This window comes from Carassius carassius, chromosome 24, assembly GCF_963082965.1.
Source record: "Carassius carassius chromosome 24, fCarCar2.1, whole genome shotgun sequence".
NCBI lineage: Eukaryota > Metazoa > Chordata > Actinopteri > Cypriniformes > Cyprinidae > Carassius > Carassius carassius.
This window is the reverse complement of record NC_081778.1, coordinates 19,225,021-19,292,022: the sequence shown is the minus strand read 5'-3', so window position 1 is coordinate 19,292,022 and position 67,002 is coordinate 19,225,021. Positions and strand designations below refer to the sequence as shown.

The 67,002-nt window shown below is 39.8% G+C and overlaps 3 protein-coding genes across 4 annotated transcripts; 2 read left to right on the top strand and 1 right to left on the bottom strand.

Annotated features, from left to right (window-relative positions):
• The first annotated feature begins 26,215 nt into the window (after window positions 1–26,215).
• LOC132103099 (FAST kinase domain-containing protein 4-like) lies at window positions 26,216–33,174 on the top strand. Its single transcript, XM_059507922.1, is given in 13 exon segments — window positions 26,216–26,318; window positions 26,796–27,275; window positions 27,357–27,415; window positions 27,417–27,536; window positions 28,307–28,451; window positions 28,592–28,766; window positions 28,865–29,022; window positions 29,167–29,277; window positions 29,381–29,525; window positions 30,429–30,671; window positions 30,816–30,927; window positions 31,012–31,126; window positions 31,958–33,174. Coding segments are annotated over 12 exon segments (1,893 nt in total). The 5' UTR covers window positions 26,216–26,318; window positions 26,796–26,867; the 3' UTR covers window positions 32,060–33,174.
• A 3,672-nt stretch (window positions 33,175–36,846) lies between these two features.
• LOC132103097 (NAC-alpha domain-containing protein 1-like) lies at window positions 36,847–51,565 on the top strand. 2 transcript variants are annotated; one of them, XM_059507920.1, is made up of 9 exons: window positions 36,847–37,192; window positions 43,783–48,597; window positions 48,694–48,954; window positions 49,057–49,145; window positions 50,078–50,149; window positions 50,257–50,403; window positions 50,573–50,704; window positions 50,948–51,070; window positions 51,446–51,565. In XM_059507920.1, the coding sequence occupies exons 1-9, from the start codon at window positions 37,108–37,110 to the stop codon at window positions 51,458–51,460; spliced, it is 5,739 nt and encodes a 1,912-aa protein (XP_059363903.1). In that variant the 5' UTR covers window positions 36,847–37,107; the 3' UTR covers window positions 51,461–51,565. The 2 variants fall into 2 exon arrangements, with proteins under 2 accessions (XP_059363903.1, XP_059363902.1); XM_059507919.1 differs by having other exon boundaries at window positions 36,848–37,192; window positions 48,691–48,954.
• Window positions 51,566–52,033: 468 nt separating this feature from the next.
• Window positions 52,034–56,010, bottom strand: LOC132103098 (Golgi-associated plant pathogenesis-related protein 1-like). Its single transcript, XM_059507921.1, has 5 exons — window positions 55,945–56,010; window positions 54,998–55,106; window positions 54,773–54,876; window positions 54,202–54,279; window positions 52,034–52,723 (listed from the first exon to the last, which is right to left on the bottom strand). The coding sequence occupies exons 1-5, from the start codon at window positions 55,955–55,957 to the stop codon at window positions 52,563–52,565; spliced, it is 465 nt and encodes a 154-aa protein (XP_059363904.1). The 5' UTR covers window positions 55,958–56,010; the 3' UTR covers window positions 52,034–52,562.
• Window positions 56,011–67,002: the final 10,992 nt, after the last annotated feature.

Below are 67,002 nucleotides of genomic sequence, written 5' to 3'. Positions count from 1 at the left end.
TCAACTAGGCTGTTGACTGATTTTAGAGGGTTTTGGGGAAATTTTTCAGCTAGTCAAGCTAAGAACTAGACAAACTAGTTTGACCATCTTTAATTACTGTAAAACAGCTTAGACCAGCAAACCATGGCATAATATACAGTATATACAAAAAATTTTGGAAGTGATAAAAGGTTCCTGCTTTTACACCTACAGTATTTCTAACTACGGCTCATAATATCACAGTTCTTGGAAAATAAAAATGATTCAGTGGCTCTGTGCATGTGTCCACTTGTGTTTACTGAGTTATTGTGTTGATATATGATGATGTAATTTTACCTTTGTACCTTTCACCCATCATCTAAACTTAGACAACCCTATGCATATAAATACAATAACATCATTCTCACTTCGGTTCTCAAGTGGATGGAATAAATAATGTCTGCCATTGAGGCCCATTAATGGCTTCACTTCCTTAGCCAACTAAGATGTGTCCACTGCAGACCAGGCTACTTTTTACATGTACACTGTAGACTCCATCTACAGAGGCATTACATTCTAGAACAGCAGCTGCTCTGCAGAGGGTTTTAAAACAGCTCAAATGATCACGGGCATACTGCTCTCAAGTAAACCAGGACATCTATCCTAAACACTTTCTCAGGAAAGCTGAATGCATTAAGAAGGACTTCAGTCAGCCAGCACCAACACTTTTCTGCTTGTACATCGAAATACAAGGACAGCTCACATCAAAATCCCAGTGGCACACTGTTACAATGGACACAAACACTAAGGACCAATCGCATGTTCACACTCCAATAGGACTTAATTACTGCCAGTCACTGTGCTCATTTTACACCTTGCTCTGTCGCTTTATTCTCCTCTCTCTCTCTTACTATACTGCTGCAAATCAGTCTTGGCAGATCTCTCTAGAAAAATAATCATCATCATAATGGCAAAGCAGACGTCTGCAATGTACATTATTTATTGTGCTACAAGGGCCAAGCAATTTAAAATACAGCACTGTATTTTAGAAATTAGCCCAACAACACAATCCATGACTACCTATAGATGGTTTCAATGGCAACAACATAAACAAACGTTACTGCGCATGCGCGCTTTTGTGGCCCTAACTTAACTTCCGGTAGACTTCCAAATAGAATCAATAACAACAGCCAGGTCCCTCTAGAGTAGTTTTTTTTTTTTTTTTTTTTGATAACAAACAACATAGGTTTGCTGCGTAAATCAGGTGGACTTAATGAAAATGCTAATTTATTATTTCCGAGCAGGAGATGCAAGCTTGAGAAATAGAGGTTTCCCCAGTAACAGCTGTAAACAAAGCAGAGCTACGCTCACAAACGCTGCGTTATCAGGCATATAACATGCAAGTCTTCTTTCAGAAATAGTGATATAGAAACACCCGTGCCTCGTGCAGAACCAGAGGCGTCGTGCCCATTCAAAGTGAGGGGGCACGTGCCCCCTCAGATTTCTGAGCCAAGTGGATTTTAAATGCAGCTTCCAAACGAAAAAATAAAATTTGCAGAATAATATTTTTTATATATTTGATACAATCACAGCGGTGTGATTAGATCGTTCAGTGCACAACATCAGGTGCTAAATTCAAATCTGCGTTCGCTGGCTGGCGCTGAGCCAGAGACAGACGCGTTCGTACAACGCTTCATGATAACCAATCAGAAACTATTCTGTTGCGCGTATGGATGCAATGGCCAATGAGAGACGTCCAGAAGAGTCATCACTGAAACGCGGTGTTTTGTTCACTTGCTCGCTGACTGAATTATTTAGCGAATTCTCTCATCAGAAACAACAAAAAGTGCAGATGTGCGTACGAATGTAAGTAAGATATTCGTTTCATAATGTAAAGTGCTTTAGTGATTTTAATCGGAGTTTTTGAGAGTGCCTGAACTCTGGCTAGACTGAATGAAAATGTTTTTTGATAATGTAAATGTTCTTTACTCTCTGTAAAATGAAAGTGTTAAAATAAGTATCTTACAATATTGTTATTAAAATTTACATTAAATGCAAATTCAGTCGTATTAAAAATATTTTATGGCATGATATGGCACTTAAGTAAAAAGTCAGGTTTTTATGTGTAGTTAATAGATTACACTACATTTCCATATATTGATCAAATAACAATCTATAAATGTGCAAAACGCGTTTACCTACACATATTTGAGAAACGAGATATTTCCTGATATATTAAGCATGTTTGGAATTGTTTTGAATAAAAAGGAAAAAAAATAATAAAAAAAATAAGCCTATATCAGTTATACAGTGCTTTCGTAGAATGACTTATACTCCCGACCCCCCCCCCCCCAAATGTGCCCCCTCAAAAATCATGAATGCATGACGCCCCTGTGCAGAACCTTTAGTTTGTGAAATCCTTTGTTCAAAAGGAATAGTGTACAAACTTGTGGAGTTCATGCAGCTTGAATGTTGGTGTCATTAAAGCAACACTGGAACAGACCAAATATAAGACATTCTGTATTTGATTATTATTATTTTATTTTCCCAGTGCATATGTTCTATGTTTTAAGTCAGCAAAGGTTCATTCTGATAATTAGTAATGAAAAAAAAATCTAAACAGTAGCATTTTCTCCAGGAGCCCACTGTACTTTCAATGTACAATAAAAGTGCATTATGTGGATTGCATTTTATATGCTGCTTTATAGATTGTTTGCAAAAAGTAGCATGATTTTGCTGATCTCCAGTCCGACATATCCTTTGAGGAATAAGATGTATTCTGCTGTTGTGTGTCAGGGTTTGGGTAGAGGGATGAGGCGAGGACTCAATGATGCAGAGAGAAGGGCTCTTTAATAGTAGTAATAATAAAATAAACAAACAAAAACTACCCCGTAGGGGAAAACAGACTAAACTTGACTGGCAAGGCAAGACACGATGTGCACAGACAAATGTTTGACGACGAACTAGCAACCAGACTGCAAACACAAGGACAATAAATAGGGAGCTAATGAGGAGGATAACGAGGGAACACATGTGGGGAAAATTACATCAATAATCAGGTAACAAGATGGGTGGGGTCAAGACAATTGACGAGAGCACATGGCACATAGGAACTAAGACAAAAGCCATGTGCTCACACAAAACAAAAAAACACAAGCACATGGCCAGCAAACCAATCACTAGCCATGTGCTTGAATAGACAAACACGCAGCTAATGAGCAAGCTCATAAACCGCGTGTTCACACAAGACAGCACGCAGCCAGTAAAAACTAAGCCGCGCACTCACATGAAAACAATGACATGAGGAGAGTATCAGGGCTCTGTCACAAAACCATGAATAACACTAGACTGGAGTGACAGAACCCTGACAGTTGTGTAGAGTGTCCTAAAATACAAATCTGTACTGTATTAGTTCTCATTTACTTGAGAAATATTTTGTAGAGTTTGTGCTGATATGGTTCTCTGATGTGTTTATAAAACTTAAAGACTGACAGCCTTTGAAAATTAATAAGGCATAGCATCACATTTGATAACCTTGCAGAATGGTCTAATGCATATATTTCTGAAGTTACACATTGTATCATTATTTCACAAGCTCCCATCAGTTCTAACATTTGACTGATTATACAAACCTGCCCTTTCCATCATCAAAATGCTTCAGAGGTCAACAACTAAGCAAGGCTGTTTCTTTCTTTAACAGAAACCACAGTTAACCCCAAAAAAGCACTACTGAAAGAACAGGAAGCACATATAATTAACTTAATGGGAATGACATAGATAAAGATAACCTAATCTAAACACTTGAGCTAGTGGCCAAAATCCTGGATTCTTCCTAACAACATTTTTCATGATGCTAAAAAAAAAAAAAAAAAAAAACAGTGGCAAGGGAGAAATATCTATAGATCTTTATCACTTCTTCAGTTCTTGCTTACTTAAAACCTTTAAAAATAAATATTACTGTTTAATCTATCACAAATCCAAGAATTATTTTCTTATCATGGCTTAGATCAACATATTATGTATGATGTATGATATTATGTATGATGATGTGTGATGTTATTTTTAGATGAAAGACGTGGATAAGCCTCGAACTAATTAAAGTCACATGGCAGTCAGTTTTTAACACAAAAAATGAAAACACTTTGGTATAGTGGTAATGACATCGGTATTTCGTTAATTTGCAAAGTAACACTTTATAAATTTATTCTGGAGGGAAAGTTAAAAAGTTCACACTGGGAAAGTAATTAAACAAGACTTTGACAAGATTTTAAATGTAGTGTACTATGTATTTAAAAAAGACTGACTGGTTTATGAATAGAACAAAAACAAAGTCACCCTGGATCGCCAAAAAAGATTAAAATAAGAATGACATCCAATGATTACCAAGAACATCCACCCAGAACTTTCAAAGCAAGCGTATGTTAAATTATATATTTGACTGACATCAGAATGAGCTTATTGTTTGATATAGCATATTATAGCCTATAACAAAGGACTTGAAACTGAATTCGACACTATTGTCACAGACAGGGGCATTATTATTGTTTTCTTCACGTACAAAAAGTATTCTCGTCGTTTCATAACGTTACGGATGAACCACTGATGGCAGATGGACTATTCTGACAATGTCTTTCATACTTTTCTGGACCTTGACAGTGTTATTTAATTGGCAGGGACAGTCACAAACCTCCCGGTTTTCATCCAAAATATCTTAAGACTAACTAAGCTTTTACTGGTTTGGAAAGACATGTGGGTAAGTGATTAATGACAAAATTTTCATTTTGGGGTAGAGTTCCCTTTAATGCACCCCTGGCCCAGACTTGGGCTGCTCCAAAGAGAAAAAAAAAGTAGATCTTCAGCATTTCCTTGTCCTAATCTAGCTGATTAAATCGCAGCCAGAGTTAAGACAAGACTGTTTCCTTCATCATGTTCCTCGCTGCGGCCGAGGTCAAGATCTGTAAGCCTCCACGCTCAGTCACCAGTCAAACAGCCTGTCCTGCGAGAGCACGCACCAGACAACATCAAAGGCATTTTATTCTCAGCAATCTGCGTTACCACGGCAACTCGACATCTAACCCTCATTACCGTATCTTCATATTCAATAGAGCCTCTTTTCCGCCTTTTCGCTCAGAAACAAAACTCCCGATGCATTATTAAGCACTCATTTATAATAAATATGAGCAAGTGCTCAAGCCGTTATATGACAGTTTTTCATAGGAGACATCCAGTGTCTTCACACTAACATTGCTCTGATCATGCTTCTGTAATGGGCCAGAGCCACATTGCAGTAACTGGAGTGACCCTTTACAAAATCTAATGAATGTTTTATAGTATCAATTTTGTGGCAAGACAAGTGTGATAGACAATGCTAAAGAAAGGTTACAAAAGGACAAGTGTGTCTGCTCTATCTGTTTGATCTATCTAGATATCTAGATATGGTTGTATTGTTCTCTAATTCTTGCCTCTAGATAGACAGATAGGTAGAAAGATAGCTAGAACTTAATATTCCACCATGATCAGAGATGTGCACTTCAAAGGGGCCCATGCACATATTAGTTAAACTCAACTTTTTTCAGATTCACATTATCTGTGTATCAAAGCATCTCACAAGCTTGCATGCGCTGTTTACAGCCTTCCCAAAAAAGAGCAGGAGCAGGTATCAAAGCTTTTACCAGCTGTGATGTGGCCGCACGGCTACACACCATCATGTAAATCTAGTTAGCTGGAAAGAGGGAACTCATCTTTTCTCCCCTATTTAACCTGCAATCCTTAGAGTTGATATTCACCTCAGGTTCTCTCTTGTTTTGAATGTGCTACTTTTTACCTTTAAGTTTGGTACCATTGTTACATTTGAACATACTGATGAGATCATACAGGTCATACATGTGTCAGATGTATGTTTCCTGAATGCTGCAAAGAGATCTGAAGTATGATGTGAAAAGCAGAGCATGAGGAGCTGACAAAGCACAATATCATAAGCATACACTTGGAAAATGCAAAAAATGGATAAAGGTTCCACACCACTTTCCCTTTGGAGCAGAGATTCCTAGATTTTTTGTCAGCCAAAACCACTTTGACCTAAAATATTTACTTGAAGTACACTATAATCAAATGTAGTTGTAAATGAAACAAAGATTATTAAATTATCTTTTACAAAAATTTTTCTACTATAGAATTCCATGTTATATTCCAATTTTACTTTCTGTTTCTTTGAAATTATTTATGAAATTTCTAAGTGAAAGTTGCTTGAATTTTTTTTTCAGTGTACCCCCTGAGATTTTTAATTAATATTCACATATTCACAATATAAATTTTTTTTGTAAGTGTTTCATTTTGATTGTTTTTATTCTAAAAACTAATATAATTTCTATAAAATTATGTATATTCAGTTTCTCATATTAGACCTGCTTTACACTGCATATATAAGCAACACTGCAGCATAACTCAGTTTTCATTTTGCTTTCATGTTTCTGCAATGTACAGAGCTCTGTAGAAAAAATAAAGTGATCTTACCATATTGAAAATTTTTAATAATGGTTAATGTGCCTTTTGATTATTATAATCACAAACTTTATAATTTGACTCTCAAATTTATGTGCAACTGCAGTTAATCTACACTGAACAGAACCCAAGCCCAAAATGTAGCTATAAACTGCTTAAATTAATTCAGTTAGATTTATTGAATAGAATAATAAATTATTTACATGTAAAGTTTTTTCACATGTATGGTGTATAGGCCTCAGGAGGTCAAAAAAACATAAACTTCTCACACACACACCAACAAACCACTATATCTAAAGCTTTTTCCAGTGCCAGCCCCCAGCTTCTCTGAGCCATTTCATCCAAAACAACCCAGGGGTCTAGGTTAAGAGCCCTATGATCACACACTGACCTGTGAGTTAAAAGGCAAAAGCTTTTCCCTCACTCCCCCTCACACACACACAACACAGCACGTGTTGCCTGACCATCGGTTATTAGAGGTTAAAGTCAAACTGCAGCAGCTTGGACTCTCACATCTGTGGCAATCAGAGGATCCTGCTTTGCATCACTGACAGGATGTTTCTTATGTAGCAAGGGGTCAAAAAAGGAACAGTTTGAACCTTCAAAATGAATACACTATTTAAAAAAATATATATAAACATAGAAAACACACAAATGGCCTGAAATGGAGGAACACATATTCTGCTTAAATTATTTATATTATTAATAATTTATTATAATACATTAAATACATAAATATCACATTGGGAAAATTCTAATAATTTAAATACATGCACAATTTTTTTTTCATATTTCATAATCAAGTATTTAATATGTTTTTATGCCTGAAAAGTCAAGGGAAGTGTTTGTCACCATATTTTCAGAGTGACCCAAATGATATAAGCTTCTTGATTAGGCATTTTAGCTGGGTCATACTAGTGAACATTGCCAAGGTGGTCAAGAGCCTCTTGAGCCTGAGTGTGGTGAAGCAATTTAATAAGGGAAATTACATGTATCAGATATATTTTAATGAGCAAAGGAAACATGGATCAACTTGGCACTGTACTTTCCCTTGACAGTTTGTCATTTCTCTTATGAAAATCAGCACGGATGATTTTGCATGTGTGGGTGAGTGTGTGTTCCAAGCAGCTTGTCCAAGGGTTCTCGCTTCCTTCTCTCCAATTTCGTTCAATGCTCAATATGTGACATGCTTGTATTTATTCCATCTTTTGTAGAGAGGAACTTAGCTTTCCTTAATTCATGTTTTTTTTCTGATTATCCTCCCGCTGTCATCAGCTCATGTTGTTGCTCAGGCTGTTGAAACATTTTCTCCATGCCTTATCGCTCTCTCTCTCTCTCTCTCTCTCTCTCTCACACACACACACTCTCTCTCTCTCTCTCTCTCTCTCTCTCTCTCTCTCTCTCACCCTCTCACGGTCTCTCTCTTTCTTTCATTTGAAGAGTAGGCTTTATCCATTTCAGACATCTTATTTTCTCAAGGGAAAGACATTGTCCACTGCCCCATACCTAACCAAACTCATGTCTGTTTCTTATCAGTTACTTTTCTTTCACCCAAGGAGGTTATCACAATGCATCACAGCCCCCAGGTTTGCTCTTCTCATTCTTTTTCAAAAAAATAAAAAAAGATTTTTCATGGATCTTCAGCTGCTCAAAATTCCAACATTTTGTCCTTCACCAAAAAAAAAAAATGCAGTGAAAAGAACAGATAACACCCAGTGAGACATTGTCTGTAAATCTGAAAGAGTTTTTCCATCTGTCTGCATGAGCACGAGAAACTAAACGTAACATTGATTTGATGGCTGTTAAGCATGTGGGGTCATTTGTGTCTTTGTGCTGTAATGCATCTGTGCAGATCAGAGCTCAATCTCTCTCTGTAGTCCCTTATATCACGTGCCTGCCCATTAACTGCTGAAAATGGACACTGTGCAATCTCACAGTGTTAACTGCCTTTAAAAACACTCATCTGCACGTTCCTACTCAATACTCAATTACGCTTTTGCTGAAACCATCAGCATTACTTCAACTTATTTTTTTAAATAATGTGTAACACACATTAATGTCACGCATTACTAATGATTCTGCAGAGAACTACTTAAATGTTTGTATATGATAAATATAAAAGCTGTTAAGTACAAAGTCTTGCACCTTTGTCTTTTGTCATATTTTCAAATACTTTAGTGGCACTGTTGAACTCGATTACACAGCGCTGACAAATTCTGATTTGTCACTCGAAGAATTCAGTTGTCATGTATTTAAGAATATTAATCTCAGTAATCATTCTTGGTGAAAATGACCTCAGATGCCTTCAGTTACAATTTTATTATAATATTCTTGCACTGTTTGTCTTGCTTCTTGATATCGCAAACTGGTGTTTATTACCATATTATTTTAATGTATCTTAATAATAAACACTTAATTATTGTAGTGCAAACAGTTTTACCATTTACTGCACTTTGTTACTCTTCTCATTATTTCCCAAATGCAGCAAACGAACCAAAAGTCTATTTTATTCAGGTAAAATTAATACAATAAAATATTTTAAATTCGAATCAATATGTCCAAGTATTTATTTACTTGGTGACTTGTAATGAGAGAGATGATGTAGGCCTACACGTTATTTTGCGACAAAGCTAGCCCTAGACAATAATGACCAGCTGACTGTACATTACTCCATATATTATTCACTAACTCGGTGCGCATAATTCAATGCTTTGTCCTACACATTTAACCCGGATGACATGAGGGAGCTGCACACAGAACATTTTGCTCTCTGAATCTTTCAGATTAAACTTTGTTGATCACAGGTCATCTTGTTTGCTTATACACAAGCCCGCCGACAGCCAAAAGATCACAGGAATTCTTAACGGTTGTGTAAAAATAGTCTAAAAAAGGTAAGAGGGAGTGAAATCATGGTGTATGACAACCACACACACAGGGAGTCTCACATTTAGAGGTCACGCTCCTCACCATGTCCCCCTGGTCCCTCTTCCTCTCAGACTTATTTTATTTCAAACAGTTATTTCCTTCACTTTTCCAAGGAATGGAGTTGAAGGTCATGTCTCTAAAGACTTAAGCCCATTTGAAAGAGGATGTGTATGACGTTTGTGGGAGTGGGTATGTGCGCAAATGTGTGTGTCTGAGAGAGAGAGGACTCACACTCAGTAATCACACCTCTGTGGTGTAATCTGTGTTCTTCAGGCCTCACTACAAAACACATTTACCAGATTTATACAACCATGCTTGTGTGTGAAAAGTGAAAAGGTAAAGGTTTTATATGTTTAAAAACTGACATTGAGCAAGGTCACTTGTGACCGAAACGTTTGCCTGTAAATTTTGTTTTGTTTGGTTTTATCTTGCTTTTTTGTGTGTGTTTTTCTTTTTATAGCATGCAGGTCTTTTTTGTTGTTGTTGTTTATTACATTTCTTGCCATGTACAAAAGCGAGCCACGGTGGGGTTATGGTCATGCTAAGGTCACAATGGATTCCAGCTCCACTTAAAGTCGATTCTATTATTAAAATTCTAAAGTGGTTTGGTGCTGACCAAATGATGATGTAAAAAAATCCAAATGGTTAAAATGGTTAATACCAACTGTAAATAGAAAAATTCACTGATTCAAAACAAGCAGATGTATCACATAATTTCGAATTACTGAAGCTGCACTGTAAACAACTGTGTTGTTAGACTCATCTCTAAAATAAATCCAGTACATAAAACCACTGAGGTTAACATTTCACTGAAGAGAAATATTATCAGAGTAACAACAACATTTTGTGTGACTTCGGTAGACTTGAAGATTGATGCACCACACTGAAGCTTCATTTATTTGCTCTAAAAGCATTTAACATCTAAAGCTTTATTGCACAAGAAACGTCTCAGGTTACGAATGTAACCATGGTTCCCTGAGAGGGAACGAGACACTGCGTCCTCTGAGGGGACACTATGGGGAACACCTCATCGTGACCCGTGTCTGAAGCATACTTTGAAAAACGCCAACGTGTTGGCGCGACGACAGCCTCTGACGTCACTACCAGCGCGACTATAAATACGCGCCCGTAGGACCCGTCACTATCTTCTTCGTGAAGCTTGCGTCCGAAGCATGGCAGGGAGCTAGAGGACGCAGTGTCTCGTTCCCTCTCAGGGAACCATGGTTACATTCGTAACCTGAGACGTTCCCTTTCAAGGGAATTTCGAACTGCGTCCTCTGAGGGGACACTATGGGGAACAGTATACCCACGCCGCCATGCTGAGGGGAGTGCAGACCAGAATCATGGCAAACACTAAGTACCAACTCTACCGATTTTCTCTTCACCGGGAGTCGCCCCTGGGACGGTCTGACGGCTGCCTTATGACATTATCCCTTACGGCCAAAGGCCTAAGCTACATACCCAACTTATCCTGTAGGGCCCTGGCCCGGGGTAGAGCTAAAGGCTTGGAATCACAGAGATTCCTTTAAAGGGATACGGCTAAGAGCCTGGCACTTAAAAAAAAAAAAAAAAAAAAAAAAAAAAAAAAAAAGGGAAGTCGCGGCCTAATGGTTAGAGAGTCGGACTCCCAATCGAAAGGTTGTGAGTTCGAGTCCCGGGCCGGCAGGAATTGTGGGTGGGGGGAGTGAATGTACAGTTCTCTCTCCACCCTCAATACCACGACTTAGGTGCCCTTGAGCAAGGCATCGAACCCCCAACTGCTCCCCGGGCGCCGCAGCATAAATGGCTGCCCACTGCTCTGGGTGTGTGCTCACAGTGTGTGTGTGTGTGTTCACTGCTCTGTGTGTGTGCATTTCGGATGGGTTAAATGCAGAGCACAAATTCTGAGTATGGGTCACCATACTTGGCTGAATGTCACTTCACTTCACTCACACTCACTCACTTTCCTCTACCAAGTCTTTGCCTGTCACACAGGGGCTACTGCTAGCTTTCGCAAAACCTGCCGAAAGGGCTGTCCCCACAGCACTCTAGTAGCGGCGCCCTGTTCTAGATAGGTATCCGAGGATACCTAGGTGGAGTGGTGCCCAAGATGAATGGGGCTTAAACCAACTCAAGAAAGGGCACGAAGCAGCAGCGCGAAGCCCTTACCATCTAGGGTTTTTAGAAAGAACGCAGAGACTAGCATGCGAACTTACCACAATGTGGATTTCAGAAAGTGCGCAAAGACTCCCCGTGCACACTTACCATAACATGGATTTACAAATACTGTTCTAAGGAGGGGTTCTCGTGGAACTCTGTCACAGCAGCTCGTAGAAGAATGGCCCGGGAGCAGAGCAATTGGAGGCCTCAGCCCCTGCCTCAGCAGGATGCCTGCTCTCACAGAGCGTCTCAAACAGTATGTGGTACTGGAGCACTCTGAAGAACCGGGAATCAGTCTCCCAAGAGAGGAAGACTCCGAGCTCCGAGCAGCATGCTCATAGGTGACCCTTTCAGAAAAGGGGAGCGCTGCTGAACTACCCGAGAATTGCCCACACAGCCCCCCCAAGTTGAGGGGGCTTGGGGTGTACAATAAGTACACACCGGTTGGATGAAGCCCAAGGAACACCGGGGCGAATCATCCCAAGAAAGGGAACGAAGCGGAGCGCGTAACACTTACCATACAGGATTTTAGAAAGTGCGCAGAGTCTTGCGTGCACACTTACCACTTTACGTGGATTTCGGAAAGTGCGCAGAGACTTGCGTGCACACTTACCACATTACGTGGATTTCAGACAGTGCGCAAAGCGTTAACGTGCACACTGACCACCATGTGGATTTGAGAAAGTACACAGGCAAGCGTGTGTACTGAAAGGTTACCTGACAACCACAGTATGTGAGAGCTCACATTCAGAGAGGCCTGTGAAGCCTGCTACCTGATAACCACAGTATGTGGGAGCTCGTCTTCAGAGAGACCTGATGAAGCCTACTATCTGAAAACCACAATGTGCTATTTAGTGGAACGCACAAAATGTGGGAGCTAAATCTCCAGGGAGGCCTGGTGAGGACTACTACCTGGCAACCACAGTATGTGGGAGCTCACCTTCAGAGAGACCTGATGAAGCCTACTATCTGAAAAAACCACAATACGTTATTCCGTGGAAATGCATAGTATGTGGGAGCTAAATCTCCAGGGAGGCCTTGTGAGGCCTACTACCTGGCAACCACAGTATGTGGGAGCTCGTCTTCCGAGAGACCTGGTGAAGCCTACTATCTGAAAAAAACACAATATGCTATTCCGTGGAAACGCATAGTATGTGGGAGCTAAATCTCCAGGGAGGCCTGGTGAGGCCTACTACCTGGCGACCACCGAACGTGGGAGCTCACCTTCAGAGAGACCTGGTAAAGCCTACTATCTGAAAACCACAATATGCTATAGAGAGGAGACGCACAGTATGTGGGAGCTAAATCTCCAGGGAGGCCTGGTGAGGCCAACTACCTGGCAACCACAGTAAGTGGGAGCTCATCTTCAGAGAGACCTGATGAAGCCTACTATCTGAAAAAACCACAATATGCTACCCCGTGGAAACGCATAGTATGTGGGAGCTAAATCTCCAGGGAGGCCTGGTGAGGCCTACTACCTGGCAACCACAGAACGTGGGAGCTCACCTTCAGAGAGACCTGGTGAAGCCTACTATCTGAAAGGAACACAATATGCTATTTAGTGGAGACGCACAGTATGTGGGAGCCAAATCTCCAGGGAGGCCTGGTGAGGCCTACTACCTGGCAACCACCGTATGTGGGAGCTCACCATCAGGGAGGCCTGATGAAGCCTACCACCTGATAACCACAATATGTGGGAGTCCACCCAGCCCCTCATGTTGAGGGAAGCGATGCTTGAGGTGCATAACAAATACACACTGGTTGGATGAAGCCCAAGGAACACCGGGGGCGAATCATCCCAAGAAAGGGAACGAAGCGGAGAGCGTAACCCTTACCATACAGGATTTTAGAAAGTGCGCAGAGTCTTGCGTGCACACTTACCACTTTACGTGGATTTCAGAAAGTGCGCAGAGTCTTGCGTGCACACTTACCACTTTACGTGGATTTCAGACTGTGCGCAAAGCGTTAACGTGCACACTGACCACTATGTGGCTTTGAGAAAGTACACAGGCAAGCGTGTGTACAGAGAGGTTCCCAAGCATCGCAGAGGCGCTGGATCGCACGGGAGCGGTGAGCTCCAACCCTCTTTTCTAGGCGAGAGGAGCATCACCTGAGGCAGTAAATACAGAGCTTCTTGCCGTAACCACCACCTCCCCGGATGCGCCAAGCGGCCAGGCGGCCCCTCAGGGTGACCTGGCCGGACATCTATGGAATTCCCTGCAGTGCTGTGCCAATTCTTTGGCCACCTAGCTACTGTAAAGGAAACTCACAGAGATTGTTAGTAGACATATAACCACCAGCAACATAACGTCCATAAACAGGTAGAGCAAGGGTTACGTACTCACCCACCCTCCTGTACTGGAGTCCCGCTGCGGGGCGCCCCCTTCTGGTCCGGACCGTCAGTAAGGCGGTTGCTATGAACATAGAACCAACCAAAACATCATAGGTCCAGGAAGGAGACTGTTATGTGAGAGAACGTCCACCTAACCTCGATCAGGTGGAAAGCTGGTGGCTGCAGGGGAGGACAAAAAACAGAGGTTAAAAACATCCGGAGCTACTAGGCCATCCTACCGCTTTGACCCGGGCGAGGACGCTGCCTCGTCCGAATCACGACCCTCAGACCCTGCTTACCGCTCCGTGACCCGCGGCTCCTCTTGCCCCTGCCCTTAGGCGGGGGAGGAGCGCGAGCCGCAACACTAGCCTTCTGCGCCCCTCTACGACCCTCAGATCGAGATGGGCCAGGACCCCTGAGTTGCTCGGGCTCGGACCTGGACCTTCGTGGAATGAAGGATTTAAAGGCCGCTGAGCGCGCCCTTGCCTCCCTGAACTTCCTGACCACCATCTCGACGGAGGTACCAAAAAGCTCAGAAGGCGAGACCGGAGCATCGAGAAGAAACCCCCTTTCTTCCTTCCCGATGTCAGCCAGGTTCACCCACAGATGTCTCTCCATCACCACCATGGCCGCCATAGACCTGCCCATGGCGGAGGCGGCCTGCTTGGTAGCTCGGAGAGAGAGGTCTGTGGTGCGGCGCAGCTCGGCTACCTGGTCAGGTGAAAGGCCCTCACCTGTATCCAGGTCCTTCAGCAGGTCAGCCTGGTAGGCCTGGAGCACCGCCATCGTGTGCAGTGAAGCCACAGCCTGACCAGCTGCCGCGTATGACCTGCCATTTAAGCGGGATGTATCTTGGAGGGGCTTAGATGGCAAAGCGGGAGATTTAAGAGAGGACGTTTGCCCCACAGAGAGATAGCAAGCCAGCGTCTCTTCTACAGGGGGCATCCTCTCATAGCCGTTCTCATGCAAGCCCTCGATATTAGCATAGCTCGTATGCTGAAACCGGTGGATGCGAGAGGAAAACGGCCTCTTCCATTCCTTTTCGACTTCTGCATGTAAGTCAGGCAAGAATGGAAGGCTCACCTGGGCTGGAGGGCTATGGTCAGACAAGTACTGCGAGGCGAGGCGACCTCGTGGCGCCACCTTACTGGCACGCTTCCATGGCAAATCTAATTTTGCCGTGGCGCGATCCATAACCTCTAACAGCTCCTCATACGCGGGACAGGAGGATTGAGAAGGCTCAGCCTCAGCTTCTTCACCACTCTCAGACATCTCCTGCTCTTCCTGGGTAGAACCCAGCAGAGCACTAACTTCAGTGTCAGAATGGGTTAATGATACCACATCTGCCTCCCGAAGTTCGCTCTCGTTCGCCGCCGGAGAGTGTGAAAGGGAAGGTCCCTCTCTACACTCCTCAGCGAGATCCATTTGTTATCCCCACGAGCTCATTCTCCTCTGTGCCTCGGCAACGGCGGGACCTGAGCCGCGGGATCCAGATGGCTGTCCCTCTTTCCTCGAAAAGAGAGACAAACGAGAGTGGAGCTTTCTCAGAGAGAAACGCTCGCAGTGCACGCAGACCGCCCCCTCAAGGACATCGCGCGCGTGCTCTTCGCCCAAACAAGAGACGCAAAGAGTGTGTGTGTCATCGGGTGTCAGATAACGCTGACATGGATGTACACACTGTCTAAACGCCTTGCTAGTGGAAGCCATGATGAAAACAGTAATAGATCGCTCTTACCGTTTTGGTCGTTTCTCAGATGCACGCTTCAAACAAAACAGTCAACTGAAGACGAAGAAGATAGTGACGGGTCCTACGGACGCGTATTTATAGTCGCGCTGGTAGTGACGTCAGAGGCTGTCGCCGGCCAAAACGTTGGCGTTTTTCAAAGTATGCTTCAGACACGGGTCACGACGAGGTGTTCCCCATAGTGTCCCCTCAGAGGACGCAGTTCGAAGTTCCCTTGAAAGGGAACACATTATTATTGCTCATATAGCTATAATCACGAAATGAGGACATTGTTAAAATTGCTCCTTTCATTCATTTTAAATCACTTCAAAAAGTGACTTTTATTACTTTAAAACAAAATAAAATCAAATGTTCAAGAAAAATCAGTTGCAGAACCAGATACAAAATTTATGTTAAGTACAATTCATTTGCTTCATCTAAAGCGAAATCATCACTGTGTTGAAAAGCCACAGTTGAAAAAGCTTTTTTTATAATCACTACAATAAAATACACAAGTCGTATGGGCCATTTTTATGATATTTTAATGGTGATTTGAGTCCTTTTTTAAGCTTGAACACCTCTTTTACATAATTGTTGTAATGAAAAGAGTGACCAGTGCTATTCTTCAAAACGTCTCCTTTCGAGTTTCAAAAAAAAAAAAAAAAAAACCTGTTTGGACTGGTTTGTAACGGTTTGTAAAAATCTTCATTTCTCTGAGAGCTAAACCTGTACTGTCTTGAACTCCTGTGTCTTGGTCAGAATAATTATTTGGCAACAAGCTTACTATGGATATTTTCAATGATGTGAGAAAAGCAGCAAACATGGGCAAAACATTCACATAGCTCTCTGTTTTAAAAGAGCTGTCATTAGCTGCTTGGCTGCAGCAGATAATAACAGCATAGAGTGGACATATACATAGTGTGAACATGTTTCTAAACTAATTTTTAAAGAATGGCATAGTACAGTGCATGGAATTCAGAGCTAATTTCACTGATATCAGGTCACAAAGAGCAATGCAGTTGGAGAACAGAAAAATAAGGCTGTGAAAAAATGAAAAAAATAAATAAAATACAATACAAATAAAAAAAATAATAAAACCAACAAACTTTTGAGCCAAGGGAGAGATACACTTAAAATGGGCTCTCAGAGCCATCATCATGTCGTAATGGAACTGGCAAACACCAGGCAGAGAAAGACAGGAGCAACAACCATACAGTTAGAGAGGTGGTGATACAACAATACAACAGGGAGAGTGAGTGAAAAAGATAGAGGGGGTAGAAGAAAATGAAAAGAATGGGGTCGGATTCGCTTCAGTGGAGATGTATACATTGCTTTCAGGTTACCCAAAAAGCAATCTGGCAGTGTGAGAGTGTGTTTGGTCACCATACCTGAAAGAACAATGTAAGACACAAAATAATACACAGCATGTGCACACATAAGATAAAAAGCTCTTGGTACTTACTGCAGAAATTGACCAAAAAATAAATAAATTATATAAAAAAAATTTTTTTTAAAAATAGTACACTTCTGTACACTGGAGAAAAGCCTGACTTATCATGCCTACTTCAATTTTCTTTTGAGAGAATTTATATCTTTCCTATTTTTAACCAAAATAGGATGGAGTGAGCATCACTGAGTACAAAACTGTCTGTTTCATTCATACTGGAAACCAGAGGGCGCCCTCATGCAGAAACTCCACATAGGCCTCACGGAAGTAATAAAACTCATGGCTTTCGAGGAAATCCCTCATATGGATAAGGCAGGGGTCACCAAACTCTGTCCTGAAAGGCAGGTGCCCTGCAGAGCTCCAACTTGCCTCAACACACATGCCTGGAAGTTTCAAGTATAGCATCGAGGAGCTGATGATACTGCGCATGTGTGATTCAGCGTGAAGCAGAATGACACACAGAGCGTCTGAACTGAACTGATTCTTTTGGTGATTGATTCTGAACTGATTCTATGCTAGTGTTTTGAGCACGGGTAAACCGGAGGCTTGAATCAAGAGCAATCATCGACAATTACGCCATTACGTCGAGTGCAAAAGAGCCGGTGAACCGTTTTATTCAACAGGTTTATTGAATCGAACTGTCCGAAAGAACTACTGGTGATCCGAAAACCGATGCGTCAATCTTTCGTTCGTTATCTGGCTCGGCTCGGTGTTCATCTTCAGTTCTCTCTTCACAGCAGTTCAGTCAGTGTACTGTTTGAGTACATGAATTACTCCGGGATATTGGTTTTTTTGAACTCAGAGAGAGTGTCAGCCACATTAAAAAAGTTAACAGCTTAAGTCATTTGTGGATTAATGCTTATTGGAGACCCGAACCGTTTAAAACGATTCAGTTCGATTTGCTGGTTCAAAAAGATCTGGTTACATCAAAAGATTCGTTCGCGAACCGTATATCACAAACTGCTTTGTTTTGAACTCTCTCCCAACAGACACGGAAGAGAAGACAATGATGAATAAAGTTGTAGTTTTTGCTATTTATGGACCAAAATGTATTTTCGATGCTTCAAAAAATTCTAACTGACCCTCTGATGTCACATGGACTATTTTGAAGATGTTTTTATTACCTTTCTGGACATGGACAGTAGACCGTACACACAGTTTCAATGGAGGGACTGAGAGCTCTCTGACTAAATCTAAAATATCTTAAACTGTGTCCCGAAAATAAACGGATGTCTCAAGGGTTTGGAACGACATGAGGGTGAGTTATTAATGACATAATTTAGATTTTTCGATGAACTAACCATTTAAACTCACAGACACACACAGAGCTAAAAATGGTGAAAAATTAAATGCACAGAAATGATTTAAAATCAACCATAAACCATGGATGTCATACGGAATGGTTCAATATTATATAGAGAATTGTGGCATCCCTATATAAAATGAGTTGGACTCACATGGACTTGTATTTTTGCTGGAAGCGGTTAAAATTTAATAAATACAAACATTTTTCACTTTCGCTGCTTTTCACTTTACTAGACATTAAGTGATGGATTGGAGTAGTGTGGATTACATTGGATTATTGTGATGTTTTTATCAGCTGTTTGGACTCTCGTTCTGACAGCACCCATTGACTGCAGGGGCTCCATTAGTGAGCAGGTGATGCAATGCTTCATTTCTCCAAATTTGTTCCAGTGAAGTGTGTGTTTTCTGTTAGACCAAACAAAACCCAACATTGCTAGCTGAGGCTGATCAGGATGTTTCAATAAATATATCTCTTCACAGTTCACAGGCAACTCATAGTTGTTCTTACATAATATGGTGGAGTAATTTTAATATCAATATAATCACACACTACACCTTTGATATGTTTTATTTAATATCAAAAAGCAAGGATGTTGTTGTTCCGGACTCCACAAATGTGCTGACATTTAGATATTTTGACAGTGTAATATTTCATTTAAACAAGTTCAATAAAAGAATCAGTGGTTTTAAACAAATCGGTTGAGTTGATGATTCAATGACTCACTCATAAAGACAGAAGATACTTGTTTTGTTCTTGAATTAATCAGTGTTTTGAATGAATTGGTTGAATAAGGATTCATTGATTAATTCATAAAGGGAATCACTTGTCGCCACCTACTAGCATTATAATGTAACTTGCACTGAAAATGCCCACCTCACAGAAACAAACATACGGAAGCCCGTTTACACCATGGAATAAAAAAATAAAGGCAAACTTTAAATCTCCCCATTCTGACTTTTTTCCCTTGCAGTTCTGAGGTTATATCTTGCGTTTATAAAACTCTCAATTCTGATTAGAATAGTCTCAAAAAATATATTTTTTATATCTCACAATTCAGATTTTTATTTGTTTATTTTATGTGAGGAGCCTCCATAAAAACAAGCAGGGGTGTGTTTCCCAAACGCATTGTTAGATAACGTACTCGGTTACTAACGTAACCTCAGTTCTCTCTAGAAGAGGGAACGAGTACTGCGTCTTAGCTAAGATGCTACAGGAAAAGTCTCTTTTCACGAAATACTGAAGCAAAAAATTATCCTTAATTTTGAATTTTTGTAAAGCGCATTTGCAGCAGCACACAGCCATAGGCAAGACGGCTCGCTCGCTCATTGACTGCTCTGCGGCAACTGCACAGCCTATCGAGCGCAGGCTGATGCAACATCAGACCTTCATGACACTTCCCGCCGAAACGGGTGTGGCCCAACCCTATAAAAGGAGCTTGAAAAGGCTGACTCACCTGATTTATTTCATCGCCGAAGCGAACCAGAGTGAATCGTACGCACGGCAGAGAACGCAGTACTCGTTCCCTCTTCTAGAGAGAACCGAGGTTACTTTAGTAACCGAGTACGTTCTCTTACGAGAGTTCTCTCGTACTGCGTCTTAGCTAAGACGCTACGGGAACCCCATGTAAAGCGCCGTGCGCACAGGGATCACACACCAATAAACCTGAAAGCAACGCCCAGGATTTACAGTGCACAGTCAACCGAGGGACTCACAGAGAGTCCAGGGGGGGGGCCCTCCATCCCATATCTAGCAGCACCCGTAGATGCGGCAATATGACATCACACAGTCGAGACAAAGCCTGACCAATGTGGCAATGCGGGTCTTACGCAATACTGCCCATATAACAGTCGGCAGCGCATAACGCTCACAAACTCAGAGTTCCCATCAGGGTCCCCAAGGCGGGAACCTCCAGGCTATAGAACCTGATAAATGTAGACGGCGAGGCCCAACCTGCCGCCATACATATATCCTGCAAGGAGATCCCCGTAGACCACGCCCACGACGAGGCGACGCCCCTTGCGGAGTGTACTCTGACGGCCCCTGGAAGCGTAAGCTAACGCTATGGCGTCAACTATCCATCTGGATAGAGTCTGCCTCGAAACAGCCATTCCCTTGGAACGTCCACTGAACGAAACAAACAGCTGCTCAGTCTGTCTAAAAACTGTAGTGCAGTCATCGTGTGTAGTGCAGACGCAGCCTGCTCAGCAGCAGAAAAGATTCGCGCGAGCAGAGGTGACGTCATGCGGCAGGCTTTACATGGCAACACCGCTTTCGTCCGCCGTCCAGCAGAGGGCGGACAAAGGCGCGTCGCTATCGCCTGTTCCACCGGCGGAAGTGACTGGTAGTTCCTGTTTTTAGCATCATCCAGTGTGGAGAATGCTAGTGAGACAGACGAACCAGTTTGCGCTGAATATGGAGCGTTCCAAGCCTTTGCCTCCTCTTCGTGAAGCTCAGGAAGAAATGAGGCGGGCTTTGAGAAGTACGCTCATCCGAAAGGAAACTACCATCCAGCCGGGAGCGAGAGGGGAGGGCGCTGGTGCAGACCACTCGAGGCAGAGACTCGTCGCGGCCAGCGTGAGCACTCGCCTCGGCTCCTTCTCGATGTCAGCTCGTTTGCTGGGCTTCTGAGCAGAAGGCGCGAGATCCCCGGAGCTCGCCCAGCCCTCACTGCCCGAAGCTAGCAGAGAGCACGTGTCCTCTTCCCCCGACGCGGCCCTGAGATCGACTTCCTCGGACGACACAGCGGCAAACAGCGGCCGCTGCCCATCGGGAAGCGATGCAGTAGAGGCCGTTGAAGCAGGGCGAACCGGCGAGCTCGGTTGAGCTGAAGACGGTTCCGGAATCCGCTGGAAGCGGGCCCTTTTACGGCTCAGCGCAGCGGAGAATGCAGGCTCAGAGAAAAAGGCCAAGCGAGTCCTCAGAGTCACCATGGCAACAGCTTGCAGTGAGGGCATCCGCCCGTCAGCGAGCGCGAGCGCTGCATGATCTTCACCCAGGCAGGAGACACAGATGACGTACCGGTGTCCCTCGCTGAGTGGGGCTCTGACGAGCCGCAGGAAGGCATCTTAAAAAAGACGCAAGCTCTTTTACGAGTGTGTGTCGCAGGGCGAACACACACACACGCATAAAGAACAGTTGGATATAACAGAATTGAAAGTATATGTGCGCCGGAACGCACAGCAGGAACGGCAGTGGAAGGCAGCGTTGACCAGCGGCTTCAGGAATAGCTCGTCCCGCTGAGATGCCTATCAGACGGCGCATGCTTCCTTCGTGATCCAGCGATGCGTGAGCTTCGCTGAAGAGATGAAAAATCAGGTGAGTCAGCCTTTTCGAGCTCCTTTTATAGGGTTGGGCCACACCCGTTTCGGCGGGAAGTGGCATGAAGGGCGCGAAGCAGTTGCCGCAGAGCAGCCAATGAGCGAGCGAGCCATCTCGCCTATTGCTGTGTGCTGCTGCAAATGTGCTTTACAAAAATTCAAAATTAAGGATAATTTTTTGCTTCAGTATTTCGTGAAAAGAGACTTTTCCCGTAGCGTCTTAGCTAAGACGCAGTACGAGAGAACTCTCGTAAGAGAACTGTGCTGACAAGTTCTATTGAACTACTGGTAAATGATGGACTGTATAAGCTTTTGGAATGACACCCCCGCCAATCAAATTCTCAGATCAGAACTAACTGTTGAATAATACTGTTAATTATTATCATTAAGTCACTGTTCCTGTGGCTCAGTGGTAGAGCATTGCGTTAACAGTGCAAGGTTGTGGGTTCAATTCCCAGGGAACACATGTTAGGTAAAAACTGTTAGCCTGAATGCGCTGTAAGTTGCTTTGGATGAAAGCTTCTGCTAAATGCATAAATTTAATTTATTTATTTAATTGAACTGTACCTCGTTAGGCAATGATGAATTGATTAGAACTTGCTCTCATCACATGCACAATGTTTTCACCATTATAAGAGGCATCATTGAAATTAAGACATGAGGTGGATACAGTAGCTCTTAAAGTCATTCAGTATTTCATTGAAAGTGTTCTTTATGGCTTTAAGTTCTCAGTTAAATCAGGACATCAGACTCCCTTAATTATGAACTAAGCTCAGTCTAGTTATACAGATCCCCAAAGCCTAACCCACTAGATTTCTTAAATTTGCAATAGAAATAAAATATGAAGTCTGTACTAAGAGACCTCTAAAATAAGATCCTTAGAGGAGGCCAGAGCTCTCAGCTTATTACTGTTAAACTATCATGAGTGCGATTGACAGATACTTAACTTCACTTAACCTGGCCAACTAATTACCATTCTGCTCTGTTTAAGAGACATTCAAATGCACCTCAGTTTTACACAAAGATTAGATTGAGTTTTAAAATGTTGGTTAAAATATGCCTTTCTTCAAATGGCATAAAACATTACACAAATCTATCTCAAAGTCTTATGGGTATCTACTGCAAGCTTATGCAAATTCAGCCGACTAAGCACGAAGCATGTCAAAGTTCTGATGTGTGCATTAAAGACTGTAAAACGGGCTGCACCTCTCTGTGTCGTTAATGTAAATCACACCATTAACCAGATGACTATGTAGGCCGCGGAGAGCTGATGGAATGGAGCATAAATCACCAGATAAAGGTTCAGTCAGTGACTGTAACTCTCCGTTCTTCTCTTTGTGTCTCACTTTTACTCTCTCTTTCCAAAGTGCCACTTGAAAAGGGCAGTTAATGGAACTGCTCCATATTACACTGCTTCTAAAAGTTTATCCTTTCCATACACCTCCGGTTGAGCTGCCTCATTACTGAAAAATGTTTCACTTGCCCTTTTCTATCTCTTAAATTCAATATATAAAAAAACGGTCTTGTATGAGATTGAACCATTTTCCTTCTCCCCTGCCTGGCACATGATCTTTAAGGAGAAAAAAAATTCAAAATCTACTTCTCTTTCATTCATAATACAAACATGCCTGTTTTGAAAAAAAAAAAAAAACACTGTAACCAGTTTCCAGACCAGAACTTTCTTGAAATATTAGCTGGCATACTATCATGTAGTCTTACATTATATTTCCAAAGGACATTGTACTACTCATTTACCAAATTCTAGAGTCCCTCTCTTCTGACCACTAATGCAGTAATCAATCAAATTATATAAATGTAATATAATATTTAAAATATATTATATAATCTCCTAAATTGAGCGTGTCCTTCTAGGAGTATCCTTGAGTATCCGTGTAGGAAAATATCCTTCTACTCCAGTGCCATTTCAAAAGACTTTTCACACTTGAATATCCTGAAAATAATCAGCCAAACTACAAAATAAATTAAACTTGCAAGTACCTCCAAAAACAGAATGTATAATTTTCTATTTTCTTCTTGGACATTATGTTTTGCACTCTTGACTGTCGCAGCACTCCATTATAGACACAGCTGAGGCTGATTTAGATGAAATAATCCTCTACAAAATGCTTACTGCTTTCATGCTATTACTGAACCCACAAAAGACATCTATTGTGCATGTGTGCACCCTGTTCCCATTAGAGAATAATACCACTGGAGCGGTTAATGACGGATTTGATCAATTCAATCAGTTTATATTGTTCGGTACACAAAACCTGGAGCTTTATGGCTGAGCTTACCAATCACCAGACTAGCTCAAATATGGTTTCAATCAAGACAGCTTTTTGAACAAGTAATAGATGTATGTGTATCACCATCAACAAATAAAAAGAAGAAAAAACATTCCGGACCAATTAAACAAGTAGGAAGTGAATTAATTTGATTAATGAATTAATCAATACTGCCATCTTCTGGTCGTCTTGATGAATAGCTTTCTCTCGACTGCAATAGTTTTCTCGCTTGCTAGATTGCAAAAATCTCCTTAAACTAATGAATATTTAGCGAATATGAACAAAACATTATTAAGTTATGTTAATGACTTATTTAAAAAGATCGTGTGATCTGAAAGCAAACCATGTTGTTATTAACCCGTAAACAGTTAACCGCTGTTATTGTAATAAGATTAATGTTATTTTCCAAGTAATATTTTTCAAGTATATAGGTTCTGAAAGGTAAGGTAAAACGTGTATAAGAAGTTCATACAGAGGCAGTATTAATCAGGGTTACATTTTATATAGTGCCCTCCACTATTATTGGCACCCTGGTAAATATGAGCAAAGGCATCTGTGAAAAAAAATCTGCATTGTTTATCCTTTTGATCTTTCATTTTAAAAAATCACAAAATTCTAAACTTCCATCAAAGTAAAACAACTAAAAGTGGGGAGAAATAAATGTTTTCTCAAGTTCATGTTGGCCACAATTATTGGCACCCAGTTATTACTACATCCTTTTCCCAAGAAAAGCTCTGAGTTTTCTCCTATGATGCCTGAAGAGTTTGGAGAACAGCTGATAAGATATCAGAGACCATTCCTTCATGCAAAATCTCTCCAGATCCTTCAGATTCACAGCTCCATGTTGGTGCTTCTTCTCTTCAGTTCACTCCTCTCATTTTCTATAGGGTTCAGGTCAGAGGACTGGGAGTCTTTAGCCACGCAAACTCTTCTCCTCACTGTGCATAAGTATGATATAGACACATGTCCTCTTCCAGACAGAAAACATCTTTACTTGATTGGAACCCTTTAATTATTGCCCTGATGGTGTAAATTTGGATTTTCAATGCTTTAGCTCTTTTCTTACAGCCACTTTCTATTTTGTGAAGCTCAACAATCTTGTTATGTACATCAGAACTATATTCTTTGGACTCCTTGTGTTGGTTGATTAAGCGGTATTTATCCTCATATTTATATTCATGTGGAACAGGAAGCCAGGCTGGACCATATCATGCTAATAGTCACCCAGGTGTGCTAAAAATAATTTCTAGTGGTGCCAATAATTGTGGCCAACATGCATTTGAAGGAAAACTATCATGAGATTTTCTCCCTACTTTCAAGTGTTTTACTTTAATTGCTACATTAGAATTTTGTGATTTTTTTAAATGAAAGCTCAAAAGGATAAACAATTAAAGTGGAGGCTACTCTACATCATATCAGTAACAGTATACTGGGTGTAATGGGATTAAATATAGAACAATTCTAAAACATGGATTTAATGTCAACATTTCACTTCCAATGTTAAATGGATGTTTTTTTAAATTATTTATTTATTTATTTATTTATGTAGTCTTCTCCCTTTATATACTTTGGTCAGTTCCAGAATAATTTATGCAATTTTATTTTATTTATTTGAAATAATTAAATGAGCAGTTTCACATCTATCCTTGTATTCTTCAGCTGGTTGAGGTTGATATGAGATTTAGGAAGTAATTAATAAATAAGGCAATACTTTTTAGTGTAAGTAATTAATAATCTAATTACACTGTTGAATATGTAATTAGCAATTAATTACTTTTTAGAGCAATTTCTCCAACAATGATTATTAAAAATTAATTAAAAGGATAAAAAAATATTTTAAAAAATGTACTTTACTGCACATTTGAAGTGGTTTACTGCTTAATTCAGATGCAGACAAACTGGTATTACTAGTTGTTTTAATTAATTTATTTATTTTCCCCACCAGCTTTTGTTTCTTTTGTCACCAAATTCACACAGCAGGTTTTTCCAAAGTAACTGAAAGTATTTAAGTGTACAAGTAAAAAAAAAATGTGTATATATATGTGTGTGTGTGTGTGTGTGTGTGTGTGTGTGTGTGTGTGTGTGTGTGTGTGTGTGTGTGTAAAATGACAAAAATACATAAGTAATGTGATTACTAGCTGGGAAAATTTAAATAAAAGTATTAACCAGAATTTTTTCCATCCACTTTGCATTATCTCATCTGAACCCCCAGTCAACAAGGCTCAGTTTCTCTTTGCAATTCATAGGCATGCCGACCAATCACAATGCGCTTTCGAAATCACGTGTTGCCGGTTCACTGACGCAAAAACTCCGCGACTCCTGCTCTTTCCTCCATGTGAATGTCGCCGTCGCTGCTGTTCTCATAAAAGCTGGTTTGACAAGGTAAGAGAAGGCAATATATGGTTTATCGGTGGTGACAGCGCAGTCCTGTTCAGTTTCGCTAAAACATGTTTATTAAACTGTATTGGTGTTTACTGGGTTGCCGAAAAGTCTTGCTTGATAATGTTGACAGTTTCATAAGCGCTTCGCGTCGCCTGCCCAAATCGGCAAGGTCAGAATAGACTTTAACCCATTATAGACAGCCAGGTAATTCAGACATTTGACATCTCTTTATACGGTGGCTAGATTCAGTATATTTGGGGAGTGTTGAAGTTAAGTGCTATTCTTTTGAAAGCAACAGTACTAGTAAAATAAATACAAAACAAAATACAAAATTGTAAATGCTTTTTTAAATGCTTTGTTAAAGGCAAAACACTACCACATAAATAATATTTTAACATTTATATCTGACTGGTGCTATTTTTTTATATAAGTTTGGGCTGAGTCTTTTCTTATATGTGCTGTGTGATTGATTCCTAGGTGCACTGCTCAGGTGAGGTGTGGGGCAGATGCTTTGACTGGTTGTTGAATACAGGAAATCCTCTTTTCAAAATGACCACCAGGCTGCTGTGCAGATGGGCGCGATTGTTTCCTCGCTGTCCTCAGGCTGCTACAGCCTCATCCCGACTACAGACCTCCACAGTCCACCAGACTGAACCGATGTGCCAGATGTCCCTGTCTTGGATCCGTCCTTCTGCTAGACACCTCTGTCAGAGCAGTGAACTAGCTAGGATGGAGGAGACGACGACATTGCCATATGAGCAAACACAACTAGTTCGACTTGTTGAAAAGGCATCCACCCCAGAGGAAGTGCTTCAGTTGTGGGCAGAGCATGGTGGATCTGCCGGCGATGCTGCCAGGTGTCTTGTCCAGCTGAACCTGCGGGTCATGGAGAAGGGTGGCAAAGGGATCCTACAGGATCCGCGGTGCGTGAGCATGCTGGAGACAGTTCACTCTCAGGTAGCCAAGACTGAATGGAAAGTCTGCTTGTCACTGATATTGAGATGGCAGAAGATTATCTTTGTTGTTGTTCTCTCACAGGTGTCCTCGGTGTGGAATGGTTCTCTGGTGGGACTTCTGCGTGCTCTTACTATGTTGGGTTCCGTCTGATGCCCCTCTACTCTGCTCCATTCAGAATGAAGTGCTCTGGAGGATCCGGCGTCTCACTTACCGGCACCTGGCATACCTGATGGACTGGGTAGCCTTTCAACAAAGACGAGGGTGGGATTCACATGCTTGACAAAGCTTGATTCCTAATTATAGTCATTACTACCGCAACAAAATTTAAAATTGAACCTTCAAAAAACTACTTTTACATTTTATCCCAGTCTTAGTTTAGATATTTTAGAATGTATTGGATTTTACTAAATTAAATTACTCTGATCTATTACTGTTAAAAAGTTTGGGTCTATAAGATATTTTCTATAAGTTTTATTTAGTGAGGATGCATTAAATTGATCAAAACTGATTGTAACGCCTTTTACATTGGGGGAAAAAAATGCAATTAAATGCTTCTCTTTTAACTTTTTCTCAGAGAATCCTAAAATCGGTATAATGGCAACACAACTGTTTACAGTATTGATAATAAGTGTTTCTTGAGCATCAAATCAGCATATTAGAATGATTTCTGAAGGATCTCGTAACACTGGAGTATGACTTTTAGAGACTGGCGTAATGCTGCTGAAAATTCAGCTTTGGCATCACAATACAGTAAATTACATTTTAAAATATATTAAGTTATTTTAAATTGTAATCATTTTCACTATATTATTGTTTTTACTGTATTAGCCTTACTGAGCATAAGAGACTTCTTACAAAAAAAAATCAACCCCAAACGTAAGTATTTCTATGCGTTTGCTTTGAATGAACGAATATGAATTAATATCTATATCAGTCATTTTTTCTTAAAAGTTTCTTAAGTTCTTAATGCTGCAGTTGGTCCAGTAAGTAGCTGGTCTGTTCTCATAATGCTGTTGTTCATGTTGTAATAGGTATGAAAATGAAGCACTTACCAAAGCCCTGCTGAAACAGCTGGAGCTGCGCTGGACAGAGCTGTGTGACAGTCGTACCGTCAGCATTCTCATGGGCCGTGCTTCACTCTTCACCCCCTCTCTCTTGGACAAACTGGAGGACAAAGTGAGTGCACACACACACACACACACACACACACACACAAACACCTTTAGCCACCTACACGCTTTTGAAATTTGCTTCATGTTGTATTAGGTTTGTGTAACTTGATGGTCTAGCACTGAACAGTATCTTGTGTTTTCTAGGCTCTGGAGTTGGCAGAGAGCTTCAGCGCTGAGGATATCCGGAGGGTGGCCTTTGCACTGGCCTCTCAAAACAGACGAGCCGTTCCTTTATTACGTGCTCTCTCATACCACCTGAACCAGAAACCCTCTTTTGAACTAAAAACACCATTGCTGCTTGACATTGCATATGTTTATGGTCAGTGAAATTTTTTTCAGTTAACCTCATAAAACTGATTCTTGCCTTGACTTGAATAAATAAATCTAATTGTGTTCTTGTCTTTCTCTAAATCAAAGGTAAGCTGAATTTTCACCAGACACAAGTGCTCCAGAGAATAGCGGCAGAGCTGTTGCCTAGGTTATCAGAACTGAGTTCCCTCGACGTCACCCGCTGTGCCAAGTCTCTAGCCTTTCTCAAGTGGCTCCACTTGCCTATGTTTGAAGGCTTTGCTCAGGTTTGGAATCATTTTTTATCAGATCAGCACGAAGAAAATTATACCTTCCCTGAAGGAAACCTTTTATTTAGTTTGATTTCAATCGTCTTTCACCAGTCTATGTCTACATATTTATTCTTTTTTTCACTCTCTGTTGTTTTTCAGCACTATGTGAGTAACAGTGAAAACTACAGCACTCTGCAGGTGTGTAATCTCCTCATGTCTTTCGCCAAACTCAACTTCCAACTCGGTAAAGGAGAGGAGTTTTACCAAAAGGTAACCAGTTTGTAATATTGTATTATTATTATCCTTGATTAAATGCAATGGAGAATGTGTATGTATGTGCATGTACCTATTATGTTTTATTGTGTGGCTATAGGTACACAAAGCTTTGGAAGGTTCCTTTCAGAATTTAGAGCCATTCCTGAAAACAGACGTGGTCTGGTCGCTGTGTGTGCTGAACCAGGCCAATCCTTATTACATCTCCTCTGTTGCCCAGTATGACTTTCTGAAGAAACTTACAGGTGCGTAGGCATGAATATGATAAAAATATTCTGAAAAAGCTGTACTCCATTTTGGGACAACTGCTGAATTCACATTTCTTATGTCGCACTTTGATCATTTGCTGATCTCACCCGAGACACATGGTGGCAGTATAACCTCATTGTCCAGTGTCTGTTTTTACTTTGTCATTAGAGGCAGATTTAACATACAATACCCTTCAAACGTTTGTGGCTGTAAGATTTTTTTAAAAACCATTTTATTCACCAAGAACACATTAGCATTTTTAATTGTCATTTCTATTCCAAATAATGCTGTTTTGAACTTTCTATTCATCAAAGAATCCTAAAAAAAAAAAACAGTATTCTGGTTTGCATATAAATATTATGCAGCACAATTAATTAACATTAATAAAAATAATAAATATTTCTTTAGCATTAAATCAGCATATTAAATTGAAGGATCATGTGATACTGAATACTGGAGTAATGGCTGCTGAAAATTCAGCTTTGTCATCACAGGAATACATCTCATTTTAAAATGTATAAAAAGTAGAATAGATTGTAATATTTCACAATATTGCTGTTTTACTGTCATTTGATTAAATGCAGATTTGGTGAGTGTAAGAGACTTCTTTCAAAAACACTTTAAGGACTTGTCAACCCCAAACCTTTGAAATGGTACTGTACTATAAGGAATAGTTCACCCCAAAATGAAAATACTCTCATTATTTATTCACCCTCATGTAGATTTAAACTTGTATGCTGTAATTTTTTTTCCATGGATCACATAAGCACAAATGTCAATCAACATAAATTTTTTTATTTTATTTTATTTCATACAAGGATATTTCATAGTGACCAAGCACTATAGTCAGTCTGCAGTTGTATGATGTCATGATAACGTTTTCCTGACCTATCCAGCAGGAGGCATTGTGGATCGGACTGAGACCTATCGGCTGAAATTGCTCCATATCTCTGCCTTTATTCAGCTGGAGCCTCTAGGAATCACTACCGAATCCCCCACTGTGCTGCTGCCAGCCCCCCAGACCAAAGTGGAGGTCAGCACCCCTCTGCAGAGCAGCCTTCACACAGCCCTCCAGAGCCTGACAAACGGCCGGACACAGGCCCTCCGCACTGCTGTCAAAACCATATACGGATGGACAATAGGTGAGTAGCAACTGTGAAGTTAAGTACTTTTTCCAAGGTAACAGAGGGCATATTTGATTCCCATTCATGGATCATGAATCCTTAAGCAGGAGTCTTACATAATCTCCTGTTAATATGTGAATCTGTTTTTTGTTTTCACCACAGATGGAGAGCTTATGGTAGATTCAGAAAATAAGCCTATTGATTTGGAGAACTTGAAAGCCCCTCATTTACCCGGAGGTGGTGAACGTGATGCCTTACCTGCAGGGGCACGGAGGTGAGTGTTAAAGTGAAAGCCTTGTCCTAAGTTCACATACAGAGATGATTCCTAAATTTGTCAGTTGTGTATGTCTATTTCCAGGATAGCATTTGTGGCTTGGGAGTTTCCTAACTTTTGTCTCAGGAGCAAGGATCTGCTGGGCCGCTTTGCCATGCAGAAACGTCACCTACAGCTGGCTGGGTTCATAGTGGTGGAGGTGAGACAGAGTGAAAAATCATTCTTAAAGTGACTCCAATGCTACCTTTCCTCTGTGTCAACAACGTTTTATCTGTGGAGTGAACTTCACGATTCTCATTGAATTAAGATCCATTTACACAAAAAACAGCAACAACCGTTAACGTTCTGTTTATTATAAGCACTCACTGCAGTTTATGACGCTTGCCACTTTAATCTTTCAAGCTGTTTGATGTTGAGTATATTCTGATGGAAAATGGAAAGAAACTGATTAGCTGTATTCCTGTTGTCACAGCTATTACATGGCAGGCATTCCCCCTGGCTTTGGGTTATAAATAGCGTCAGTAAAGACAGAACTGTGGAAAAGGACTCAGGCTCTGTCTGCAGCATGTAGGCCAATCCTGTTAGCCCTATGGCTCCTGGGGTACAGTTTGATAGAGTAGGCTGGACTCGTCTTGACTTCCAACTGAGCACAGGGCTGACATAATCCTCTTGCCATTTGATGCGCTAGCTGACAACAGCCATTTTAATACACCAGAGTTCATAAAACTTTTCCACTTTCTGAGATTGATTTTGCGTTCCAATTCCATTGTCAGTTATGTAGTAGTTTATGAAGCACAGTTTACACAGAAGTCATTTTCAAACCAATAGCAGCTTACTGTTGGCCAGTCCAGTAAATCCTAGGTTATGAACAAGTTTAGCCTGTTCTGGAATCTTTTACCCTTAAATTTTGTATTCCATTGATTGCCACTGAAATAACTTGCCAGAAAACATTAAATGTTGACCACACCTTCACTCTATATATCTGTATACAGATGAGTCACAACCACACCCCTTACGTGTTCCCTTACAGGTGCCTTACTTTGAATGGCTGGAACTGAAGTCCGACTGGCAGAAAGTGGCTTACTTGAAAGACAAATTAGGGAAGGCAGTGGCTGAGGACATGGCTAAATGAGCCGTCAAGCCTGTCAGTAACTTAAAATGCTTTTGACACAGGCTGCTCATAGACATCAACAGCGCCAGACAATAACATCACTTACAGGTGAGGGAATGACATCGATATCAAGTACTACATATACACACAACAGAGAGATTGCCGCAGCATCCTCAAGTCCCATAACCCACCTGAACATCAGAGTGGAAATCAAATGCGTCTGGAAACTGTGATCAATCTCTGCAGGAACAGAAAGCAGAGCCTCCAGAAATCAGCAGATGCTCGGAAGCAACAGAGTTGTGTATCCACTGCCTTCCCAAACAAGAAACACTGAGCCAAAGAGTTAGGCATATGTTATAAACCAAAGCTTGACTGATCTGAAGAGGCATAAGCAGTGTTCACCACAGGGGGAAACTAAATAATCAGAGCTTTGTGTTAATTGTCCACATCCTCACAAACAAATGGATGTTCATACTCTCTCCTTCCACTTATAATAAATACATAAACCTTCTGTTTTTGATGCAGTTGCCTAGACAACACATGGGGCTTTCCTTGCTGCCATGGAGACTGTTATGTTCAGAATATTTATGGCGAAAGGAATTGAAAGTTCAATACTTAAAAAGTACTTTTATTACACTTAGAAAATGTAAAATAACTTCTTGCTTCACCTAATATCTGAGCATATGTAAATATGCTTGTGATTTAATGAAATATATGTAAAACAAGGCGCTATGTAAGATTACATATTGGATTTTAATATTTTTCTTTAAATATTTATTTTGGAAAGGTTGTCATTGCATTTTGGTTATGTTGCAGACCTGTTATTTGCTGTTGCGTAAGCCTGACTTGTCAGTCTTCATGGAGAATAGACCTTCCTGTTGAAATCTCGAAAGCTTTTGTGCAGAGCATGGATTTGTCATTTAGACTTTCACCTCAGTTTTGCAATGTGTGGTATCAATAATAAAAACTAATCTCATAATTTCACCAAAGAGCATATGGTGACTTATTGCTGTATTTTGCTGAATGTGGTTTGTTAATGTTGGCTGTCTGTCTGCAGTCATGCTGTGATGTTCTAGATCTCAAAATATTTTGTGCAATGAGCATAGAATTCTGATGAAATAAAATTCGGATAAATGTAGTCCTCAGTTTATTTTTCTATCAGTTACTATGATTTTAGACTTTATAAACACAATGAGGTATGGTTTGTTGTGGTGCTGCGCAAATCTCCTGCTATGGATCAGAATCTAATAAATGTCTTTTTAATAATAAGCTGCCTATTATCGATTAACAAGAAACATATAAGGTTATCTGACCTTAGCTCAAATGCGGGGTTATTTTTATTTTATTTTTTTTACTACTAAAACTGAAGTCATGTTTCCCTCATGTTCACAGCAGGGTAAACACAAGGGTGGTTTATCAAATTAAATATGAATGTTCAATGTTCTTCTTAATTATATCTATTGATTTAGAATTTGGAGCCTAACGATATGAAGCTTTGAAAGTCTTTGGTCTCTATTTCTTCACTTGGCTGGTATAACGCAACACCTTTGCATAAACAAACTGTTTTGAGCATCCAAATATTTTTGGGGCAGACCTCAAAAAGACCTAAGTTACCTCTTTTCTGGGCAGATTGCCAACCAGCACAACAGTTAATTGAACAAGCTATTAAAAATGGGTAACTTACATTTTATACACATTACTTTGTTTTGCTCCACAGCGAAAACGTTTCCAAACAACACGTGATGGAAGCAATCCGCGTTTTAAACTAATCGGTTTAATAAATGATTCAAATGACTTGCTTGTAAAGAACAGTCACTTGTTGCCTGTTAGATGAAATCCATCATGGAATCCCCACCAAGCAGACTACAGTTTGACAAAAACATGCAAAACCACAAACAATCTGCGCTTTGAATTAACAGCTCCATCACATCCCAATACTTGACTGTTGTATAATATAGACAGTATGAATCTATTGCAAACGATAATTGTGGACCATCAAACGTAGACTCGAGGGCCCATTATTTGGGTAGAGTTTCACGGGATTGTGAGAAAAACTTGAATCATTTGCTTATTATTAAATTCTTTATTTATACATTTCTTTGCAGCTTTGTGTTATTATATGACATTAATGAGCTCATCCCCTGTCATGTTTATTTACAGAAGACTGTTTTTTCTAAGGGCCTTCATTGCATGTTTGTATAGCCAGGAAATGAGTGACATCAGTGCAAGAGGCAAAAAATTTTGTTTCAGTTAGACAGGCCTCTCTGAAGAGCATTGAAGAATGAAGGAGAGCTGACCTCTCTGCAGGCTACAGGGAAGGTGACGAGTAGTTATGCTTTCCCATTTGATCTACACATCTCTCATTCTGTTTATTTGAACATTTATCTATGATGATTGACGGCCCTCTCATATTTCTTTTTATTGGCTCATCTGAATTTAGGACCAATTTCAAATGTTTTATTGAGTCTGGTGTCGAAAATCTTGACTGGCCTGCACAAAACTGTTATACAGTTGTAGCAGCAAAAGCAGAACAAATGTCCTATTAAATTAATGCACATGGTTTTGGCAGTAAATGCTCATAAGCATAATTTTAATATATGTGCATTTCAGAGTAAACGGATGCATCATTTTACCAGGAAAACCTTTGACCCTTTCTCTGGATTTAATCAAATTAGAGACTTATCTTTATGTATCTGTCTCTATTTTTATTCACTTTCACTTTTGTTATATATAATTGCATTGAGAGAAGTGAATAAGTACTTTATCATGCTGTGCCACTGTTCCAGCCATCCAGTTCCTTAAAATTCCAGCAAAAGATCCGGATGTTTGAAACGGAAAGTGAGAGCAGAAAGAGAAGAGTAACTCAGGAAAGTCCCAAAGTCTTGCCAGTGCTGGAACCTGCTGAATATTGGATTCCCTTTCTAAAGCATCCATGAGTTCTCCCCCACAGTTGCCGTGGAAACACAGCCCTGTACGCTGTAGCTAAATTTACTGCAGTATCCCTCACTCTCACTTTCATGAAGCTCAGTTACATTGATTTTTAAAAAATGTTGTTTTTATCTTGTTGATTTGAAACAACAACATATAGTCTTTTTCTGGCTTCTTATGTTTTTTGTCATTTTACGATAATCCAAAACGCTTTAAGAAATTGCATTATGAATTTAACACATTGTACAGCACAAATATCCGTCACAACCAAACACACATCTGTGCCTGGGACAAACTTTTTGTCAAATGCATGCTAAAAACATGCCATGCTCCTAAATTGCATTCTTTTCTTTTCTCTTTTCTTCCTTACTATGAAATGTAGTGAAACGTCTTCTCGAACAAGAAAACATGTAGGGCGGGACTTGACTTTGTCCATAGAGAATTGATTGGATTGTTGTCATTTTCTAATTGCTACATTCTCATCTGAGTGACAAGTTGCTGAAGGGTTATGAATTATTGTCCCACAATTGCACCAATGAATGTGTCATCAGAAAAGACATGTATTGCACGGGGGCTTTAATAGGGACAATAATGTTTTGACTAAAGATTTGCATGAAATAACACATGAATTAAAAAATAAATGTGCATGGATTTTTTATTAAAAAAAAAAATTAAATATTTACTGCACTTTAAAAACACCAATCCAACTCAACATTTCTTTCTTATGGAATACAGTGTTTATAAAAAATGAATTATCCATGCACATGCACCTCCATGTTAAATAGTTTAAACATCTGTAATGAGATGTTCACTGACTCAAGGACAGGACAATAACCCCTCCCCTCCAGCAACCAGTCATTCACATGAGATTGCAAGAATAGCAAACGAGTAATCCAATCAATTCCCAATGGAAAAAAAATTCAATCCCGCCCTATATTTTTCTCTTATTCAGGAATTCGTTTCACTTGGATATACAGCACAATAATAGCAACTTCTGTTTCATGCCGATGTGGTGACAAATCAAGTCCTCCCTCAAAATCAGATCTCCATTAGGAGCCCAAGAAATCCTATTGTTTCAAATTACTTTAATTGGTAATCTCTTTAGTGCCTGATTACAATTCTTACAAAATAGTGATATGATAAATGTTGAACTATGATAAAATAACCATTAATTTCTGTTTTAGATAGCTTATGTACTAGCACAGCTTACAGATACCAGATGAGCCTGATACCTTTGCAGTTACCCTACATGTATGATTTATTTTGCTTATTAAATGAACAATGTAATGATGTTCAATTATTCACATTTGAATATTATTACTAATTAACACTTCATCAACTGAAAGAAATTACATAAAATTTGTTTTATTAGGCACAATATAATAACATATATACATATTTCTATGCACTAGGTATTAACTGATATCTGATAGAGACCCAGTTTCGAGGGAGGAAATGAATTGTTCCAAAACACCAACTTTTACAGGTCTCCTAATCTGTATTGATGGTTTTAGAGGTGTTTTAGACACTAAACCAGCTGAACACCAGCTAAGCCAGGCTAGGAGACCATCTTAAACTAGTTAAAACCAACAAGATAGGCTGGTTTAAACATTATTTTTAAGCATGGCTATTAGATTAGATTTTATTTAAAAAATTTCAGTGCACATCACCTCTGTCTTTTTGACTACTGTGTTTTGTATTACTATCCCCCAGCCTCCAAGAGATAGAAAAATCTGCTGACATCATTGTCCAAGACCCACTTGCTGAAAGGAGAGCAGGAGGGAAGGAGGGAGAGCAGGAGACCGAGCGTGAGAGAGGGAGGGGGGAGCAAGGTTATGAAGCAGCACAGCAGTGAGGAGGGGAGGGGAAATGAGAGAAACAGAGAGTCCAGATGGGGCGGGCTCTCTCGTAATCAGAGAGAATACTGCAGCTCAAGCTCAGATTTCCCATGCTGTTACCGGCGTGGCTCTGCAGCCCCTCTCTCTCTCTTTCTTACATGCATGCTGACATCAATGCACAAACAGTGAACACGGATCTGTATCTTTGCGCTGAGGAGGCAACATCCTATACTCATTTTCTCTGTTCTCAGTTTACTGGCTCCTGTTTTTTAAGCAGTGCGTCAGAGGCTGTGCCACACAGATATGCCTGGAGAGACAGCAGATCGGAGCGGCCCCACACAGGGCCTTTTGGACTCTGGAGACCCACAATCAGAGCTGCCAGGACCAGGTAAGCAAACACACATCTCACAGCATGCTATATGAGGGACCGAGAAGGACAAACGTGGAAGTACACAAAGGATGCTCGGCTGAAAGCATGTGTCTAATTAATATAATTATTTGCTAGGACATTGAGACAGAAATCAGGAACAGATACAGCCGCACCCAGAAACATCATCCAGCAGAGTCCTAAAAGAGCACTTTGAGTGCTAAGTGGATGTACTACACACACACACATACACACACTTCTCCTTCCTGCCTGCAATTACAAGAGCATGACACAGCATCACTCTCAGGACCCCAAGTTACAGCATCAGTTGGAATCAAGGCTGTTTAGGACAAGTGCATAGGTGTCCATAACATGCCTGCATGAAATGACACGGATCTGAATTAAGATGTTACTTTAGGATAAGATATAGAAGCTGTTTGTCTATTTGTTTAGGGAATGACACCCATATGTTATGTACAAAAATTAATAACATTTGCTGAGGGAAGGACACCCATATGTTATGTACAAAAGATAATAAATAAAATTGTCACGAATAACTGAGTGTATATGTATATTTGAACTACATTTAACTGAGCTTGATTAGTAGTTTTAAACACACAAAAAAATTGATACTCCATCTTGTGCTAATGGTATGTGGTTAAATGTGGCACATGGTTTGTAATGGAGTTAATTGTCTTGATGCAGTGAATCCTTATCAAACTGCTGGGATGTCTGCTGGGATGTTTGGGACTTTTAATGTGCTTGTACATGCTTATCACTTTTAACATTGAATAATTAGCGAAGAAAGCACAATCTGCAAAAAGGCATGGAATTTTCCAGTAAGCATACAGTCGTGTGTGTGTGTTTGAACAAGCGGAAAGATTGCCCTAAAAAAGAGAACCCTCCTGTGTGACAGTTTGTCGGTACTATCTTTAGATAACTGAACTAATAAGAAGAAAGGAGACTTGGGACTGAGTGCTCGTAAAATTTGAAGTCTTCTCAGTGAACTCTGCCTCTAAATCCGATGTGTGTTGAATTGGGCATCACAAAACAGATTGGCACAATAATATTTGTGTTCAGTAATGATAAGGGTGTGGTATTGAATAGCAGTGTGGAATATGATGGCATTTCTTGCATGCCCACCTGGCGAAGATGCAGTTTTGTGTATAATTTCTGTTGTCGGCATTGAAATATACTTGATATTACTTTTGTGTCCAGAAAATAATAGATGCATCAGCTATAATACAATCCACACCCTTTTGTTACAAAAACAAGGCCTTTCCATTTCCAATTGATGTCTTTATTAATATTTCATTGTTATTGAACTGCTATTGAATATATAAAGGCACTGTGAAAGAAAGATCTGTTCTTTAATTGAATAATATGTTGGCACAGTATGACAGCTAGATAAGCTGGGTGGATGTAGGGTTTGCTTGGCCTGCTTCTATTCAGTCCCTCTCAATTACATCACACACACACACACACACATACCAAAAGATCAGATAGGTCGGACATTAGATGATTAGACAATTGGGGTTAATTTGCCTTTGCTGAAGGCTGCTCTGTACAGCATGTGTATTAACAAGGCCAGTTCCATACATAACCCACTGTGACTTTCTCAGAATAAAAGCTATGAAACATGAAAGATTTTAGCTATGAAAGTATTATCAAAGCTTTATTTGTTGACACGTATCATATTGCAGCTGACACAAGAGACCTTTAAGAACAAAACATTTTTCGGTCATGCACTGCTTCAGAAAGTCTCATTAGCATTTGTTTTAAACTTAAACAATGCATATCTTTCTTCAATGCAATAACTGTTATGTCAATGAACAAATTCGATGTTTGACATCTATTGAAAGCAATGGAAAAGGGAAGATTTTGTAAATGCCCCTCTTGCATCAGATAATCCTCAGGACTTGCTGTATTACACAAGTATGAAAGTGTATGGGCATGGCATTTGAAACTGCATTCGGAATGCTGATGATGTCTACTCACTTCCATTATTCCAGTTCATGTTTAACGATAAATCATAGTTTTTTAATTTTGGATCCAAAGAGGTGAACACTAGTACCATCGGCTCATCCAAACAATAGAGGTCGATCAAGAAAGTGGTCAGACACGCATACACTAACATTACTGTTTGTGTACACATCTGTTGTTCCATGTCTGTTGTCTTGGAGTAGGACAAAGTGTGCAAAACTTGCACACATGTACAAACAAAAAATACACTTCTGCCTTTCCCTGAAGTGGTTTCACTCTGCAAATTATGTTTTTGAGGCAACAAAGACCCCTCTTATTTATGAACACTCCCACACACCCAGTGATAGCTTTGCATACAGCTCCAAAACAGTGCTGCCTTGTGCAGAAAACAGAAGGAGTGACGTTATCTTTTTGAATCTTGACGAAGCAGAACAATTAGCCTATAGTCTCACAGACACACATACACACAAAGATAGTCAAGTATGCACACACACTCACAATTTAGCTCCAATGGTTTGAGTCATGTGTACACACAATGATGTACACTATTAAGGCATAATAAGATGGATCTGCCCTCTGGTGACATTTTTAGGACACAAAAGGAGAGAGAAGTGGAAGGGAATAAGATTATGATAAAGAGAAGGAAATTAAGAGAGAAAGAAAGGATCAAAGAGTGATACACAGTGGGCTCGAACTGAAGAGGGGATTAAGGGGGGGAAGGCATGCCCCGGCAAAAAAAAAATGACAGAGCATCCCCTCAGTAAAACCACTATCCCCCCTTACCATCCCCTTTGGATTAATAATGTGTATTATGTAAAACTTATCATTCAAATGAAATATTGACATTTTCAACTTACATTTACCTGACGCTTTTATCCAAAGCGACTTAGAATTGCTATATATGTCAGAGGTCGCACGCCTCTGGAGCAACTAGGGGTTAAGTGTCTTGCTCAGGGACACATTGGTGTCACACAGTGGATTCGAACCCGGGTCTCTCACGCCAAAGGCATGTGTCTTATCCACTGCGCCAACACCACCACTCAACTTAAGATAATTCACTCATAACTCGGTTCTGTAACAAGCTGTGCATAAGTGGAAGCAAGTTTTTGAAGCAAAATTTTTCAAGTGCAACTTTTGAATTCCTTTAAAAAGAAGACAACAGAAAAGGTATGAATTTTAATTCATTCGAATTTATAAGGAACTCCCGCACACTATCTTAACTTGCAAAATAAATTTTAATCGCACAACGTTTCGAAAACGAGCATGTACCAAGCTGTCTTTTAAATTCCTAGCGCGTTTGTGTACATGATAAAATAATTTTTTAAAAAACACTGGCATTTGTTGTCTTCTGATTCGGAGTTAAGCGATATTTTTAGACATCCTCCTTTGATTCTATACAAACGCGCTAGGAATTTAAAAGACAGCTTGGTACATGCTCGTTTTCAGAGCGTTAGCCCTCGTGCATCTCAGAGTTTACTTAGTCCTATACAGAAGGGCAATTATCGTCGTGGGAATTGTGCTCAGTGTAATAATACTTTTAAAACATCATTTTTTGTCATCCTAGAACTGGCAAAAAATATAGCATCAAATCTGTGATTACTTGTGTTTCCACTCATGTTGTGTATTTGATCCGTTGTCCTTGTGGTATAGGCTATGTGGGAAAAACGTCATGTCAATTGAAACAAAGAATTAGTGAACATAAGAGTTCGATCAGAAGAAAAGATCTAAATTATCCAGTTGCGGCACACTTTTTAACTATGAATCACGATGTAACCTCTTTACGCTTTTGTGGGATTGAGAAAGTAACTTTGCCACCTAGAGGTGGAGACATTGAATTACTTCTACAGAGACGCAAACTGTTATGGATTTACACCCTTCAAACTTTATCACCTATGGGTATGAACGATGAAGCATTATTTAATGTAATGTTATAGTCATGCAATCGTTTTGAATGAGGTGTTGTTTCTACTATGTATTCAAGATGAGTTTGAGTGACTATGGAGCCTGACTGATTGTTGTAACTGTTTAGAATTACAATTTGATGCTGTTTGATGACGATGTGTTGATTATGTGTTTTTTGGATGATTTTGTTAACCTATAGGGGGATCTTGACTGAATGTTGTAACTATAATAATTTGTAACTGTTTATGATGAGCTTAATTATTTGCAGATGGAGCTCTGTTAATTGGTCATGTGTTTATCTTAAAAGAGATGAATTTGAACATTTGTATACTCCTGATGAAGGTCGTGCAGGGACGTGCGGTCAGGGTAGGCAGTGCCTCACCAAAGGAAATGTTGACATTACATTTATTAATTCCAAGAGCTTTATTAATTCACCACATTATTAATTGCATTAATTGTATTCCAAATATTATTTTTTGTAACAAAAATTTTCAGGAATACACATAATATACTCATTTTGCCATTGTTTGCTCCTAAAAACCGTTGTTTCATGCAGGAAATTCAAAAGCCATGGCCATTGAGGCAGAGGTGAGCGGTGCCTCTTTGGTCCATAGAACGTAGTTTATGTAGATTTGCGCATGCGCAGTCAGTTCTCATGCTGTCTTGAATTATCAACATTGAGGCAGAGACCGAGCTTGCTTCATGTCACGTGATCTACTCGCTCTCACTCAATCCGCGCGCTTCCCGAATACTAGCATCTAGTATACTTGCGTGTCGGTGTGTGCGCCTAGCAGTTTGTAGGAGCGAATAAGCTGTTTTTGTACTTTAAAGCTGTACTGCTGACGCAATGTTTTCTGACTGTAGCCTGGTGCGCCGTCAACAGACCAAAGGTGTGTGTGTGTGTGTGTGTGTGTGTGTGTGTGTGCGCCGTGGCTGTCTGTGCGCGTTTGCGCATTTTGATGGAGTGACTACATCAAAAGGCCGCACCGCCTCCTTTTCTGTGTCCCGCACAAAACATTTGTTTGTTGTATAAGTCATAAGATAGATGTGTCCATTAATTTGATTATTATATTTGATTGTGCATTAGCCTCACATGACTGACTTTGCTGAATGCAGGCAGCGATCTGATGATGCCTGATATGAACTTGGGTTGCTAAATTAACTGAATGAATATATGAACATATTCCACACATTGATAGGTCACAGCCTACCCATGACAAGATTTCACCGCACGTTACTGAGGTCGTGTGACCGAAAAGTTGTGCGAGTAAAATTTATTTTGCAAGTTAAGATAGTGTGCGAGAGTTCCTTATATGTTGAAATGACCTACCTGTTTTTTTTTTTTTTCTGCGCACCTATTACTTACAGGTGTGCGATGGAGTTCGTTCACTTCATTAGAATTTAAAAACATTTCCAGACATAATATTATAGTGTGGTATATTATAGTGTGAGGGATTAAGAGATTATAGCAGAGACAATCTATAAGAGACATGCCACTTCCTTGTTATTGTGATGCTGAGAGAATTAAGGAGATTGAAGTGAGGAGGAGGAAATAATCTAATAACGACTCCATTTTGCAACAGACCTGTCAGATAATCAGTGCAATGGGTGAAGAGTTGACGGGAACTACTCTGTGCTAATCATATTAGAAAAATGTAACACATTTAAATTCACTGAATGTCATGTGAATGTCATGCTTCTGTATACTGTAATGAGGTACATGACTGTCACTGGCTGTATCTCTGTTGATTATTGCAGCTATAACAGGTGACAGGTGCTCTTCAACAATAAAATGTTAGGTATTTAAAAAATATATAATTTAGTTGTCTGAGTACACGTACTCACGTATACACTAACTATTTTGTTTTTTAACTTTTCACATAGATACATTGTGTGTGCACGCATTGGTATTAGAAATCCAGAGAGGAAAAAGAGATTTGTGCTAACACTACTGCTTATTTTGCTTTCTTTAAAATCCATCTGTTACTCTAGTTTGACATGCAGGCAAAAAAGATCATTTTTTCACAAAGACGTCCAATTACTCAATGGACATTAAAATCCTCTCCACAGTGTTGACCATTCAAGCCTCATCACACCCCCACCAAAACCCTCACTCCTCCTGAATACAAGTACAATAGTTCAGTCATGATATATTTTAAGTATGATCAGGGCTTGTGGACAAGTTTATATAGAAACACTCGTACCATATGGCTATGGTATCACAACTTGCATAAATATGTTCTGGCATGTAATGTTATCCCATCCTATAATATACTACTTTTGGATAGTGCTGCTAGTTGTCATATCTTATCAAATTGAAATGCATTTGTTCTGCTGGATTCATTGCATACAGGTCAGTTTAAGACACTTTATATAACTGCAGTTCAGAATAGATGACCTTTTGCAGTGCTGTATTGAATATTTCATACAGTGACATTTCAGTGGCACTACTATTCATGTTTGGGGCAACATAGATTGATAAAAAGAGATCAGTTGGCTGATTCAATTTGAAGTCATTTTATTAGGCATTTCATAATGCTTTTTCATAAAGGATTATTATAATGTACTATAATGTCAGGGTGTTTTTGAGTGCTGTAGAACACAGTATAAATATTTTCTTTGCCAAAGAAATTTTCATGCAGAAATGTGTCACCTGAATAACAAATCTGTGCAGATTTTCATGTATAGAACAAAATGTAATAATTCTTTTTCCTTTAATCTTTTAGATCTGTCTGGTCAAACATCCAGCTCTTCAGCCTCAACTCCAACAGACAGTGCCTCCAGTCCTTCTCCCAGCAGCCCCCCAAAAGTCTCCCCACAATGTACTCCTTTTGGACCCCGCCTGGTAATGGCCAAACCAACCACATATCCTCGCCCACAGCCTGAAGGTGCAAGTTTTGAATTAGAAGGGTATTCTGGAAATATCGGCCGACCAGCAGGGCGGTTTGGCAGAAGAGACTGCAGACGAGGTCCTGTGAAAATGGAACGGATCAAAGTCCTAACTGGATCAGAAATAGAAAGTGACTTTCAAGAGCCAGAGACCATGGACTCAAGGGTGGTAATGGGGCAAGAGGCTCTGCTGAGAAACATGGCCACACAAAGTGGAGTGTTGCTAGGAAATCAGATAGGTCAAGAAACACCTAGTTCAGGACACCAGCCACCAGAACCTTCCATGAAATGTCACATTGGGCTAGATGAAAATGTGAAGCTAGATACCGGTCAGGTGAGTTCTACTGCAGATCAGGCTAAGAGTTTGACTTCAGTTCCAGAACAGGAGAAAAGCAAAAGTCCGGTACTTGAATGTCAAGTCCTAGAGTCCAAAGTTAGAGATGCCGAATTGACAGAAAGCAGGACTCTTTTCCCAGAAAATGAGGGAGAGCCACTGTCTTTATCTCAGGGTGAAGTGCCTTCCTTGTCATTTTCCGAGCCTCCCTATGTTGTTGACCCACAACGCATTGGTGTCCTTCCAGGACTGGATCCTGATCGCTACTATACAGCCCCTTCCACCCCCATTAAGATGGCTTACTGCTCACATCGCAAGCAACAGTGGCGCCCAGGGAGCCCAAGCCAAAGTCCAGGATCTCCAACTGATGAGTCTGATCTGTGCTCCCCTCCTACCTCTCCCTCTGGTTCCTACATGACTGCTGAGGGAGGCAGCTGGACTTCATACACCTCCAGCACCTCCCACTCCTGCTCTCCAAACTTAACAGCTGAGGCAGAGTTGCAAGAAGCTCCTGCTTGCTATGTGGAGTCCCTCTCAGAGATCGGCGATGAGCTTGGAGATGATCAAACTGGTAACGAGAGAGATGCTTGTCTGGGTAAACCTGATATGCCGGAGTTGCTGCAAGATGTTGCCTGTGAAATGGATATACTAACAAGGGACACTTGTAGTCCACACTGGGTTATAGAACATGTTTCCACACAAGACAACAGCAGCAACAGGAGAAAAACAGACTGCCAGGAGGAAACAGGGGTGTCCGAGGGCTCTCTGAGGCCTAGAGATTTCCAGAAAACCCCTGATGCAACTCAAACTTTTAATGATACACATCAAAGTCTTGAAATAGATTTCAATGCCTGTTTCCCAGAGCCATCTGTGAGCCTGGATCACCCTATAACACCAGACGATTATACATCTGCTGCACTGGATACAGGGAGCAAAACCCCTGTCACCCACTCTCCAGAGACTGTAGACATAGAAAGTAATAGCAGTAATAGTTTATATCTTGGTGCCTCTGCTCCTCTGTTCCATGGCTATTCTGGAGAGGATGGGCTTGGGAGTGATGCAATGTTTCCTGCTTCTATGTTGCCTTTCCATGGAAGCCTGATAATCCAGGCAGATTCCATGGATATAACCCTGTTCCCCACGGATGATGAGCAAGGAAATGATTTGGATGCATATGCTGCTGGAGAAGAGGAAGCCGATGTAGATGAGTATGATGATGAGGACGGTGAAGATGAGTGTGATGTTGAAGTTGTGGCTAATGATGAGGCACAGCAACAAGAGGCAGCTTGGAGGTTTGGAAGGGAAGTGGAAGACCCAAATGAAGATGACACCTCTGCATCTTTCCTAAATTCCCTTTCAGAGAATTCAATAAACGAGGGTGTAGATGAGTCCTTTGCTTTTCAGGATGACACTGAGGGTTCAATTGATTCCACGTCTTATAACGAGGATGAAGACGACCATTTGTACTCCACAGAGAAGCATGCAGAACTCTCCCAACAGTTCCCTGGGCCAGATGAACCTGTACAGTCAGTAAGCCATGCAAAACCCGAATCTTCTGGCAGTGAGAGTGAAATGGAAATATCCTCAGGATCATCTGAACTTCCACGTGTAGAACTTCAAGAGAATCTGGCAGACTGCAGTGTTCATGGTGGAAGCGTAATCACACAGCAAATTTCAGAAACAACGTTGCTGAAGGGTGAGCTTTCAAAAGAATTGACTGCACAGATCAAAATAATTGACAAGGAAGGAAAACAGAGTACAGGTCCCTCAACAGTCACGGTAACATCAGAGAAAGGACAGCAGATCGCCACAGATGATCCAACATTACCTGTTGATCAAGACAAAGTGGAACAAAATTCTAGTACAACTGATTCCTGTGTGGCAGGTGCTACAGCTGCTACAGCTGCTGACATGTGCTACAAGACTAACATAGATGATAGCCAGGAACTGGATCAGAAAAATGGAAATAGTATGGAGTCAGCAGAAGTCATCACTGCATCATCATTGCAGTCAGCAGAAACCGCAACCAATGACCTAAATAAGGGAGTCCCCCAACTAACATACCTGGATGACTGCAGCCCCACAAACATTCCAGTTTGTGCCTATCCTGAACTGTGTGAGGTGTCAGATAATTTAAAATCAACTGATGTTTTACCATTTGAACGTTCCATTAATCAAGACAATCTGACAGAGAATCAACCTGGCAATGATGATGTAAACCATACCTCTCAAAATATGTCCTGCTCCACATACAGCAGGCTTGTCATTTCGCCAAAGAAAGAGAACTCTGAGAGCTATATGACAGAAGAGGAACTTTACTCTGAGAGTTGGACACCAAGGGACCCCTTGTCTTTAGGTGAATGCTGTGACTTTGAGGCTGAAAATCTGCTCATGTGTGAGATAACCAGATCAGTGCAGAGTAAAGGTTTACCTGTCTCTCATAACATTGCGGCTGGAGAAGACATCATGGGTGATGATGAGGACAACAACAGATATTGTGACCTCCAAGAGAAAATGACAGACATTGATGTTGGTGAGGCTGAGTCAAACATTGCCAGCTGGAGATCGATTCAAGATCTTTCAGAGGCAGGAGGGGGTGAGGATGATGCAAATAACCTTCAAAATCCAGAGAGCAATCCACTCATAGTTTGCAGTTCAGATAAGGGTCCAGTGCCATTGTGGAATGATCCAGAAAAAACTTCCACACCCTTAATCCTGAGTGCTCCATCAGAACTTACATTGAATATGCTTTCAGATGATGCCAAAGATGTGAAAGATCAAACTCCAAATACAGACTTCAACATTCCAGAGGATTTATCTTCAGACACATTAAGGAAGGAAAGTGTTGAAATAACGTATGAACGGCCTCAGGATCTGGAATCTTGTCAAGAACCTGACAATGTCACATTAACAACAACCATTTCCCCAGAACATGCAGATCTTTGCGGATCTTCTTCAAAAACATTCATTTCTAACCAATCAGATAATCTTGGCCTAGTTTCAAATCAGGGTCATTCAAATTCTCAACAAATTACCCTAACAAACACTGACTCTGTCTTGGAAAGCAAGCTCACATTCAACTTGCAAGGAGGCTCGTTTGGTACCTTCACATTCAGAAAGAAACCAACTGATATAAAGAATGTTGACCCCTCAGAAGGAACAATTCCCCAACAGATGTCTGTCTCACATAAAAAGACATCAAACCCCTATGATGTGGCTTCAAATGAGGTTGTGGGGGAGAAAGTGATTCAGTTAAGAGCACACATCAAAAATGAAACATTAACAGATGAAGCTAAAACCACTGATAGACAACTTCTTGAACAAGAGCCTACAACTGATGCTCAGGATCAGGAAACAGATAAATCTGACTCACATGAGAAGGGAAAAGAGGGACTGAAAACATGTCAAAAGAGAGAGGGACAATATTTTACAGAGAACGTTTCTTTTCTGGATCAGAACAAAAATTTTGATGGTGGTTCACATAAATCAGGTCTTTCCCAAGATGACAGTGATGAGGCAACACCAAAAACAGCACAGATTGCTAATTCTGGTCATGCCACAAAACCAAAGTTAATTGATGCCCTTAAAACCAAACCTTCAGATTTAGTATCAATTGAAAATGTAAAGATCCAGTGCCAAGGAAAGGAAATGGAGACAACAGGTAATCAAGCTCCACATTTTGATATATTTTCAATGAGAGAGGAATTTTGTGAAACTCCACAGAAAGATGATGTCTCTATAACAGAGAGCACTGAACTTAACCAAACACCAGAACAATCAATGTTTCACTGCCCTGACCCAAGCTGTATTGAGCCTAAAGAGTCTGTTCATACAGAGCCAGTTTTTGTAACTCAGACAACAGACCTTACAAGGCCAGATGGGCAAAAGGAACTTTCAGACAGTTCTTTGAGCAGAGGAAGTTTGACAGAAAGCACAAGAGACATCAATGACAATCACGTAGGGGGCAGTTCATTCCTCAGGGAGGACAGCTCAGACCAAGACAGGGTCTCTCCAACATGTTCATCCACTGTTGTCCAGGAGAAGGATCTCTCTACCCCCATTCAGGAGTCACAGCCCATCCATGACATCTCCCAAACATCTGCTGCCTTCTCACATATTCAGCCAGCTCCTGACAGCAAACCCAGCCAACCTGACTATCAAAGTCCCCTTCGGACTCCTGAAATAAGCAGTATGGAATCAGAAGCAAGGCAAACAGTGGAACAAACACCAACTTTGGTTCCTATTCAAGACACATATGATCATGCAAGTGAGAGAACAGTCATGACAGCAAAACCATGCAGACATGAGAACCCTCCAGGTAAGCTGTTGTTTGTTTCTTTAGTTGTTTAGTTTGTTTCATCCTAGGAATCATTAGTATTTAACTATATACATGTTTTGTGTTTTTCTTGAGTAGTATGCAAGGGAGTCAAGGGACACCAAACAGAACAGTCCCAGTCCCCAACATCCACTGGACAAACAGACAGTACAGATTTCCAAAGAACACTGAATCAGTCAGATGAAAAAGAGATGCTCCCCTGCATCAGTCCACAACCAGACTCCTCGGTAAAAACTCAACAAAAGCAAGCTGAGCGACTGAGTTTAGAGCGAGACATGTGCCCAATTAGCTACAGATCAAAAGCCCCAGAGGATGTGGATCTCTCCTTCAAAAACAATAGTATGTTCATCATAGCATCAGCATCTTTCTCAATCTCATCTACATCTTTTATGGCCTTTATAGCAAAGCAAAACAATTTATTTATTTTTTTCTTTCTTTTAGTAGGTTCAGGTAATGAAACAGACAGTGATGGTTCAATACCTGAGCTAGAGGAACCCAATGGGACATTGCTGAGGCCCTCAAATCCACAGGTGGGCTGTAGATTCATTAGCAATCTTCATCAAACTGCATAACAGATGTAACTCACAGACCAAAAATAATTCTTGGCTGAACTAAGTTCAATAAGGACAACTCTCTGAAGCATGGTCATGGAAATGACATTGTTAATGTATTTGGTCTTGGCAGAATAGATCTGCTACACTGCTGCTGTTGGTTATTGCTGTATTTGTAGATCATTGCCACTGCTGCTTCAAGCAAGTAGGGGAACTTGCTACTGCCAATACATATGATGATATTTTGCTGTATTTAAGACATGCTGCTGCTGCACCAATAGCATATAAAATAACCCATAGCAGATCTATACAGGTGGACCTGGGGAAGGTGGAGGGTTTCAGAGGAACTCTGAAAGCACTCTGCAATGCTCAAGAGAATGCTAATCAGACATTTAAATGTAATGCAGCAAGCTCATTGGCTGTGTATGCAACATGAACCAATCAGCTTTTGACAAGTCGTTTAATGCTAAGTATATCATCAGTTTATGTTAAGGACTCATCAGCCTGTGCCATATAGTTTCATGGCAGAACTTGGTATTTAAATTAAACTGTGATTTCTACTCAAACTTTGTGTGTAACAGAAAAGTACCTGAATTGAGTAAAACTCAACATTACATGTCAAACTATCCCAGTTGAGTATCTTACATTTAACTACTAGTTAGTATAGCAGCAGTGCATGTTAGCATACTAATATTATTTTGTAATAAGTCAATTGAAGCAGCAAAAAAAAATATTTTGAGTGCAGCTTAGAACATAAGTGAAAGACATCAGCAAAGATACTTGCATGCATCATACTTTTTTTTTTTTTTAAACTGTATTTTTGAATTTTTTAATCTAGTTGAGTCTACTGTATAAACAATGTTAGGTCCTTCAATGCTCTCTTCATATATCATATCATCTTTTTTTCATAGTTATCTCACACTCCTGCTGATGATTCAGTGAGCAGAGCCAAACAGAGTCGAAGTGAGAAAAAAGCACGTAAGGTGTGGGATTGCACATCCAGTCTCATGCATTATTTAAAACTCACTATATTGTAAACAAATTCCCTGACCTACTCTCTTTTCCTTCATGTGGTTGTTATCATTACAAGGCAATGTCAAAGCTCGGGCTGAAACAGATCCACGGAGTGACACGTATCACCATTCGGAAGTCCAAGAATATTCTCTTTGTTATTACACGTCCAGATGTGTTCAAAAGCCCTGCTTCAGATATTTACATAGTCTTTGGAGAGGCCAAGGTTGGTATTTTACCATAATTTTATTTTTCTTATTCCAAGGGTATATCTTCCAGAATTTGGCTGCAGTGGCACAGATTTCCAATTGCAAAATTCATATTTAAATATTTATATCTTGATCTGTGTTCATCTTCATCTGTGCGTTCTGTCTGTCTCTTCTTCTCTTTGTAAGATTGAAGACCTGTCACAGCAGGTGCATAAGGCAGCGGCAGAGAAATTTAAGGTTCCTCTTGACCCCTCACCTCTCCCATCAGACATCACACCAAGCCTGACCATAAAGGAAGAGAGCGAGGAAGAAGAGGAGGTATAATCTTTAATTTACTCTCCATTAAAAGGATAGTACACCCAACAAAAAAAAAAAAAAAAAAGAGAACATTCCGGCATTATTTACTCTTACTATTTACAAACCTTTATAACATTCTTTTTACTTTGGAAAAATAATGTCAGTAATCACCATTTTTGGATGGCCTTTTCCTTTTAATAATGTGCGTGCATGAATGAAGCAGCTGAATTAACATGAACCATATTCTCTTTTGCTGTTTGTAAGCTGGATGAGGGCGGGCTGGAGCAGAGAGATATTGAGTTGGTGATGGCACAGGCCAATGTGTCTCGAGCTAAAGCAGTTCGTGCACTGCGCCACAACAAGAATGACATCGTCAATGCTATTATGGTGAGTGATTGCTTTTATATTAGCCATTCAGCATTTGTACATCCAGTGTAATGCTAAATTTTACACTAGAATCCCTCCAATTAAAAATCCCATAAAACTGCACTATAATTGATTCCCTCTTATGAGTATTTTGTTTGTTTTGGACCTCCCATAACCAAACAAACTAATCCCACCCCTATTTTTGACATTTTTTACTTTGAACACATAATTTAGTTCATCAGTTTTCCCGTATCAGTGATTACTGTTTTCTAAAGTGTTACTATATTTGTGAGAGCATTTTGAGTCATCTGGTATATGCAAATGCAGCAATAATTCAAAAACATGAGCAAACCTTTTAATTGCTATTGATATTTCATTATTTGTGTCTATTCTCAGGAGCTGACCATGTAAAAGAGGAAAATACTTCTTCCCGACCCTTGCGTGTTTTCTCCCCCAAGTAATGCTGCTATATTGCACCGCCCAAACTCCTGCTGAAATAAATCTGTTACAACCAGAGCTGTTCGTTTCCCGACATTATCTACGAATCATATAAATGCACCTTACAAACAAAAATTTATCATTCTACATTTGGAACAAACTTTGAATATTGCCTTAATGGCTCAGATGGTAGATAAAAGTATTGTAGAAATAAAAGCTTATATCCTCAAAGCTGATGGTTTGAATCTGACCTGAAGTTGTTTTTTTAGAACATTCCCCTGGGGTATGTGTGCATTTATCTGATCTTGAATGCAGAAATAGTGCACATTGCACAAACATTGCACTTATATTAGTTACAGAAGCATGTTTTTAGCATGTTTTAAAGTTGTTATTGTTTGAGCAAATTATATGGATTGTGCACAATTGTGCAACTACAAATCGGAGATATTATTTTTACTACATTTTTAATGCAAACATGACATCAGATAGATTATTTGAACACTGTCAATTTTAATCAACATCAATATACAAAAACACAAATATGACCAAAGTAATAATGCTCAATTATCAGTCTATCTATGATATAGAGGGATGAACATTAACAAAACTTTTTTCTGCAACATTTCATGCACTTAAATGTCCTGTGGAGTCACACACTTCTTTTCACATTCACCTGCATCCCAAAGAAACATTAGATTTCCGTGCAGTGGTCGTACGTGAATATAACGTCTGCTTCATTCATGAAAAAAAAACATTTCTAATACTGTTATGCTGACATCACCCATGCACAAACAGGCACACAATAACCTTTCCACTATGAAACTTTAGTTTTATCCAAAAGTTAGCTATATAACTAGGATTAGCTTCAACATTTTAGTTTAACGTAAGCCTCTTTATATTCAAGTTAATAAAAGCCTGAAAATGTAAAGATAGAAGCTCTTTATTCAAGTAAGATCTGTGTACTAAAGCCAACCATCGCTGCATTTTGTCCTTCAGTTAAAAGTCTCTCCAATTTCAGCTGTTTCCCATTCTCTTTCAGTCACCACCCTCCTTATCGTGTCCAGATACATTTGATTCAGCTTTTAGGGGGCAGGACATTGGCCTGAAAGTGGCCCTGATTGGTAATGTTGCCGGCAGGGAAATAACGTGCCACTACGAACGTAGAACCATCTGAGGCCACAGCTTTACCCACACCAAGTTTCTTTGAGCTTTTCCACACCATTGCAGTGAAGTGACCTAGAACAATACAATGATTACATTAATTGGTGTGTATTGTAGCGAGGAATAGGATGTCCATGTGGTTATCACAAAGTATTTATGCATGTTTGCCTCACATAAACCATGTGATGCTTATGTTAGTGCTCAGTTAAGGGACTCAAATACATTTTATGCATTTGGCAGATCCTTATCCAAAGCTAATTGCTGGTGATTTCAGTACGTTATGTTTACTCTGGGAATCAAACCCACAGTTTTGATGTTGACAACACCAAATGCTTACAGGAATACCCATTCTTAAATTCCCAACCACATATTTACAGGTTTAGAGTCACTATAGACATTATCCACCATCTATATAGTCACTTCAGAAGATTTTTAACCAACTAATATAGAATTGTGATTCTTTCAAATGTACTGTGCCCTCTTGAGGTGGTGGGTAGTATAACTCATTTCCTGCAGGCTGAAGCTGATAAAAGGCGAGGTGAATAAAAGCTGAAGGGGTGAGATAACAGCTGTGAGACATCACACTGTAAGAGACTTCTCATAGCTGAATTTCATGGGGAATTTCCTGTGCCTGGGAGGGCCTTGGAAAGCTTCGTTCCAATATGATGAGTCTTGTTTTACAAATGTAAAAAAAATAGTGAAGAATATTGTATTACACTGTCTGGGCCAAACTTATCTGCTGTATGGCTTGTATTATATTTGGTTATGAAACGAGTTATGAATATAAAAAAAGGGTGCTCAATTCTGTTAATGGAAATCAACATGCCTGCAAAGTTTAGCAAAATTATTTAGGATTACACAAGAGGACACAATGTTACTCACCGGTGTTTCTGTTTTAAGAAAATAAGTGATCAATAATATATCAGTAAATATTATACTGATGCAAAAGTTGTGACCGACTTTAATACTGTGACATTTCTGAGTAAAACTCAGACATATTGAGAAAAAAATAGAGGGTGGGGCTTGATTTTAGTGCACATCCTCACTATCTCTAGCTCACAGAAGACTGACGTGAAGGGTAGTGTCTTTAAGGATGTTCTTCTCAAGCTGTCAAGCTGACAACATCACACAAGGAACTTTTCAGATTTTTATGAAAGATTACAAAGGCAAACACATTTTCCTGAGGATTAACTTGCATGCATTAATTGACTAGTGATGTGTGCATATAGGGTACATTTTGATTTCATCCTGACTTTATTTTTTTGTATTCCTGTGTCCTGAGCCAAGAGGTCAATAAATGGTGTTTACAATCTTTCTCTGCTAAAAAGAACTTCTTAAACCAGGTATTCTGGTCTTAGTTGGTCTGGTTTTTGGTCATTTGACTGATTTTAATGGGGTTTTGGGCAGTTTTTTGCTGGTCAGCCTGTATGGAATGAGAGTGGATGAAGTACAAAGTCTAGCATTAATGCTCTGGTTTAAATCTGTTTGATAAGAAGTAAACTTTGCAGGTAAGTAAAGATCTCAAGGAGCACCACTGCTGTAAATACTCTTACCAGTTCCAGTGGAGAATCCTGGCTGGTTGAAGTTGTACTGGTTCACTTCATTATACCAGCGATCAGACACATCTTTACCTGTTGGCACATGCACACAAACATACACAGATTCTCATGTGAAATGTTCAAGTTCAAATAATCCTAAATTCTTTATTTTGTAGAATGTTTGTTTGAACGTTTTTGAAATCTGGTTTAATTTTAGTATTATAGTAAATCCAACTGGAGATTCCAAGGTACAACTTGAAGCTTTATATGACCAACTACACATTCAGTGACATTTTACAAATCACCCCAGACTGGCCAAACATTCCAATCTACTTAGTAATCAGCTTTAGACTGAATATGGAACTAGTCAGTTCATAATGATTCCCAGCTGTTGCAAATAGGAGAGGACGGCAGGCTGCACTCACATCCATATAAACAGGGTTGCCAACTCTCGACACTCACGCTTTCAGCATCAATCTCACGCTGAAGTCCAAGCGAGTGTCACGCCAGATGCGTGAGAGTTGGCAACCCTGATATAAAATATGTTTCAGATATACATTTTGACACAGAATAAGAGGATTCATACCTGTTTGATCATAAGATGCCCATGCTAAATTTTCTCCACAGTTTCCTCTACTAGACTCAACACTGTGCTTCAGAATCCTGGTGCTAGCAAGGCTCTCAGCATATCTACAAGACATATGAGTTCAGCTTAATTGAAGAGCATTAAACTGTAGTATAGATGAGAGCTTTGTCAAGGAAGACATGAACAGCAAAGAGCAGAGCAAGCATAGGAAAGAACTGATCTCACCGTGCTGCTTCGCGGCTCAGTTTACTGCTGAGTTTTACAGGTGGGGCTTGATGTTTTCTCCTGTACTCATTATGAGCCTTCATTACCTCCTCAGAAAAAAGCCTGGAGGCTGCAAAGTCAACAGGTAATCAATAGCAAGAGATTAGAAAGCTCTGCAATTTTTTTTTACTTCTTGCTAAAATCAACAAACATACAGCCTATATGTATCACTTAAGGCTAACACTAGTTTGAAAACAAAGATGTCCATACCAGGGCCCTTGTTGTCCTTTCAGTTGGCCCGCCCAAGAATAGGAAAAAAAAACAAGCCATTGAAGCATATCTTCATTTCAAGCAATTTTTGTTTTGTTTTGCCTTGAAATGTAGAGAATATAACTGAATCTTATTATTTTTAATGTACATTTTAACAGTGTAGTTTTTGTACAGTAACAAAACATTTATACAGCCCTCGATCACGTTTGGTCCTTTGTTTTAGAATAAAATGTTGAATGGTTTTTAGTACATTTTTGATAAGACAACTGCAAAATGCACTTCTGCTAACAAGAAAAAGTGAATAAATAATAATAATTATATTTAACAATAATTGATATATATTTTATTACTTTTGAAATAGAAAATATTTTTGATAAAGCAGACTGAACATTCAAAAACTGTGCTCATTTTGCACAACTTTTAGACTGGACAGATGTTGCCAAACAGTTGTGCTTGCCACTCTTGCTGAGGCATAAATCCAACTACATGATGCTATCACTCCAACAAAGAAAGGATTGAGTAACAATCCCCAGCACACACATACAGCGTGATAAAGCTGGCATATACTCAACCTATGCTGACAAAACTTCATTCAACAGCAGAGGATGGCAGTGACAGAGACTGAAGCAAAGATATATTTTGACAACATCACAAATGCTAAAGCGAGACAGGGATTTGGAAGTGAATTTTGCACTCACCTGACTTCCCCATGGTATGAAGTCTCTTCTAAGTAAAGCAGTTCCCTCACTGTCACAGTTCCTGGCTCTCTTATGTTTTATCCAGTTTAACCAAGTAGCATCTAGCTTTTCATCCTCTGGAAGCCACACACTGAAACATCTTACAAGCAAGCTTCAGTTCCCTACAAATGTATGCTCTCTTCTTTCTCTTTCCTCTTCACCACACCTCTTTCCCTTTCTTTCTCACACTGTACAGGGGCTAATGAGAGTATCCAGTCAGGACTGGGATGATGACATCATCTGCATGAGCCAAGTGGCCTTATATGGAGTTGGCATTGCTGTTTTCAGCATGAAGACTTGAGCTGAAACCAAACACTTGAATGAAACTAAACACAAACTGACAGAATGAATGTTCTGTACAAGCTTATAAATTATACATTTTTTTTTCTAATGTCTCTAATGACAATCACTTTCTATTGAGAGTGTCCCACTGACCTTGATGCAGTTGCTCAAGGCATTTCTGTTATTATCATTATTATCTATATTTAAAGAAACATGAAAAAAAGGTTTTTTTTACATTGTGCCAAAATAATGTGAGTGTGGGTGTATGAATCTTGCTTAGCTACCAGATGAACACTAGAAAGCCTGCTACTGTGGTATGGACATATTTACTGGTTTAGCAACTGACCAACTAAACATCAAGTAACATCACTGATCAGTGTTAATTCAGATAAGATTTAAGAAGTGATCAGATTCAAACAGGTTAAGAGATTTTAGTGCAATTAGACATTAGTTTTAAGTATATTAGACTAAAATATAGATAAACAATAAACATTACACTTAAAAATCTAAGTAATAATGACAGAAATTATCAGCAAGGTTTTAGTGAAAATGTAACAAAGCAATATAACCAGCTAGCCAACATAGTCCTCTAGTGGAGAGAATTAAAAGTACTTAAAAAAAATAGTTTGTACAAAATAACTCAGGACCTCATGGTAGAGGTTGTAAATACAATGTGAACATACATGTAAAAACAGAAAAGTTAATTGTATTATAAAAAGCTTATTTAAGCATAATCTTGGCATCTGCATGAATGCTAAAATGTGATACATCCTTCACTTGATGGTCAATGCAAAGACGCATTAATAATTAATAAAACAAGCCAAAACCAGTAAGCTGCAACTAGATAATTGTTGCATAAGTTTGCATCATCAGCCTCAGAATGTTACTGCCAATTTTTCAGATATGAAATTTAAAATTGCATACATTTCATAAAAGTAAAAAAATATGGGACTGAAAAAATTTAGTTTTTTAAGTAAGGTTTTGTATTTTTATTATGACAGCTGTTCACCTACCCTGTTTTATGAAGTGGTAAATTATGTAACTAGCATGTATAGCCTTCTTTGCAATTCCTTGTGAATATAATATCTACATGGTCTATGGTTGCAATCTATCCTATTTTGGCCTTAAGATCAGCTATATGCTCAGCCTTGTGTAAACTCATTAGAGTCTCAGGGGGTCTCAGAAGATAAGGTTTAGACATTTCACACACATTCACTCTTTTTAACAGCCTTGTCCTGGTCTACTTGCAACACTCACCCAGGCTCCATGTGGAGAGGTACACACACAAATCTTGCCAAAAATGCCAAATCTTGCTGGAAAATGAAATCAGCATCTTCAAAAAGCTGGTCAGAAGAAAGAAGCATGAAGTGCTCCAAAATTTCTTGATAAACAAGTGCATTGACTTTGGTTTTAAAAACACACAATGGACCAACACCAGCAGATGACATTGCGCTCCAAATCATCACAGACTGTGGAAACTTAACACTGGACTTCAATCAACTTGGCCAATGAGTTTCTCCACCCTTCCTCCAGACTCTAGGACCTTGGTTTCCAAATGAAATACAAAACTTTCTCTCATCTGAAAAGAGGACTTTGGACAACTGTGCCACAGTCCAGTTCTTCTTCTCCTTAGCCCAGTTAACACAGACGTTGTCTGTGGTTCAGGAGTGGCATAACAAGGGGAATAGAACAACTGTAGCCATTTGTGTGGTGGCTCTTGATGCCTTGACCCCAGCCTCAGTCCATTCCTTGTGAAGTTCACTCAAATTCTTGAATCGATTTTGCTTGACAATCCTCATAAGGCTGCGGTTCTCTCGGTTGTGTATCTTTTTCTTCAACACTTTTTCCTTCTACTCAACTTTCTGTTAACATGCTTGGATACAGCAGTCTGTGCAGGAGGTCCGAACCAAGCAGCAACCTCCTGTTCTCTCTCGTGAAGCCCATACGGAAAGTGACTTAAACTGTAATTCGTCAACTAGAGGCTGGCTGCAAAACAGAGTCAACATATTTACAGCCTGGTTAAAAAAAATATTTTGGTCTATATAGCTAATTTTACCCTTCATGACAACTGTGAGGGGGATTAATTTTTTTATAACTCATCCATTTCAATTATATTAAGCCCTAAAGTTCTGTGTAATTAAGGGCGCAGCCACTTGAGTGACAGGTGGATTGCTGCTGTTGTCACCGCTGTCGAGCTAGGTCTGTATAGTTTCAGCAACCAGCTCCCACCTTTTTGGCGATTTCGATTATCTGTGAGTGGCACTCTGTGACGCGCAGCCAAGATGGCAATGGCTGGCTCCGCCTACTTTTGGCTTCAAAAACGCTCTTCGGAAACCATTGGGTGATGTCACGGACACTAGGTTTTTGTACAGTCTATGGTCCGAACCATACTGTATAAAAACAGTCCGAACTCTCCTGAGTGCGCCCTCCTGTGCATTCTCAGCAGTAAACAAAGCGTCTTCTTCTTTTTGCTTGCTTCATGGCAGATCGCACACTTAGAAGTGTATTGAGATTGTTGATAGACATTCCTAATTGAGATTTGCCTCTGCATCAGAGGTAAAAAAACAAAACAAAAAAAAAAACATAGAAATACTGTTCAGTTTCTTCCATAGACTGATCGTTTTGTGTCTTTACACTTCAATCTATCATCACGAGCCGCAGGGTTTTATTTGATTTTGTTTGTGTATGTTTTTGGGTTTTTTTTTTTCATTTTATTGTATGTTTTAGCCATGATTCCCATTCACCTCCATTATAAGACTGACAGACTGCGACGGTTTGAATTCAAAATCTTCTGTTTTCTACTGTTCTACTGAAGAAACAACTACATCTTGGATGCCCAGGGGGTAAGCAGATAAACATCACATTTTCATTTTTGGGTGAACTATCCCTTTATGTACAGTGGCAGAAGGGGGTGTAAAGTACCAGTTACAAAGTGCAATTTGAATAATGTGATAGTTTTTTGTTTTGTTTCATTTTGTTTTAACGTATTGTTTTTTGAGATGTGTTCAGCAGGCTGACAGCTGAAGGGAAAAAGCTTTTCCTGAGCATACTGATTTAGTGGAGACCCCTGCAGCGCTTGCCAAATGGAATAAGAATTAACAATTTATGGTGGGTGTGAGAAGTGTCTTTGATCATACTTCTCACCCTTTGCAAGCAACGTCTGTAATAAGCCCCCTTGATGGAAGGAAGTTGGTCTCCAGGGATGTGTTGGCTGATTTTCACCATCCGGCCACTAGAGGGCTTTATGATCACAGATTGTGCATTTACAATAGCACACTGTTGTGCAGTTTGTTAGATGCTTTCAAAGGTGCAGTGGTAAGTTTGTCAGGATCTTAACAGACAGGTAAGCTTTCCTTAATCGTTACTTAATTTGCATAGCTCTGACTATGGTTCTGATGCAAAAAAGGAGATCCAATCTTACGACTGGATGCAGATTAATTAAACTTTATTTACAATTTCCTCCACTATCCAAAGAAAGCATAAATGATAATAAATGACAATTACTGAAACTGAAAAATTATATTTTAATATCCAGAATTAATCAGATCTCTTAAAATATTTCTAAGTTTATCTCTGAGTCTTTCTGAGTAAAATAATTAGTAATAGAAATCAAATAAACAGCGAAACAGAATCAGAGAAAGAAGTGCCTAATATAGAAAATTAATATACACTGCAGCAAGATCAGATAAGCAGATACTACGTCTCCTACCTCTCGCAATTTGTACAAAAGGGACACAATGATTAAGTATCCAAATGCAGGGAAAAGTAGCAGCTCCTTTTTTAGGCATAGGAGGAGATTACATTTACTGAGATGACATGAACCCAGATGCCTACCATTTAACACAAAGGGGCCCTCAGATCAAAGGCTAAACAGTGTAAGTTAAAGCAAGCATCCCTAAATGTTCAACACACACATACTAAAATCATAGAATACATGGATAATATGTTGGATATATATGGATATATAGAAAATATTAAAGTAATAATAAAATAATCACTGAGATTAATTCATAATGCATACAATTCATGAGGCATTCTATTCATAAAGCATAATATTCATAAGGCATGATTTCTATATGGATAGAAAAACATAATTGAGAATTTGCAGATTCGATCACATCAGTAGATGTATGGTAATTCATGAATATATGAATATATGTATAGTTTTACCTTTTTTTAACAAACACATCAGTTCTTTTTTATTCAGGTCTATTCTATTGAGTAAAACCACAGGTGAAGACATTTTCAAAATACCTATTTTGAACTCATTTTATATGTTAATTTCTTGAATAGAAAATGTACACACCAACATAAACTTCACTGTTTCAGTAAGGCCTTAGCATCTAAATAAATGAGCAGTTTGCACAGCTTAAATTTATAGTTATCTGAAGTAGGGTAATGGTAAATGGTTGATGTAGCTAATGGTCATAAAAATGTTGTCACACCTCATTTAAATATATATATATTTAAAAATTTAAAAATATATATAACTCTCAATCTAGCAGTTATATTCTGTGCTGGTGAAATAACGTCCTATAACTGCTTAAATGTTTGTGGTAGATATTCCCCTAAACACATGACCTTAGTGTGTCAAAATCTATTTTATCCTCAGGTGGTTTCTCTGACCACATTGACCAAAGCTCTGATTGCACTGGGGCACCAAGCCTAAAATAACTGTAAAAAATTTAGAGCCCCAAAAAAAAGAGCCCCACTCTGAGTCAGATGACATCTAGCCCCTATGAACACCATCACTCGGGTGACGGGTCTAAGATCTTTAGTGTTCCACTAACCTGCCAGACTCTGGACAATGCCTTTGAATATCCTTTAATCGCAGCTATGGATCTCATAACAATCACAGAGAATCCTCATGACAAAAAGAAGAACAGCTTATATAGAATAGGTGCATGGCAAAAATGACATGATTTATTTCATAATTTTTCTCTAATATTATTGGTTCTTGATGCATGCAATTCAAATTTTACATTTCACAGCAATGTACATCATATAAATCTTTCATGCAACAGAAATACACTATACACAACAGGGTTCACAAATGTTTCTTACTGTGCACTATAACCATTTTGATTAAATCTACATGAGTGACATTATTATTTGCTATTCTATGTGAATATGACATTTGCATGGACTGTGGTGTTTAACTTCAATACTGAAGCCCATACTGGCTTTAAGATCAGCTAATATACCCTCAGCCTCATTTAAGCTTTTAAGCTCAGTGGAATCTCCGGAGGTCTCCAAAGACATGCCTGAGACACTTCACATGCATTCAGCCTTTTAAACAGTCTGTTCTGGTCCACATGAAACACCCACCCAGGCTCCATGTAGGAAAGCTCAGACACACAATGAACACAGTGGGCAGCTATTTACTCCAGTGCCCAGCGAGCAATTGGGGTCAGTGCTTTGCTCAAGGACACTTCAGCCATGGGTACTGAGGGTGGAAAAGAGCGCTGTTTCTTTCACTCCCCCCACCTATACCTCCTGTTGGCACTGAGACACAAACCTGAAACATTTTGGTTACAAGTCTGAATCTCTAGCCATTAGGCCACAGCTGCCCCTCAACCTTATACACGCATAACTGGACTTTGGCCACCACAGAACTGCTCACAATAGTGCCAAAGAAGCTCCTTCAGTGCAAAGGTGAAGCAGAGGTTTCCATAGGAAGTTTACTTCGGGACAGCCTTTGAGCTGGTAAAGTGCACAAGAATGGGCTGCTAGTTGCAGATTTGGGTATCACTTCATTGAGGGAATAAGGATGTGAGTAAACACTCCTCAGCTGAGGATATGTCATCAGATGTGACTGCTAAAACCCAACAAAGAAATGGCGCTGATCAATAGCCAATAGATGTTGTTCTTACAGGCATCGATTCTGTATATTAGGCTTTTCTTTTAGTTCCAACCGAGTGGCAACCTCCCACTCTCTCTCGTGAACCCAATAAGGAAGTGACTAAAACTGTAGTTTTATATTCATATATTTGTGATTAATGTAATTTATTATTCATGCACAGTTTTGAACAATCATTTTCTAAGTACCGGTTAGGGATGGGATGGTATGGAAATTTAATATCACGATTATAGTGACTAAAATTATCACGATTATCAATATTATCACGGTTTTGTTGAAACGAGATGAAAGTGTTCAAAAATAGTTGATGCTCACACTGAAAACATTTCAGCAAGTTTTATATTTAATAATCAACAAACAACTAATAAAACAAGCAACTCTATGCACTTAATTTAAAGAAAGATTAAATTCTGTGGCATTTCCTTCCTTACAATGAAAAGTGTAGAAGCATAGAAAAGTCACTGACTTTCGCCATTCCTTCTCGAAAAAAAAACAAAAAAATATTGTGCGCTGCGCTTGCGTCAGACTGTTGCTGGCTGGACATGATTTAATAGCGAGTTATTAAAACCGCGATAATCAAACACGGTTTTAATGATAATTCATTTTTAAACGATATTACTAACCTTCAGCACATTTTATCACGGTTATCGATAAAACCGGTTATCGTCCCATCCCTAGTACCGGTTTAGCCGTCATTTTTAATATCTGTTATGTAAGTTAGTAGAAAAAAACTGAAACTTAAAATGTGTGCCATTATTAGAGTAAAAATCATTCACATAATGTTTAATGACAGAGAGACTGTCAAAGCAAGCAGACATGACTAAACTTGCAAACCTAAGTTTTTGATAGTGCAGTGGTTTTCAAACCGGTCCTGCGAGCACCACTAGTAGGCTACTGCACATTTTCTCCCTCATCTGTCACACCTGACTCTCTTCCGCTAACCTAACCTAACCTAACTCTTCAGCTCATTAGTAGAGACTGCAAGACCTTAAATGGGTGTTTCAGATATAGGGAAACATAAAAATGTAAGGTGCTAAGGGTGCTTGCAGGACCGGTTTGAAATCTGCTATGATGGTGGATTACAATTTTGTTTTCACAGAAAAGACTACAAGCACTCATAAATGTTATCAGTGAGTGGGAATTAGTTATTTTTGCATTTTGCCAAACAATTTCGTTCTTCTGGTTTGAAAAGCAAAGTCGAAGCTACATCACAAAATCTGACAAAAATTTGGGCCTCGGAGTGTGTAGATTGGCTTGCAGGTGCAAATCTATGTCAGCTGGCCCTGAGCTAATCTGTGCATTTATTCATGTTCAATCCAATCACTACACCATAGTACGTATAAATTATAACGGTTACAATATAACATGAATATTATTCATGAGAAAGTATCGCTTGTCTTCCTTTGTTGTCATTCAGTGACATGGTTCGATGTCGAATGTGTGTGCCAACACAAAATTGTTGTTTGCTTTTCCCTGCGACACGATGAGAGGGTGCAGGCAGTTGGTTTTACCATGTTTTACCAACACAGCTGAAAAATATGTTTGTAGCAAACATTTTGCACCAGAGAACATTGTGAATTGGGTACTAGTGGAATCCGGTTTTGCCAATCATCTTATTTCAAAGTAAGAAGCTACACCAATTCCTGTACCCACAGATTTGGTAAGTGTTTGCTTAAATATTCTTTATTTTTGCGTAGGCTATTCAGATGGTTATGTTAGATTTTTATCGGAGCAGACATAGTCAATTGCCGCATTTCCACCGAAATTACCCGGAACATTTATACCAGGAACTTTTCCCCCCAGACCTGTTGCTTTCTGCGTTTCCACCACGGTGTAAAGTACCGGGAAGATTAGGCAAATAGACTGGTGACGTAGGTCTGCGCGCGTTTCTCAATACAAAGTACACTGATTTTGGACGTGCATCCTCGGTAGTTCAGACTTTGCTCATTCGACTCGGGAGTGTGATGTCCGCGACGACACAAATCCGGTAAATCTGCAATAAGCAGCGTACTCCATAACTTCAGTCAGCTCGCTTTGGCTACTGCAATTTTCCTCTGTATATTTACAATAAAACGAAATATGATATCAAATACCACTGCCTCCTTTCGTTTTCATTTAAGCATAATAACAGCTGCAGAAATGTACTTAGTTCAGGGATATGAGTATATATACAGCCATTACAATGAAAATAAATATTATATAAATTTGCCTTTTTTATTTTCATTTTAACATATAGATAAATTGAATACAGACCAAAGATAACCTGTTAGATTTACCCAAAACGAATTATATTTTATGTTTAGCCACTAAAGAGACATCAGAGCCAGCGGCACATATCAGAAGGTCTAGCCGAGGTGAGGCTGCTCTCTGCGGATACATAAGCACTGAGCTCCTGCTGATCGCGTGGAGCTCACCGTCTCCGAGATCGGCGAAACACATTTTTAAATAGGCGCTGTCTTTATAAATGAACCACAGATTTGAGTTTTAAACAACTACATTCTCACCTGAAATACTTTTAAAATTACATTTCATGACACAATAACAGTAATATTTTGAAAATATTGATCCGAATAAATGGTGGTTGAATTCAACCAATGCTGCGTGAACTCAACCAATCAGCATGTTTAGCGCCCAAGTCCCGCCCCCGAAAGTTCAGGAACTTTGAAAAAGTACCACCTCCCCAGCAGGGACTTTCTGAGGGGCATTTTTTTACCCGGAACTTTATTTAGTTCCTGGTTCCTGTGGTGGAAACACACCGAGTACCAGGCCAAAGTCCCTAGTTCCTGGGTAAAGTTCCTGCGGTGGAAACGCAGCAAATGTAAACAAGTTACTAAGTAGTTTCCGGTGCTCTGGTCTATTGTATTGTATTGTAAAAATACATGTTTTTTTTTTTTTTTAAACGCTTAAAAACTATAGTGCTTTACAACTATAGGACAGGAAGAGCTAAATAAACTTATCACTGTATATAAACCAACAGCATGTTTATTAGATCCTGTACCCACTAAATTACTGAAAGAGTTGTTATCTGTAGCCGAAGAACCGCTTCTCAACATTATTAACTTGTCGTTATCTTTAGGTCATGTCCCAAAACCATTCAAGCTGGCGGTTATTAAGCCTCTTATTAAGACCTTACAGATTACTTACAGTACCTATAAGGCCCTAAATGGTTTAGGTCCTGCATACCTAACCAGCCTTATACCACGCTACAATCCATCACGCTCCCTAAGGTCACTAAACGCTGGACTTTTGGTAGTTCCTAGGATAGCAAAGTCCACTAAAGGAGGTAGAGCTTTTTCGCATTTGGCTCCCAAACTCTGCAATAGCCTTCCTGATAATGTTCGTTGTTCAGACACACTCTCTCTGTTTAAATCTAGATTAAAAACGCATCTCTTTCGTCAAGCATTCGAATAATGCATCTCATAATTTGTGACTGCAGTTGTATCTGATCAAATGCAAATTATTAATCTTTAGCTTTGGTTAAACTAATTAATTTTACTTTGTTGGAACAGCAGCTATGCTAATTATGTCTCTGTATTTGTTTCTCTGTTTTGCTAGGATTTACACAAGCTTCCGTCTGGATCCAGAACACCTGAGAAGAGATTTCTCCAACTTCTAGGAGGACATCAGATGATGCAAGTCCCAAGTCCGAAATCAGCGTACTTTGTATTGAGAAACGCTCACAGACCTACGTTGCCAGTCTATTTGCCTAATCTTCCCGGTACTTTAGCGGTTGAAACGCAGAAAGAAACAGGTCTGGGGGGGACAAAAAAGTTCCTGGGAGAAAAGTTCCTGGTACAATTGTTCCGGGTAATTTTGGTGGAAACATGGCATTAAATGCCAGTAGTTAATAATGCAATGATAACCAATAAGTACTGGGCCCACTCTGTCTGCACATCACATGTGGGAAATTCCAACAGTTACTAACAAATGTTTTTTAGTTTTTTTTGCTGTAGGCACATAGAAGTATGTTTTTTTCTGGTGAAATGAAAATTAAAGAAGAGAAAAGTTATTCACTAAAATTACTTCTAGAAAAAGTCCCTGTCTGTAACCACAAAAAAAAAAGTTGCTGTCTGTAAACACCCTCCCCTCCCTCTAAGGGCAGCTCCAGATGCTCTAACATAACACGAAAACCGCAAAACTTTCAGAAGGGTGGGGCGGGTTCTGAAAAAGACTCTTCGACTGGAGTGCATTGTGTAGCCCAAACACCCAATATGGAAATCACCATCATGGGCAGTACAGCTAACAGAAGGGAGGACCCTTCGGGTTGGGCAGCACTGAAGCCACAGGGTTTGAGATGTGTGGGCTGAAGACTCAGGCATGGTGGCCATCTTGGCTGACGACTCAGGTGTGGCAGACATGATGAGAGCAGGTTTTGGTTGAAATTCTGTCTCTTATCATTTCAAATAAACCTACCATAAAAATTACAGACCCTTCATTTCTTTGTAAGTGGGCAAGCTTACAAAATCAATAGGGGATCAAATAAATATTTTCGCCGTTGTACATCATTAAAGTCCACCCAGTGAGAAAGTTCACAAAAATTTGCCACGTAGTTGTCAATAGTACGAGGTGTCATTGATTTGAAGCAGTACTACCCATACCGATTGGTGTATGACATCAAAGTACCGCAAGAGCAGTTTGAAAGCATAAAGAATCATCTGCTCTCTATAGTTCTCACGATACTTTGATGTCATACACCGATCAGTCTGCACAGCACTGAACACACCTAATGAACCAATAGCAGGATCACATGAGGGAAAGAGAAACACAAATAATTATTGAAAAGATTATTGAAAAAGTCAACATTCTGGCAATAGAGAAACATACAGCAATCATGTGAAAGGGTTAAAACTGTGTTTTACTGAGATATAAGCATTTTG

What these genes read in the sequence shown, in the direction of transcription:
- LOC132103098 (XM_059507921.1), bottom strand. An exon ending in CTGAGCCGCGAAGCAGCACG is followed by an intron (nt 54,877 to 54,997) that starts GTGAGATCAGTT and finishes TATGTCTTGTAG; the next exon opens with ATATGCTGAGAGCCTTGCTA. An exon ending in GGCATCTTATGATCAAACAG is followed by an intron (nt 54,280 to 54,772) that starts GTATGAATCCTC and finishes ATGTGCCAACAG; the next exon opens with GTAAAGATGTGTCTGATCGC.
- LOC132103097 (XM_059507919.1), top strand. Translation starts at nt 37,108, where the DNA reads ATGCCTGGAGAGACAGCAGATCGGAGCGGCCCCACACAGGGCCTTTTG. An exon ending in CAGACATGAGAACCCTCCAG is followed by an intron (nt 48,598 to 48,690) that starts GTAAGCTGTTGT and finishes GTTTTTCTTGAG; the next exon opens with TAGTATGCAAGGGAGTCAAG. An exon ending in GTGAGAAAAAAGCACGTAAG is followed by an intron (nt 50,150 to 50,256) that starts GTGTGGGATTGC and finishes TATCATTACAAG; the next exon opens with GCAATGTCAAAGCTCGGGCT.